Raw genomic sequence first — 72,089 nt, forward strand, 5'->3', positions numbered from 1 at the left:
ATCGTCAATCTACAAGACGTACAAAGAACTTGCTTCTCAAAGAGCTGGTTAGTACAACAATTACAGCACAACTAATATACTTCAAAGTAAATCACAATATAGAAATTAACTTGAAGCTCAAGGAAGTATATCACCGATTAATTCTTTCAATGATTGAAAGATTTAGAATTTATAGCACAATTCCAGTGGAAGAAGATCAGCTAAAACTCAATTGAATTCGTACACAATATGTGAGCTTGAGAGTAAGAGAGAGCCTTGAGAATTTGATAGCAATTTGAGAGAGACTTTGAATTTTTTCAGAATTTGAATTCTTGGTTGTGTTGATTCAATGATCTTTGAGGCTTATTTATAGACTTTAAAAAGTTTATAACTTGATTCCCAAGTGGCTTGAAATATTCCCCAGGTTTCCATAATTTTTGAGCCACAAACAACCCCATTTAAAAATTTGACCGTTATGAAAACAATCAAAATAGCCGCGTGGCAGATGACTGTCCATTTTGGGCAATCGTCTGTCCAGTTAAAACAAAGGGGCAGTAGGGTGTCAATCATCTATCCAAACCCACACAAACGTCTCATTTTGCTCTGACAGTTGTCTATCATGCTGTCAGCTTCGAACACCCTTTAGTATATTGGTCATTAATTGTTCTATATAACTCCAAATTTGATGATATTGGTTTCAAATGAAATCTAAGAGAAAATCCTTCAACTTTCATGTTGAATAAATTTTAAAATAAATACTTTTTGATGGAGAAAAATGTGCATAAATGCAGATGTAGAAAAATTAACAGCATTTGAGAAATCCTCTTTTTGGTGCTTTTCATTCCAAAACTGATTCTATCCTTTTTGAAACAATTTTCGACGTTATAAAAATATTTTCCAAGTATGTTCAAAGGTATCTAGGTCCAAGACATTAACCTAAGAGATTCATGCATCCATATTGAAATTCTTTGAAGTACTTACATGAAATTTCCTAAACTCTTTCAAATTTTCAATCCTTGAATTCCTTGAGGTCTTTATGCTTGCTTCATCTTTCTTTGAGCTTTCCATGTTAATCATTTGGGCTTTCATTCTTTGAAGCTTTTTCTTTAATACCAATGCTCTCATGATCTTCAGGCTTTAAAACTTTAAATCCATGCTTCAAGCTTGATATAATTATGCTTATCTAAGGCACAAGCTCTCATGAACTTTTTAACCTTGCATTCTTCATTTAGTCCTGAAAATACATCACATGACATAGCATGTTAAGATCCACTTGTTTGTTAGCATCAAAATAGGATATTAAGTCTTGTAAGGTCAACAATCTCCCTTTTTTTTATGATAACAAACAAGAAGCAAAAATTGGAGTGAGCCTTAAAAAGACTCCCCCTTTCAATAAGCACCATCTTAACAATATTTGCAAAATCAATATCAATTTCAAAACCTCTTTTACAATCATGATCATCACTTCATTTTACGATCATGCTCATCACTTCATTCAAGTTCAAGTTTATCAATCAACATCAAGTACTTCTCCTCCTTTTGATATATTATGTTCATGCTCAATTTTTGCAATCTCATGCTCAATTTCTTGCTTAACACTTCTCCCCCTTTTGACGTCCATCAAAAAGGAAAAAAAAATGGTTAAATTCAAGTAAAATCACATGTTGAGCATATCATTAAACATACATATCAACATATGTACACACTCAATTTATTTTTCAATATAGCATGTGTAGTGTGTTTTAATAGTCATGTCTTTACTAACAACTTTTTCTTCCTTTGACATTATTCAAGATTTCAATTTTTGATTTTATGATACCGATTTAAAATTGAATTCATGATATCTATTTAAAATTCATGATACCAATTGAGAATTGATACCAATTGAAAATTTAATTCATGATACCAACTGAAAATTCTCTGAATTGATTAATAGGGAAACAATTATAATATAAGCAATAAGTAATACTCCCCCTGAATTTAATACATTCAGTTTTGTTATCAATTATGCTTTCATCATCCTATGTTTCAAAATATAAAATGTCAATATTATGCTAAAATCATTAATGTCATATCAAGCTCATAGATTTAATCATACTTGTCATGCTTAAAAAACAAATTTAACTTTAGATTGAGGTACCAAGTGAGCTTTTAAATTGTGATACCAATTAAAATTTTTTTAAAATGTGATACCAAAAATATTCGTGGATACCAAAAACTTTATAGATACCAAAGTCATTATCACATTATACACAGCTCATAAATACCAATATAACCATTATATCTCTCATAGCTCATGGATATCAATATAAAAAGCAGTAAGTCTATCCATGTAATTCATCAATAGCATGCATGATCAAGAATTAATCTCATATCAAAATTCATGCTTATACTTAATAATCTCATGCTCAAATTTTCAACATAGTGAGTCATAAATTTTCAATATAAGTCAAGCATATCATGTAGCATAGGCATGTAAGCATGTAGCATATAGCATATCATATAGGCATGTAAGCATGGAGCATATAACATTTCATTCTCAAATATCTTTTTAAAAAAAATTATGCAGTCGCCTGTCAACAGGGACAGTCGTCTGTCACTAAACAACCAAGTTTTTAAAAATGAACAGAAGGGTGACAGTCGTCTGTCCATATGATGACAGTCGTCTGTCCATGAACTCATCAATTTTTCAATATATACAGCAGGTTGATAGTCGTTTGGCAGAACACTCACAGACGACTCACTGGTCATTGGCAGTCGTCTATCCATTACTTGACAATCGTCTGTCAGTCTTCTGACTTGTGTTAAAAACACTTCAAAAACATGTCAGTCGTCTATCACTAGACAGACAGTCGTCTGTCAACAAGATTTTCCTCATTTCAACCTGTTTTTGAGTTCTCTCTTCTTTGCTCAAATAATCTTGGAATATGAACTTGTTTAACTTTGAAAAACTTGTTCCAAGTTTTATACTAAGGTCTCTAAGTCTCTTTACCTAGTGAGCTTCAAAATGAAAAATCATACTTGAATCAACTTGAAGTACTTATGTAATAAGCTCAATTTGATATTTTCTTAAGTTAAGCTTTGTAAAAAATCATCCTATGATTTTGCCAACAATGCTTTTTTTTGAATTTTTTTTATAATAAGCTCTTAACTCATTTGTTAAGTTTTTCTATTTCGAGTAGTTTGTTTGTTGATCATGAATTAAGCTACTTTCTCAATTTTTAAAAAGGAATGACTTAATCCATGGAGTTTTTCATTTATGAACTAGTCTTTCATCTTGGTACCTATACTTTCTTGGGTCCGGTTGGCTTGATAAAAGATGATTCTTTAACTCTCCATATTTGTTTAGTTTTTATATCCTTTCTCTTGAATGGACATTCAAACTTGATATGCCCATTTTTCTTACATTGATAGCATATAGTGTTAGTGTAAGCATTAAAGGATGTGCTTACATTATCTTTGGAGGCTTTTGAGAAATAACCCATGTAAAGACTCTTTTTATTTTTATTTTCAACTCCATTGAAACCGATGCCTTCTTTGTTTAATGACATTCTTTGTGAGCCAATCATCTTATCAAGGTTTTCCTTTCCTTTTGTAAAGTAGTAAATAATTTTATCCTTATCTTTGATTTGATTCTTGAGATCATTTAACTTTATGTCTTTCTTGTTATCAACCTTCTTTTGAGATTTCTCTAACTCTAGAGATAATTTTCTTATTTTATCCTCTAATTCAGAAATATTCATATATTTCTCCTATACGGTAGATGATAAGGATCGAAGGTCTTCTATCATTTGGTCATTCTTGCTCTCTAGTTTCTCAATTTTCAAGTTGTTTTCTTTTTCAGCAAGATTTTTGGATTCTATTTCTTTCATTGTTGATTCATACTTATGTTTTAATTGCTTGAGTTTTGAGTCTTTATCTCTTTCAGCATTCTTTAGGGATTCTAACTCTTTCATTAAACTTTCATTCTTATTCTTTAATGAGGTGTTTTGTTTATTTGCTTTGAACAGCATCTTATGAACTTTAAATAAATCTGTAACGACCTCAAATTCCTTAACATAAAATGTAACATAATAAATGGAAAAGTCAACCCGAACCCATGGGTAACGGGGACACCTGTCAATCACAGCAGAAACCTAAGCAGCAGTAAGCATAAAATCTAAATCATCCATCTATAAAGCATAATACTAGAAGCATAATACTAGAGTTATCTACATTACCAAAATACTGTATCTATTTACATTCTTCCAAAATATTTCAAAATACATCTAGGATCCCATAATCAAAACAATTCTGATCCTAGTACGTTACTTACCCTCCTAACGGGGTAGCTTAGTAAACTCAACGGCTGTCACGATCCACCGGTCACTCAAGATCTCCTGAAAAATATATTAAGTTCGGGGGTGAGACACTTCTCAGTAAGGGAAAATAAACTAAATACAACTGTGTGGCAACATGAACATTTAATGCAATTATACATATACAGTACATTTCATATATCGGTAAACATTCATCATAACATACTAAATTCTCATATACTGTCATAATTATTAATAAATCATAACGTACATAAAACATCAGTTATAACTGATAATACTGAAAACATACCCAGGATGAATAACTAGCTAATGTCATGTATTACCCCCATGATGGGTTGTGCAGCCTGAAGGCCGGACTCGACAATGGCTGGCCAACCACTGTCGAGTCAAATATGTCTTTAAGTACAATGGGCCTGCCACACCCTAGTTCGGACTGTCAAGTGGACGTTTACAACTCTACACTAAAAGCCACATCGACTATCCATCTCCCACCCCCTTGTGGGGTGGTTAGCATAAGTCTGAATATAGATATTTGATCTATATAACTATGATACCGAGCTCCTGAAACTGAACTAAACTAACATCCGGGTTCTGATATCATATAATATATGATATTATAGCGGCCTCGTGCCGATCATTTCATAAATATGGCCTTGTGCCGAATATTTCATAATTATAACCTCGTGCCGAACATTTCATAATTACGGTCTCGTGCCGAACATTTCATAATTACGGCCTTGTGCCGAACATTTCATAATTACGGCCTCGTGCCGAATATTTCATAATTATGGCCTCGTGCCGAATATTTCATATATGTCATTCTGAAAATAATCAATTTATCATGCATTTCAACATCATAAGGTACTATATTCTTCCGTAGTTTCTCAAAACATATTCCATTCGTATCATTATCATATCATGATATTCTTCCATGTAAAATAATATTCATGCCACACAATTACTATATAAAACCATGCATTGCATTCTAAAAATCATAATTTCTGGCATCTCATACATATATATACATTTCAACATAATAGCAGTATTTTTCTCAAACGTACCTTTCCTTCATAATTTACAAATATAACACATGCTTTTCAGAAAATAACTTTTCTCATAAATAATGATAGTTTGCATAAAAATAACTGCTTTAGTTTATTCTCTTACCTGTCTACTGAGAAAAGCCCCCATGAACTCTGGTCTCACACCCGTAGGATTTCCTAATCAATACCCTGAAAATGAAAACTTCTAATATTAAACTTTAGTATTTCTACGTGTATATCATTTCCTATAACTACCGTAAGATCAAATTTGGCTTAAAAAATCTTACCTCAACTTAAAGATGATTTCCAACTTGCTTTTACCAATGATCCGCTCCAAAAATTTTGGAGAGAACTTCCCCAGGAGCGTCATGGTGGCTTCAGACTATCGATTCGACATAAATTCGGCCCAAAATCGAAGAAAGAGAGAGAGAGAGAGGACCGAATGGGAGAGAGAGAGAGAGGAGAGAGTTAGCTTAGTTAAGAAGTTAAAACTCAAATTTTTGATATTTATAGAATAGGGGATTCGTCGACGAGCCACATCATTCGTTGACGAGTCCTTTAATAATTTCGTTGACAAAATTCAGTCCTCGTTGACGAAATTCAGTCGGCTCAAAAACTCTCTCGGTATTTCCTCGTAGACGAATCTTGTCTTCATCGACAAGTCCTCTGATAATTTTCTTTCCCCTTTATTATTTAAATTCCATTTTTATTCGGGTTGTCACATTCTCCCCTCCTTATAAAATTTTGTCCTCGAAATTTACTATTCACATAGTTTATCATCTCTTAAGAAAAATGCTCTACTTATTTTATTACTTACCCTCACTTGTGGCGGAGGAATACCGTGGTTACAACTCAAGTTCTGGGTGATTACATATGCCAAAATAATTTCCCCCTGAAACTAAAAGACCCCATACTAACTAAAGTATTACATGTACCTGCAAAAGAAAACTACATATTTACTTACATTTCTTATTTACATATGGACTTCATCAACAAACGCCTTTCATTGACTCGTTGACGAAGATGCCGCCTCGTCGATGAGGTTGGCTAAGTCAAAGGGTTATAAATATCTTTTTCCATTGCTTCTTTGTTAAGAAATCAAAATCCTCTCTCTCTCTCTTTCTCTCTCTCTCTCTCTCTCTCTCTCTCTCTCTCTCTCTCTCTTTAAGAACTCGAACCCCACTCTCTCTCTTTAGTTTTCTTCATTGTACATTGTTAGAATCGACGATTCGACGTTACTACGAGGATCAGGGAAGGATTATCTTCGATATTTGTGGAACGAATCTTCGTTTCGAGTGTTTTCAGGTTTTGGCTCAAAATCGAGGTAAGGCTCGATTTTTGTTTCCGTTTTGGTAGTTCTGTAGGGAATGAAATTGTGAGTATGTTTTGTACTATGATTTATAGGTTTTGGAAACTCGGTTCGCTGTTTAGGGGTCATAGAGTTTGGGTTTGGATATTTGGGGAAAGGTAAGAGGATTCTGTTTATGTCGGTTATTTTCGAAATCGAACTCGGTAGAACTATGGTTCACGGTCCTTTGTGTGTTTTTGTTACTCATTTGGGGGAATCTAACAAGAAAAATTACGGGTTTTTCATGTTACAGTTTTGGGGAAAAGGGGGCATTGGGTTGCATTTTTGGTTTCGTTGGAAAACCATGGATATATTATGATATATATATATATATATATATATATATATATATATATTGTGTTATGGAGATGGTCATGCTTTGACTTGTCTAAACTGTATTTTGGAAAATCATGATTTTTAGATTACCAAATGGGTGTGGATTGAATTGTTATATGAACATGCATAAGTTGTGATTTGCTGAAATAAGATATAGGAATGGGGTTCTGAATTGTTTTAGGTTGTGAAATAGTGTCCGGCTCCATATTCGAGGGTGTGAAGTATCACCTGCCAGTGGGCAAGAGTGTCCAACTCTATATTTGAGGGCGTGATCATTACCGGCTGATCACCGAAGGGTGTGGATCCACCAGTTGTACCGGTATGATGCCATGGGAGCCTAGGGCTACGCCATGTGCCAGGGACACTGTATAATGCGGGCCAGCTTTGGGCCGAAGGGTGTGACGACACCGAGTTACTTGATCATATGTGTGTGTGTGTGATGAGCACTACACTGGAACTGTTTTGTGAAAATACTGGAATTGTATTGAACGGTGTATGTTTTATGTCACGATAACACTCATATGTCACACACCGATATAACCTAGATATGCCTTACTAAGAAGTGTCTCACCCCTATCATACGTATATGTTTTCAGGTCCTTTGAGTAACCGAAACTAGCATCCTTGTGTTGGGAGCGTAGTGGTCGGTGTACTGTGGAAAGTACTTGTGTAAGTACTAGGACTTTATTGGGTTGTCATTTTGGAATTGGCTGACACCTAGGTTTGTGTTTTTTATTATGGAACTTAGACTCCTTTTGTATAGACTATAGTATGGTACAATGTATGTATAGAAAGAACAGTTTTCGCTGCCTATTTGTCATATATGTGAATGTGTATAGGGTATACGGGACCCCCACAGGGTCAGACCCTCATTCTTTTTGGTGTATCATTGGTGTTTTGTATGATACAGGGACATGTTAGGTTACTAATTCACCCTTGGGTCCCATTTTCGAGTTTTAGGCATGACAACTTGGTATCAGAGCTAACTAGGTTGTTAAGTCTTGTAGACTTGGTTAGGCATAGCTGTGTACATACTAGAGAATAGGATTTAGGAAATGGGTAGAGTAGGTCGAGGATTGTTTTGTTGCTAGACAGGGACTCGTTGGCGATGTTCTGTGTTTTTCCTAGAATGACAATTTTAGTAAAATCACAGTAAACCATTGATGATTTTCATGTCGGTGTGATAGGATAGACCTGGACCCGTGAGATAGTAGTTAACATAATTAGTTGTAAATGATTGCAATAAGTGTACGTGACATAGGAGTGCTCGTAGATTCCTATTGTATTTTTAGAATGGAGCCCAAGGATAATAACTTGGAAAGTGACTCCAAGAGATTGCAGCAATGACTCTTTTTTTGTGCCTCGAGGGTTGATAAGGCAAGTGATGCGGGAGATCGGGCGGAGTGTTAGGGCACGCGAACGTTCTCTTATTGCTACAGGGTGTACCATTAAGAGGTTTACACGTATGCACCCTCCGAAGTTTGCAAGAGGACCCGATTCGATGATAGTAAAGGACTAGGTCGAGAAGACCGAGAGGATTCTGGAGGTCCTACACTGCACAGATAAGCAGAGAGTCCTTTATGCTGCCTTCCAGCTGTCTGGAGAGGCGGGACGATGGTGGACTACTGTGAGTCTGCTAGAGAAGCAGAGAGCCGGTCCTATAGAGATGACATGGAGCCGTTTCAAGGAAGTGTTCTTTGTAAGATACTTTCTGACCTCCATGCGTGATGCAAAGGCGGATGAGTTTTCTGCGGTGACTCAGAAAGATATGACAATGTAGAGGTATGCTACTCGGTATATAGAGCTATCTCATTTCGCGCCGTGTTTGATCTCGAACGAGTATGAGAGGACTCGGAGGTTCAAGAAGGGCCTGAGGAAGGACATCCGCAGATTAGTGGATATACTTCAAATCCGTGAGTTTTTGATTTTGGTGGATAAGACCACTGTGATCGAGACTGGCATCCGGGAGGATGAGGTGGACCAAGAACGGAAGAAGAGGTGAGTACCTTCTAGTTCTTAGTCTGGATCTCACTAGGGATCATAGAAGAAGAAGAATAAAGGCTCAAGTTACCATTAGAATACCATGCACCAAAGTTCTCAGACAAGTCAGTTGAGTGATCGTTGTATCAAGTGCCACAGATGACATAGTGGTGAATGCCAGCCATTTGGGGGTAACTGCTACAACTGTGGCCAGTCAGGCCACATGGCTCAGGATTATCACACACCAAAGAGGGGTATGCCCGCTTCGAGTCAGAATCGGGGAAGTAATCAATTATCCCAGAGAACTTATCAGGCGAACACAGTTCCGACAAGGGTATACTCACTTACTCTAGAGGATGCTGAGTATGTGGGGAATGTGGTGACGGGTACTATGATGTAGCTTTTAAATAGAGCTGTGGTTTTATTTGATTTGGGTGCGACCCATTCTTTTATATTTTCTAACTTTGTAACACTGCGTAGGGTTGAGACCCGAGTCATGAATGAAGGATTGTATGTAGCTACACCATCTGGGAGTGTATCATTTTGTAGGAGGATGTTAGAAAACTGCCCAATGGTACTTCAGGGAAGACTACTACCGGCAAATCTTGTGGTATACGACATGTCTGGGTTCGATGTCATATTGGGGATGGATTGGTTATCCTCCAATTATGCTGTGATCGACTGTTGTGGAAAGGTGGTAGTATTCAGACCTCCTAGGGAGTAGGAGTATGAGTTTGTAGGATCGTGTGTGCGTTCAACGCCACAGGTTCTATCGGCATTACCGGCGAGGAGGTTACTTTTGGACGGATGTCAGGGGTACCTAGCTTGCGTAAGGGAACGCTGCGGGATGAGTTGAAGCTTGAGGATATTCGAGTGGCTAACGAGTTCCTGGATGTGTTTCCCAAAGACTTGCCCGGTTTACCTACAGATTGTGAGGTGGAGTTTACGATAGAGTTATTGCCTGTCAAAGCATCGATCTCTAAAGCTCCATACTGAATGGCTCTAGAAGAACTTCAGAAGTTGAAGGAGCGGTTGCAGAAATTACTAGACAAGGGCTTTATTTGACCTAGTGTTTCGCCCTGGAGAGCTCCAGCTTTGTTTGTGAAGAAGAAGGACGGGTCAATGCGTATGTGTATTGATTACCGTGAGATCAACAAGGTAACTGTGAAGAACTGCCCTTTGCCTCGTATTGATGATCTCTTTGACCAGCTGCAGGGGACGTAGGTCTTTTCGAAGATTGACCTACGGTCAGGGTATCATCAGGTGAGGGTTAGATCTGAGGATGTTGCGAAAACTGCTTTCTGAACCAGATACAGCCACTACGAGTTCTTAGTTATATCTTTTGAGTTGACGAATGCTCCGGCAGTGTTCATGGACCTGATGAATAGGATTTTCCATGAGTACCTAGACTAGTTTGTTGTGGTGTTTATCGATGACATTCTGGTATATTCAAGGAGTTTGGAAGAGCATGAAAACCATCTGAGGTTGGTGCTACAGATTCTGTGAGAGACGAAGTTGTATGACAAGTTGAAGAAGTGTGAGTTTTGGTTGAATCAGGTCACATTTTTAGGTCATGTGGTGTCTAAAGGCGATATCTCAGTTGATCCTAGAAAGATCAAAGTTATGGTTGACTGGGTGAGACCGAAGAGTGTGTAGGAGGTTTGGAATTTCCTAGGACTGGCGAGTTATTATCATCAGTTCATGGAGGAATTCTCTAAGTTGTCTGGGCCTCTGACACGATTGACCAAGAAGGGGGTGAAATTTGACTAGATCAAGGATTGCGAGCAATGTTTCCAGGAGCTGAAACAACGATTGGTTACTACTCTAGTTTTGACCATTCCTTCTGAGGATGGCAGTTTTGTGATCTATAGCGATGCGTCTCTGAAGGGTTTGGGATGTGCACTTATGTGACAGGGTAAAGTAATAGTTTATGCTTCTCGGCAACATAAGGAATACGAAAAGAATTACCCTACGCATGATCTGGAATGGCTGTTGTAGTTTATGCACTGAAAATGTGGCGACACTACTTGTATGGTGTTCAGTGCAAGATTTTCACTGATCACAAAAAGCCTCAAGTACTTTTTCACGCAGAAGGAGTTGAACATGAGGCAGCGAAGGTGTGTTAAGCTGATCAAATACTACGATTGCACTATCAGTTATCACCCGGGGAAAGCTAACGTGGTAGCTGATGCGTTAAGTTGGAAGTCGGAGCGTGCGATAGTGTTAGTAGTGGTAGCTTAGCATCATATCAAACGGGATCTGGAAAGCCGTGGTATAAAGTTGGTGTCCGGTGATCATCGAGATTTCATTGCTAGTTTGGTGATCCAACCGAATTTGTTTGAGCACATTAAAGTTGCGCAGACTAGTGATGCAGAGTTAGTTGAGACAGTGGAGAAAGTGCAGCAGGGGTTAGCGACAGATTTTAACATCTCCGAGGGAGGTGTGTTAAGGTTTGGGACTAGGATGTGTGTTCCAAACGACGACAAGATCAGAAGGACGATTCTAGAGGAAGCGCATTGTTCTCTGTATATGGTACATCCAGGTAGCACGAAGATGTATCGGGATTTGCGCGAGACCTTCTGGTGGAGTGGTATGAAAAGGCAGATTGCTCAGTTCATGGAGCAGTGTCTAATGTGTCAGCAGTTGAAAGCTGAACATTAGAGACCGGTAGGACCGTTATAGTTCTTAGCTGTTCTGGAATGGAAATGGGAGCATATTTCCATGGACTTTGTGACCAGATTGCTGCCAGTGCTTCATGGGCAGAATGCCATTTGGGTGATCATGGACAGGTTGACGAAATCTGCTCACTTTTTATCGATGAAGGTTAGCTATCCATTGAGTAGGCTAGCAGACTTGTACGTGTATGAGATAGTTAGAATGCACAGGGTACGGGTGTCCATTGTGTCAGATCAAAACCCAAGGTTTACCTCTTGTTTTTGGAAGAGCTTGTAGGAAGCATTAGGGATGAAGCTTACTTTTAGTACAATGTTCCACCCCCAGACTAATGGATAGTCGGAGAGAACAATACAAATATTGGAGGTTATGTTACGGGCTTACGTGTTAGACTTCGGTGGTGGTTGGATGCAGTTTCTACCACTCATAGAGTTTGCCTATAACAATAGTTTCCAGGCCAGTATCGGGATGACACCGTTCGAGGCTTTATATGGTCAGAAGTTTCGATCTCCTCTGTATTGGGATGAGGTTGGTGAACGTCAGGTGTTAGGACCTGAATTTGTGCAGCAGGCGTCTGAGAAGGTGGGTTTGATCCGAGATAGGATTAAATCGGCTCAGAGTCGGCAGAAGAGTTAAGCGGATGTTCTCCGCCGTGAGTTGGAATTCGAAGTGGGGGGTAAGGTATTTATGAGGATCTTTCCGATGAAAGGGGTAATAAGGTTCGAAAAGAAGGCCAAGTTGAGCCTGAGGTATATCGGACCATTCGAGGTTCTTAAATGAGTGTGTCGAGTAGCCTACAGGATTGCACTACCCCTAGTGCTCTCGAGGATCCATGATGTGTTTCACTTATCCATGTTGAGGAGGTACGTGTTGGATCCTTCACATGTTATTAGTTACAAGAACTTGGAAATTGGGGATACTTTAGCGTACAGGGAAGTACCTGTTCAAATTATGGATCGTAAAGTTCAGAAGCTACGTACCAAGGATATCCCGTTAGTGAAGGTATTGTGGCGGAATCACGAGATTAAGGAAGCTTCTTGGGAATTAGAAGCAGAAATACGTCGGAAGTATCCACAGTTGTTCTAAGTATGTGTGTGTCACCTTACTATTGTTTTGGGGTAGGTGGTTAGTTGTTGGGAGTGTGTATTATTGTGAACTCCTGAGACAGTTTATGTATATAACCACGGTATTCCTCTGCCATAAGTGAGGGTGTGTATGTATTATGACGGGACTTCGATGTAAATAGCTACTGATTTTTTTTAGAGTCGAGTGTGTGTTTAGTTGTGTGAATGAATGAGTTCGTAAATGAGAGATTACAAATTTTGAGGACGAAATTTTTGTAAAGAGGGGAGATTGTAAGAACATGAACCGTGATATATGGAATAAATAAATAGGAAAAGGGCAAAGTAGTAAATTAAGCAGGCTTCATCGACGAAGGCTCTTGTTTTACTTGGCGATGAAATGCAGAGACTTGTCGACGAGGAGAAGTCGAGAGGTTTTGGGAAACTGGAAATCTCAGGCTCGTTGATGAGGCCACCACTTCATTGATGAACACCCTTCATTGACTCGTCAACAAAGACGCTGCCCCGTCGACGAGGTTGGCCGAGTCAAAGGGTTATAAATATCTTTTTCCATTGCTTCTTAGCTAAGAAATCAAAATCCTCTCTCTCTCTCTCTCTCTCTCTCTCTCTTTTTCTAAGAACTCGAACCCCACTCTCTCTCTCTAGTTTTTTTCGTCGTATGTTGTCAGAATCGATGATCCAACGTTACTACGAGGATCAGGGAAGGATTCTTTTCGAGATTTGTGGAACGGAACTTCGTTTCGAGTGTTTTCAGGTTTTGACTCAAAATCGAGGTAAGGCTCGGTTTTTATTTCTGTTTCAGTAGTTCTATAGGGAATGGAATTGTGAGTATGTTTTGTACTGTGATTTATAGGTTTTGGGAACTCAGTTCGCTGTTTAGGAGCCGTAGATTTCGAGTTTGGATATTTGGGGAAAGGTAAGAGGATTCTATTTATGTTGGTTATTTTCGAAATCGTACTCGGTAAAAATGTGGTTCATGGTCCTGTGTGTGTTTTGGTTACTCATTTGGGGGAATCTAACGGGTAAAATTACGAGTTTTTCATGTTACAGTTTTGGGAAAAGGGAGCATTAGGTTGCAACTCTGGTTTCTTTGGAAAACCGTGGATATATTATGATATATATATATTGTGTTATGGAGAGGTCGTGCTTTGACTTATTTAAACTGTATTTTGGAAAATCTTGATTTTTAGATTACCAAATGGGTGTGGATTGAATTATTATATGAACATGCATGAGTTGTGATTTGCTAAAATGAGATATAGGAACGGGGTTCCAAATTGTTTTAGGTTGTGAAAGAGTGTCCGGCTCTATATCCGAGGGTGTGAAATATCACCTGCCAGTGGGCAAGAGTGTCTGGCTCTATATCTGAGGGCGTGAGTCTTACCGGCTGATCATCGAAGGGTGTGGATCCATCAGTTGTACTGGTACGATGCCATGGGAGCTTGGGGCTACGCCATGTTTCAGGGATGCCGTGTAATGCAGGCCGACTTCGAGCCAAAGGGTGTGACGACACCGGGTTACTTAATTATGTGTGTGTGTCTGTGTGATTAGCACTATACTGGAACTGTTTTGTGAAAATACTGGAATTGTATTGAATGGTATATGTTTTATGTCATGATAACACTCATATGCCACACACCGATATAACCTGGATCTGCCTTACTAAGAAGTGTCTCACCCCTATCGTACGTACATGTTTTTCAGGTCCTTCGAGTAACCGAAACTAGCGTCCTTGTGCTGGGAGCGTAGTGGTCGGTGTACTGCGGAAAGTACTTGTGTAAGTACTAGGAATTTATTGGGTTGTCATTTTGGAATTGGCTGACACCTGGGTTTGTGTTTTGTATTATGGAGCTTAGACTCCTTTTGTATAGACTCTGGTATGGCACAATGTAAGTATAGAAAGAACAGTTTTCGCTGCCTATTTGTCATATATGTGAATGCGTATAGGGTGTACGGGAACCCCACGGGGTCAGACCCTCATTCTTTATGATGTATCATTGGTGTTTTGTATGATATAGGGACATGTTAGGTTACAAATTCACCCCTAGGTCTCATTTTTGGGTTTTGGGCGTGACAATTTAGCTAGGAGAGCTTTGGCTCACGAGGCTTTACGACAAGGATACTATTGGCCCACCATGAGAAAAATGCGCTAGAATTAGTGAAATGGTGCGTCAGATACCAAATACGTGCCAACATACCTCACTCACTCACCAACACATTATCTCCCTTAACCAGTCCATGTCCCTTCGCTCAATGGGGGCTTGACATACTAGGGCCATTGCCCCAAGCAGTGGGGCAACGAAAGTTCATGCTGGTTGCCATAGATTACTTCACAAAATTGGTGGAGGTCGAAGCTTTGTCTCATATAACAGTGTGAAACATCACTAAGTTTGTCTTGACTTCAATTATATGCAGATATGTAGTGCCTTGGGCAATAGTGATAGACCATGAAAGGCAATTTGACAACAACTATTTTAAAACTTTTTGCACCGACCTTGGTATAAAACTGCTTTTTGCGTATGTGGCACATCTATAGAGCAACAGATAGGTGGAAAATATGAACCAAACAATCTTGCATGGCTTGAAGACACACTTGGAGTCGGCGCAAGGTAGGTGTGTGGAGGAGCTCCCCTCAATTATATGGGCATACCACACAACCCGACGAACGGCCATAGGAGAGACTCCTTTCCTACTCATCTTCGGAGTAGAAGCGGTCATCCTTGTAGAGGTTGGAATCCCCTCCTGGAGAAGACAAGATTTTGACGAAGAAGGGAAGGGGGTGGAGCTAAGAGTAGAATTAGATATGCTAAAGGAAAAGTGGGATCGAGCCTAGATCAAGGTGGCAACATACAAGCAAAGGGTAACCAAATATTATAATGTCCGAGTCAAAGCTCGAATTTTCAAGCTAGGAGATTTGGTGTTAAGAAAAGTGTGGAATTATCCTTGCGATCTAGGACCGAGCAAGTTGAAGCCCAACTGGGAAAGGCCATATCAGATAGCAATAGAGATCAAGTCGATAACAAACAATATTAAAAGGCTTACGAGGGGAAAAAGATTCAGAACACATGAAATTCAAATCTGTTAACAAAACATAATTTGTTTGCTTCCAAAGCAATTACATGATAATAATAAATTCCCCAACAAAAGTTAAGTCCCAAAATTCCCTGCCCCCTTGTCTTCATCATCCTCGTCCTCCTCTCCTAATGGAGGGCTAACATTGCCACACCCAGCCGAGTAGATACCAGATTTGTCAATCTGGGGGTACTTCATCTTGAATTGCTCCTAACATCTATGAAAATCCCCTCGATATGATAGGACTCCAAATTTCCTCGTATCACGCAGAAACTCCTCGGAGTTCTGGTAGCTAGCTATAGTGGAGTTAATAGTAGACGGGATCTCCGCATTTCAGACCTAGATGATCTCTTCTTCAAAAGATCAATGCCTTGTCAGGCAGTAACTGTAATGACCTGCTTAATTTTCACACATTTTTTTCCTTTAAAATAATAAAATACAATATCAACATATCAAATCCAGTAGGTCATAATCAACCTGAACCCGTGGGTACTAGGGACATACCAGAAACACAATACGGAAGTCTAAGCAGCTGAAAACATAAAATCATAACACCATAAATACATAACCATCCATCTCAATACCAGAGTTCTACATCCATTACATTTATATACACATCCCAAAAGAAAGTCCTAGGGACATTTCTCACAAAAATCCAACAGTCCCCACCAAAACTTACCCTTCAGGGAGGGCATATCAACAATACTATCTCAGCGGAGCTTTATCCGCTCTCCTATCAGGGGCTCCTGAAAATTTCATGTTATTCAGGGTGAGACACCTCTCAGTAAGGGAAATAAACTAATACAAGTGTATGACAACATGAGCATTTTTGCATTATACATAAAATCATATACATAAACATAACCAGTATAATTACATGTATCATATATGGGAAAACATATATACTCATTTCAAAACAGAACATAAAGGATTTCTGATGGCATAGATCATCTCATATTATAATAATAATAATACAAAAACAACCCTGGTAGGTTAGCTGGCTGTTGTCATGTATTACCCCCCACATGACTGAGTTGTGTGGCCCGAAGGCGGGACCTGACAATATTTGGCCGACCACTGCTAAGTCAAAAGTACAGTCTGTAAGTCCGATGGATCCACCAAACCTAGTCTAGTTCGTACACCAGGGGCGCTCACACTTCTTAAAACCACATCGACCATCCAACCTCACGCCACTTCATACAACAGCGTTAATACAAATATCATGATAAATCATGAACACATAGCATCGGTACCGTGCAAGTGCTAGCCTAGACCAAGCCAACCAGGTTCTGATAACATATAGCACATAATCAAATTGTGATACATGGATATTTCATACTATAATTGCCAAATCAATATCATCACATCATTTTGCTTATTTATATATATCATAAAAATCATCGGCCTATACGCCGGTTTTTCATATTTTACCATAGCTCGGTCTGTATACCGGCACATCATATCCATAGCACGACCCGTACGCCGGCAAATCATATCCATAACACAGCCCGTACGCTGGCAAATTATATCTATAGCATGGACCATACGCCTATGAATCATATCCATAACATGACCCGTACGCCGATAAATCATATCCATAGCACGGCCCGTATGCCGGTAAATCATTCCATAGTACGGCCCATACACCAACAAATCATATCCATAGCATGGGCCGTACGCCGGCAAATCATATCCATATTTATATCATATTTCCAGAAAATAGTATTTCATTATAAATTCTACTCATGCCACACTAAATAGGTTTTATACATATTTAAACATATAATCTTTTCAGCAGTATTTCCCAAATATAAAACATATATATATATATATTCCTGAAATCAGATGTTGTAATAACATACATACATTTCCATACCTGATTAGTTTATTCCCTTACCTGATTCTTGAAAAGCCCCTAGGAAAAACAGTCTTGCACCCACAGGGTTTCCCGTTCAACACCCTGAAAATGACATTCCCCAGAACTAAATTTCAGTATTTCTACGCGTACTACGATTTCTACAACTATCAAGAAGTCAAATATTGAGTAGAAAGTCTTACCCTAAATTTGGGATGGATTCCGAACTAGCCCCACCAACAATCCACTCCAGCAGATATATAGAGAACTTCCCCAGGAGTGTCATGGTGGTTTCAGATCGTCGATTCGGCAAGAAATGGAGCCAGGATCGAAGAGAGAAGGGGAGGGGAATTTTTTTTAGAGAGAGAGAGAAGTTTCTACTCTAAATTACAACCAAAAATGAGGTTTTTACCCATTTATACACTGGCCTTCGTCGACGAGCCACGTCACCTCGTCGACGAGGTCATGAAGACAACTCATCGACGAACTATCCCCTCATCGACGAAATTCAGAATCACCCAAAACCTCTCTCGGTATTTTCTCATTGACGAATCACACCCTCGTCGACGAACCCAAGTACCATCTCATCGACAAACGCGATGTCGTGGCCCCTTTTTAAATTTTCCTTTTCTCTTTTTCCTTTTATTATTTAAATATTATAAATTCTTTGGGTCACTACATTCTTCCCTCCTTATAAAATTTTGTCCTCGAAATTTACTGTTCCCATCATCCCTTACAAAAAAAGGGTCATTTTTTTTTATTACTTACCCTCACTTGTGACGGAGGAATACTGTGGTTACATTCCATGTCTTAGGAGATTACATAAACAAAATAAAATTCTCCCAAAACTAAAAAGCTACTTACTAACTAAACTTTACATGTACCTGCAAAAGAAATATTACATATTACTTACATTTTACTTGTCAAATCTCTTAGAATAAATGTGGATACTTCTGTTCCATTCGCTTCTCGGACTCCCAAGAAGCCTTTTCCACTGCATGATTCCTCCACAAAACTTTTACCAAAGGAATCTTCTTATTACGTAACAATTGTACTTACCTATCTAGAATTTGTACTGGTACCTCCTTATACACCAGTGAATCACTGAGCTCTAATTCACCATAACTGATAATATGAGAATGATCTGGAACGTATTTCCTCAACATAGAAACGTGGAATACATAGTGCATCCTGGATAATGTAGGTGGCAAAGCTAGCCTATAGGCCACCGGCCCCACTTTATCTAGAATCTCAAACAGACCAATAAACCTAGGGCTAAGTTTACCCTTCTTTCCAAATCGCATAACCCCTTTCAACGGAGATATTTTCAAAAATACATGATTACTCACATCAAATTCCAGATTCCTACGGCGATTATCAGCATAACTCTTCTGTTGGCTCTGAGTTGCACTGATTCTCTCTCTGATGAGTTGAACCTTATCACGTGCTTGCTGAATAAGCTGTGGTCTCACTACTCGCCGCTCACCCACTTCATCCCAAAATAAAGGAGAACGACATCTCCTACCATAAAGAGCCTCAAACAGTGCCATGCCAATACTAGTCTGATAACTGTTATTATACGCAAACTCTACCAGCGACATGAACTGAGTACAACTACCCCCAAAATCCAATACACACGCTCGGAGCATATCCTTTAATATCTGTATCGTTCTCTTAGTCTGCCCATCTGACTGAGGATGAAATGTCGTGCTAAACGATAACTGAGACCCTAGAGCTTCCTGCAAGCTCCTCCAGAAATGTGACGTAAAACGCGGGTCTCGATCTGACACAATCGATACTGGCACCCCATGAGAATGAACTATCTCCTAAATGTAGATCTCTACTAAACGGTTGCAGGAGTAGCTAATCTTGATAGATAAGAAATGGGCGATCTTAGTCAAATGGTCAACGATCACCTAAATGGCATTCTAGTTGTGCAACGCCGTCGGCAGTCCTGATACAAAATCCATAGATATATGATCCCACTTCCACTCTGGGATAAATAATAGCTGTAACTGCCCTGCCGGCCTCTGGTGCTCAGCTTTTACCTGCTGGCACGTCAAACACTGGGCTACATACTCAGTAATCTCTTTCTTCATACCACTCCACCAGTACGACTCTCACAGATCCATATACATATTCGTACTGTCAGGATGAACTGTATACAAATATCAGTGGGCCTCCTCTAGAATGGTCTCCCTAATATCCACATCGACAAGAACACATAATCTGGAATGGAACTACAAAGTTTCGTCATCTACAACACTGAATTCCTCCTTCTGACCACTTTGCACTCTGTCCATCACCTCTGCTAATTTTGGGTCTTCTCTCTGAGCAGTTTTAATTCTCTTCTGCAGTGTAGGCTGCACCACTAAACTAGCAATACGAGCTTGAGAACCACTCTCAACTAATTCAATGTCGAGTCTCTCCAGATCCATCATGATCGGATATTGGATTTCCATAGCCGCCAACGATGATTTTTTAGATTTCCTACTCAACGCATCAGTTGCCACATTAGCCTTCCCTAAGTGGTAACTGGGTAAATCATGAATACATAGCATTGGTACCGTGCAAGTGCTAGCCTAGACCAAGCCAACTAGGTTCTGATAACATATAGCATATAATCAAATTGTGATACATGGATATTTCATACAATAATTGCCAAATCAATATCATCGCATCATTTTGCATATTTATATATATCATAAAAATCATCGGCCCATACGTTGGTATTTCATATTTTACCATAGCTCGGCCTGTACGCCGACACATCATATCCATAACACGGCCAGTTCGCCGGCACATAATATCCATAGCATGGCCCGTACGTTAGCAAATCATATCCATAGCACGGACCATACGCCAGCAAATCATATCCATAGCACGACCCGTATACCGGCAAATCATATCCATAGCACGGCCCGTACACCGACAAATCATATCCATAGCACGGCCCGTACGCCGACAAATCATATCCATATTTATATCATATTCTTAGAAAACAATATTTCATTATAAATTCTACTCATGCCACACTAAATAGGTTTTATACATATTTAAACATATCATCTTTTCAATAGTATTTCCCAAATATAAAACATATATATATATATATATATATATTCCTGAAATCAGATACTGTAATTACATACATACATTTCCATAAAATAACTAGCTTAGTTTATCCTCTTATCTGATTCCTGAAAAGCTCCTAGGAAAAACAGTCCTGCACCCGTAGGGTTTCCCATTCAACACCCTGAAAATGACATTCCCCAGAACGAAACTTCAGTATTTCTATGCATACTACGCTTTCTACAACTGTCAAGAAGTCAACTACTAAGTAGAAAGCCTTACCCTGAATTTAGGATGGATTCCAAACTAGCCCCACCAATGATCCACTCTAGCAGATATGCAGAGAACTTCCCCAGGAGTGTCGTGGTGGTTTCAGATCGTCGATCTGGCGAGAAATGGAGCCAGGATTGAAGAGAGAAGGGGAGGGGAACGTTTTAGAGAGAAAGAGAAGTTTCTATGCTAAAATTACGGCCAAAAATGAGGTTTTTACCCATTTATACACTTGCCTTCATCGATGAGCCACATCACCTCATCGATGAGGTCATGAAGACAACTCGTCGACGAACTATCCCCTCATCGACGAAATTCAGAATCACCCAAAACCTCTCTCGGTATTTTCTCGTCAACGAATCACACCCTCATAGATGAACCTGAGTGCCACCTCGTCGACGAACGCTTCGCCTTCGTTGACGAGGACCTGTCGTGCCCCCTTTTTAAATTTTACTTTTCTCTTTTTCCTTTTATTATTTAAATATTATAAATTCTTTGGGTCGCTACAGTAACTCTATCGCAAACTTCACCTCACGATCCGGAGGTAAACGGGGTAAGTCTTCTGGAAAGACATCCGGGAATTCGTTAACCACTCGAATGTCCTCGAGCCTCAAATCATCCCGTGGTGGGTCCTTCACGCTAACTAGGTACCCTTGACATCCGTCCAAGAGAAAGCTTCTTGCCTGCAATGTCGATAAAATCTATGGTGTCGAACGCACGCATGATCCTAAAAACTTATACTCCTACTCCCTAGGAGGTCTGAATATTACCACCTTTCCATGATAGTCGATCACAACATAACTTGAGGATAACCAATCCATCCCTAGTATGACATCGAACCCAGACATGTCGTATACCACAAGATTCACCGGTAGCAACCTTCTCTGAATTTCCACTGGGCAGTCTCCTAACATCCTCCAACAAGACGTTACACTCCCAAATGGTGTAGGTACATATAACCTCGTATTCATAACTTGGGTCTCAACCCCACACAGTCTTACGAAGTTCACAGATACAAAAAAATGGGTTGCCCCTGAATCAAATAAAACAACAGCTCTATTTGAAAGCAATAATAAGGTACCTGTCACTGCATTCCTCGCACGGTTTGCATCCATTGGAGTAAGAGAATATACCACCGCTAGAACTATGTTCGCCTGACTAGTTCCCCGAGGTATCTTATTACCACCTCGGTTCACACTAGATGTAGGCGTGTCTCTTTTTGGTGTGCGGCAGTCACGAGCCTTGTGACCTGGATTGTCACAACTGTAACAGTTACCCCTAAATGACTGACACTCCCCGTCATGCCACCTGTGGCACCTGATACAATGATCACGCGACTGATCCACCTTAGAACCCTAACGCTCGGTATTATGGCGGTAACCTGAGCCATGATTCCTCTTCTTCCATGATCCCTAACGAGAACCAGATGGCATAGGCCTCTTCTTCGGTTCCTGATCCACCTCATTCTCCCAGATGCCGATTTCGATCACAGTGGCCTTATCCACCAAAACCGAAAACTCATGGATTTGCAACATATCCACTAATCTGCGGATGTCTTTCCTCAGGCCCTTCTCGAACCTCCAAGCCTTCTCATACTCGTTCAAGATAAAGCACGATGCGAAATGGGATAGATCTATATATCGAGCAACATACCCCTGCATTGTCATGTCTCCCTCTGTCAGAACAGAGAACTCATCCGCCTTAGCATCACGTGTAAAGGTCGGGAAGTATCTCTTAAAGAACACTTCCTTGAAGGGGTTCCATGTCATCTTTGTAGGACCGGCTCTCAGCTTCTCCAACAAACTCACCGTAGTCCACCATCGCCCAGCCTCTCTAGACAGCTGGAAGGTAGCATAGGGGACTCTCTGCTTATCTGTGCAGTGTAGGACCTCCAGAATCCTTTGAGTCTTCTCGACCTAGTCCTCCGCTATCATCGGATCGGGTCCCCCTGAAAATGTCAAAGGGTGCATATGTATGAACCTCTCAATGGTACATGTCGTATCAGTAATAGAAAGCTCATGTCTCCTAACACTCCGCCCGATCTCTTGCATAACCTGCCTCATCAGCCCTCGAGGCACAGAAGGAGACTCATCGCTCGCAGTCCCCTCGGAACCACTTTCCAAGTTGTTATCATTGGGTTTCATTCTGAAAATATGATAGAAATCTATTAGAACTCCTACGTCACGTACAGTTAATGAATTTACTAACATCTAACAATGTTAACTACTAATCTCATGGGTCCAGGTCTATCCTATCACATCGACACGAAACCATCAATGGTTTGCCGTGATTTTACTGAAATCGTCATTCTAGGAAAAACACAGAATACCGCCAACGAGTCCCTGTTTAGCAACAAAACAACCCTCGACCTACTCTACCCATTTCCTACATCCTATATTTTGGTATGTACACCTAGCTACACCTAACCAAGTCTACAAGACCTAGCAACTTGGTTAGCTCTGATGCCAAACTGTCATGCCCCAAACCCGATAATGGGCCCTCGGGTGTGATGTAGTAACCTAACCTGTCTCTGTATCAGAGGGTCCAACCCCGTGGGGTTCCCGTACACCCTATACACATTCACATACACAACATATACGCAGTGGAAAATGTTCTTTCTATACATACGTTGTACCATACCGGAGTCTATACAGATAGAGTCTAAGCGCCATAATACAAAACACAACCCAGGGTATCAGTAAATACCTAAAATGACAACCTTGTTTCAGTCTTAGTACTTACACAAGCACTTCACACAGTACTCCGACCACTATGCTTCCAACACAAAGACACTAGTTCCGGTTACTCGAAGGACCTGAAAACATGTACGTACGATAGGGTTGAGACACCTCTCAGTAAGGAAGAATCAGGTTATATCAGTGTGTGGCATATGAGTGTTATCATGACATAAAATATACATAGTTCAATACAATTCCAATATTTTTCACAAAAAACAGTTCCAGTATAGTTCTTATCACCCACACATATATGATCAATTAACCTGATGTCGTCACACCCTTTGACCTGCAACCGGCCCACATTACACGGCATCCCCGACACATGGCGTAGCCCCAGGCTCCCATGGCATCGTACCGATACATCTAGTGGATCCACACCCCTTGGTGATTAGTTGGAAAAAGGCGATATTTCACGCCCTTGGATATAAAGCCAGATACTCTTGCCATTGGCGGGTGGTATTTCACACCCTCGGATATAAAGCCGGACACTCTTTCACAACCTAGAACAATTCAGAACTCTGTTCCTATATCTCATTTCAGCAAATCACAACTCATGCATGTTCATATAACAATTCATTCCACACTCATTTGGTAATCTCAAAATCATGATTTTAAAAAATACAGTTTAAACAAGTCAAGGCACGGCCATCTCCATAACACACATATATAACACAATATATCCACGGTTTCCCAATGAAACCAGAGATGCAACCCAATGCCCCCTTAGTTCTACCGAATTTGATTTTGAAAATAATCGATATAAACATAATCCCCTTACCTTTCCCCCAAAATCCAAACCCAAACTCTACAGCTCCTAAACAGCAAACTGAGTTCTCAAAACCTACAAATCGTAGTACAAAACATACTTACAATTCCATTCTCTACAAATCAACCAAAACGAAAATGAAAACCACGCCTCACCTCGATTTTGGCTCCGAACCCAAAAATCCTTGAAATGAAGATCCATTCCACAAATCACGAAGAGAATCCTTCTCTGATCCTCGTAGTAATGTCGGATCATTGATTCTAACAACGAATGGTGAAGAAAACTAGAGAGAGAGAGAGAGAGAGAGAGAGAGAGTATGGCTTCAAGTTCTTAGAGAGAGAGGGAAAGAATTTAGATATCTTAGCTTCTAAGCAACAAGAAAGATATTTATAGCACCTTTGACTCGGCCAACCTCGTCGACGAGGCGGCGTCTTCTTCGACGAGTCAACAAAGGGAGTTCGTCGACGTAGCGGTGGCCTCGTTGACGAGCTTGAGATTTTTGGATTTCCCAAAACCTCTCGGCTTCTCCTCATTGATGAGCCTCTGCTTTTCATTGCCAAGCAACAGAAGGGCCTTCATCGATGAAACTCTAGCTTTGTCGACGAAGCCTGCTGAATTTTTTGTTTTACCCTTCTTATTTTTTTATTCCATATATCATGGGTTGGGTTCTTACAGATGAATGACCCCTTTGGAAGCAAATAATGATTTTAAAGCAAATTCAAGTCCATTATCAGACCTATCAATCCTAATTATTGTAGAAAATTGAGTTTCTATATGAACAAAAAAAGATTGTAACAAAGTACTAGCTTCTGATTTTGATTTCATTTAAAAAATCTAAGCAGCTCTAGAAAAATCATCCACTATAGAAAGAAAATACCTAAATCCTTCCTTTGTAGGAATTGACCTAGGTCCCCATATATCACAATGAACTAAATGAAAAGGAATAGTAGATTTATTATTGCTAATAGGAAAGGACAATCCTTTTTGTTTAGCAATAGGACAAGTAGTACGTGTGACATATTCAGAAGACAAATGAGGAATATGTTTATTCAAAAGCTGTAACCTAGAAAAACAAGGATGTCCTAATCTAAAATGCCACAAGGCTTCATTTGACTAAACAAAAACACAAGTAATAGAAGATTTATTGTGGAGAATAGGAGAGGAATTTGAAGAAGTCAATCTGTACAGGCCATCTTGCAATTCACCAGTCCCAATCATCTTCCAAGTTGCAAGGTCTTGTAGAAAACATTTGTCAGGTTGAACAATTAAGCGACAGTTTAAAGTAGAAGTAATCTTACCGACTGAAATCAAATAGAAAGAAAAAGTAGGAACACAAAGCACATTTTTCAAGAAAACAATAGGGCTGAGAACAATGTCACCAATATGTGTGACATTAGCACAAGTACCATTTGGTAATTTTACTGAATATGACACTGATGTTGGTGGATTAGAATATAAACTTGGAGAATGAACCATGTGATCTGAAGCACCACTGTCTATTATCCTAGTATATGGAATCAAATAATGTGCAGCAAGACAAAATGAAGTGATATTACTTGAAAAATTTGGTAGCAAAGCCATGTTGGCTAAAGGAATAGGAGTGGAGGATGATTGTGGCTTGAGGAGAGCCAACAATTGTTGATTCTGATCTGTAGTAAGAGATGACTTATCATCAGCAATAGAAGCTTGTTGAACTGAATTTACAGAAGCATATCCAACCTTGGTTCTGTCTTTAAACTTATATTTGGGAGGATAACCATGCAACTTGTAACACTTATCAACAATATGTCCAGCAATGCCACAATGACTACAAAGTAATCTTGAACGAGCATTTCCTTTAAAATTCTTAAAAGAAGCCTCAGATTTTGTTGCTAAGGAAACTGATTCAACATAAATAGAAGCATTGCGATGACTAATGCCTTGTTGTCTCTCTTATTGTATAACAAGAGAAAAAAAACTTTATTAATTGAAGGCAAAGGATCCATAATCAAAATCTAAGCTCTCACATTATCAAAAAAAATCATTAAGCCCCATAACATCATAAGATAAGACTGATGATGATATTGAGAAAGAACAGTGGATAGATTATATGTGCATCCACGACAATAACAAACAAGTAAAGGCTGATAGTTTAGAAGTTCATCCCATAGCACCTTTAAATTTGTAAAATAAGTGCTCACATCACTTTGATTTTGGCGCAGGACAGAAATGACGGTTTGTAACTCAAAAATACGAGGTCCATTGCCTTGTGAGAATCATTCTTCCAGCTCAAGCCACATTGCTCTGGAGGAATCAACATATATAACACTCTGATCAATTTTTGATGACAAAGAATTGAGAAGCCAAGACAATACGACAGTGTCACATTTGCTCCAAGAAGAAAATAGATGATCATCCTTGGCTGGAATAGAAAGTGATCCATCAATGAAGCCAAGCTTATTACGTGCCTTCAGAGATAGAAACATTGATCGAAACCATGAATGATAGTTGTGTTGCTCAGTTTCTCGCTCACCAATAGAACTCCAGGATGATCAGCATTGGTGAGAAATAGGGGCTGTGTGGATCAAATTCAACATTTGCAACAGAACTTGCAGGGAGAGTTTCATGAACATGATAATTTTCTGTCATGATCAAAAAGAGAAAAAGGGGAAAGTCAAGAACAAAGAGAATCGAAGAAGGAGAATCAAATTTTTTCGTCTGAATGATTCTTCAAACTCAAACAGTAGCTCCGACGATTTCAAAATGCGCGTAGGCTCCCGCCATGATTCTGCTCTGATACCATATCAAGAAATGAAAAATACAATTTTCATCTCATTACAATAGTAAACAGAACAGAAAGAATATATACAAAGACCTAAGGACAAAATGGCAATTTATTGACCTTAAATACAAACTAATATAACAGAAAATAAAAACAGAAAAATAGTAAAACTTATTAATTGAGGAATGTAATATAAAATTGTATTCAATTTCATCTAAGTCCATACAAATCAAAATATAAAACTTGAGATTCATACACCTAACTATAATCTAAATCTTTTAAAATCACGATATTTATGTCAAAAAGATTATTATAAAGTACAAAATTAGCAATGTAAGATGACTGTATAGATTGGTTCCTTACTTGTCAAACATAAGACATGCATATATTTGAAAGATTATTTTCTATCGAGAGTATCCAAGAAAACTGAAAAAGATATTGCAGGGTCAATTCCTCCTCATTGGAATTGAAATTGGCTAATAAGAAAGTGACATGTTCCACCAACAAAAAACTACTTACAAATTTGTTCCCTCCTTGCCCTATGCCATGCAATTCCAATAATGGTCGGTCCTTTTCCTCTCCAATCGAAATCCTGAATCCATGAAATGATAAGTCAAAATATGTGAAATTTAAATAAGTTGGGTTTGAATTAATTTATTTATAAATGGGTGAGTAAATCATAAACTCAAACTCATGCCCGTTAATTATCTATTAAGCAATATATATATATATATATATATATATATATAATATGTATTTTAATTTTTTTCTTTAAAATTTATCAAATATGAGTTAAATTTTTTTCTTTTTAAAAAATAATACTCATGTATTCTTTTCTTATTAATATCTTAACATTTATTAACAAGACATATTTGTTATTTAATTTATTTTTCTCTTTAAATATTTTTAAAAAAAGTTATTTGAAACTCAAAAAATAATACTTATAACCTATTTGTCATTTTCCTTCCTAAGTGTTTTTAAAAATATAATTATATAACTTGTGTCTTATTTCTATTTGTTTAAAAAATACATGGTACATTATACATGCATCAAATATCATAATTTTTACATATATAGAAAATTTAATTATTTTTTTTTATAAAAAAGTTAATTAAACGGATAACCTAATAGTACTTGACTCAAACTCAACTGACTCATTTATTAATTGGATTGGATTTGAGTTGACCAGCTTATAAACGAGTCATTCATTCTTAGACCTAAATTCAATTTAAATGGACTAACAACGAGTTACTTGTTGGATCGTGACTCATTTTACCACCCCTGGCGATCCCTATCACCAATGTTACCATATAAATCGTGGCTCTTCCCTCTTACATCGCGGCCTCATCCTCCCATTTACCCACAATTCCAATAGTAGTGTTTCAATTTGGTGGGAATGAGGTTATTGCTTCCAAACTCATAGTCAAACACCATATCACCACCACCACCATCATTTAATTTACTGTGAAGACATAATTTGTTCATTGAAAAAGAGTTTATCATTTATAATTTGTAAGGTAAGAGTTCCCTGGAGATTGCATTTGTATTAAATGAATTCATGCGCAATCTTTGCAAGAGACACTTCTTGAATTTTCTTAATTTTTGTTGTTGAATTTGTAAATTATTTGTTTTATTTTCTAGCATAAGAAATATAAAATTCTTTTAAAAAACAAAATTATGTCCTCTTAGGTAGGCTGCATCCCCATCCACAATTCTCTAATGTTGGGCTCAAGATATTTTGACAAGGGCTAAAGATATTTTTGACAAGGACTTAATCAAAAAGATAAAATAGAAAAACAAAAAACCTAGTTTACGCATGGATTGGGTACGACAAGTCTCGTGTGCAACCTTTTCATGAAATTAAACCCATGCAAGTTTGTTTATTTTAGGGATAATTTAAAAGTATCTTGTTTTTAAAAATAATCATCGCATTTTGTGGATGAAAATATCTATAAAAAAAAAACTTCCTTGATAAACTATATAATATAATATTATATAATACTTAAATGTATTAAAATAATATAATATCTAAATCTATAAAAAATATTTTTTTTAATGTTTGGACAAATTTTGGATTTAGATAAAATTTATATTAAATTATATTTAAAGTGATTGGAAGATTCGAAATTGACAGTCTCAAACCTCAAAAAACATTTATCATTTAGATTTAAATACTAAAACAATACATTATAATTAATTAACTGTTTCTTGTTCCGTAGTTGGTGGATATTTTCTTGTTCTAACATTAAATAATGGTGGATGGACTGGACTGTTGCTTCCACCAACTGTTTTGCTGCTTCCACGACAGAGTGTAGGTTTGGTTTGGGACCTTTGGGTGGCGCGTGGGATTGGAAATTTGGAAGGGGCATTCATTGCTGAAAGTTGATGAAGATGAGCCTTTGGGGCCTACTCTCACCGCGTTAGACCCTTTTCTAAGCTAATTGTACCGATACTTAGTATTATTTACACCAACTTTGATGCTAAGTCCGTCTAACTTACTATATGGACATCAAGTTAAAAAGAGAGAGTTAGACAGTTTGAGAGGATGAAAGATTCTTGTATCGCTTGAAAAATATTTTATAATATTTTGATGTTTTAAGGGTTGGTTTAGCCAAATAAGGCCTCTCCTATTTATACACTTTTACATCCGTGGTGATCAATTTAAATCAACGGCTTAAATCCATCTTCTAGCATATATATATATATATATATATATATATATATACATTTCAATGTAATGTAAGAATATCTAATTGTTACTATTTTAGAGCATTTTAGAGTATTTTTCACGGGCCAAAGAGTTTTTCATAAATCTGGAGGGTTCTAATTTCTTTTTTAATTTAGCCTCTTAAAATTTTCTACGCTTGTGCGGGCGTTACACTACTCTCTTGGTGGGCTGCCTTTTGACCTTACTGTTGTAAGGGCGACTGCGCAGGAAAGGAACATATCCGCTTTTTATCACACTTTTCCTCCACAGCTCTGTGTACTTTCTTTGCTCGTTCTCGACGAGCGAGAGCCAGAAGAAGAAGTCCCTGAGAAGCCACTGAGTTGTGGGGGTTGATGGTGTTCTTGTGGGGTTTTTGCTTTCTGGCTTCCCTCTCCTTTTAAAGGCAATTCCTCCTTTTCACTTTCCAATCTTATCCACGACGAAGAAGTGGAACAGCTTGCTCTGATCAGACTCTGGTTACTCTTAAAATCTTCTTTACCCTTTAAGTGGGAGCTGATGTTTTGAGTCGAGAAGATTGTGTACTGCTCGACTTTCCAGCGTTGTTCATCCGTCCGTCATCTCTTGAACTGTCGTTTGCTCTTCTACTGGCTCATATGCGGTCGAAGAGGGTGGAAATTTTTTTGAAGTTCTGAAATTTTTGTTGGGAGCGTGGTCGAAAATTCTGCTAAATTAGTCGCGTTCCGCAACTGGGGTGTGGAAAATATTGCAGTATACTTCGTGGGTTGGGGTTTCTGTTGGCTTTCGGGGTTGTGTTTTTATGGTTGGTTGCATATATAGTGGCTGAAGGAAATGGGATCGTTTGCCTATAACGGAGGACAAAGCTTGTCATCATCTTATTTTCTGCTTTGGGCATGGTAGGGTAAGTTCTTCCTTACTTTTGGTTTTATTTATTTATTTATTTATTTTTTTCTTCTTGAATTTGTTTACCCATCTTGTTGTTGGAGTGTTCCATCTCATATTGAGAACATGGAATTAAAAAGGAAAGAAGAAAGACCTAAAATAGAAGGAAAGTTAGAAGAGAAGAGTTTGTTAGGAGAGAGTAGTTAAAGAAAGTTAGAAGAAAAGAATTAGAAGGGATTAGTTATTAGTTTATTTTGTTATTTGATGTATTATAAATAGGACTCAAGTCTGATTTTAAAAATATGATTCATTCACAATTCAATATCTCTCTTTGCCTTCTTTGTTTTTCACCAAGTTCAGATCCTCAACATGGTATCAGAGCCATTGCACAAGAAGCAGCAGTAGCAGCACAAGCATTATTCCTCTGTTCTTGCAAAGCATACTTGCTTTCCTGCATGTAAACTTCATTTCCTCTCTTAAATCAGATTAAAACCATACTTGCTTCCGCATACTTTCTTTCGCAATTTTTGCAATCTGCATTGCAAACTCTGCTTGAGAATTTTTTTTCTTTCCTGAGAATCCTACGTTTCTTGCATTTTCTTGGATAAAATTCTTGAAAATGAGTTCTGGAAATGCATTTTCTTGTCAGTCCATCTTCTGTTAATCCTACGTTTATTACTTTATTTAGTCAATAAATAAGTGTGATGAGCGCAGCTTTGTAATGTTATCTCAAATCTAAATTTCAAAATCATCTTCACAACTCGTTTTCAACGACTAACGTATGTTGGTCCCATGAGATGATTCATAAGAATCAATTTTACTTAAAGTTTTGAAATAAATTACTCGTGATGTGCAAGTTTGTTTGTATATTTTTGGTAAGAAAATAATGCCAAGAGTAATAATCGTGGCAGGCAATCATCACAGCCAAACGCAAGAAAAATTTTTTTTCCCTCGAAAATGACTTTCCTCCCTTCCAACCACAGCCCTTAGACTTTCCCCAGATTCAAAAACACAAGCATCACATCGGCTTTGTCCCTTCAGAGGAACATCTTGTTGTTGTTCTTCCTTACTTTTGGTTTTATTTATTTATTTATTTTTGTCTTCTTGAATTTGTTTACCCATCTTGTAGTCTCATTTTTTGTTCATCTTAATTTGTGGCAGTACCGTTGTTCAACTGAACCAACACCTGCATGATCCATAAAAAATTTCTCAGTATACATATATACCAGTCGTGAATTAGTACTGATTAATATGTCGTATTTTTAATGTTTCTTCCCAGTGGTTCTGTTTAGATGGAAAGGTTTTTGGGGGAAAATAGTTTCTGGTGTAAAAAGTAATCCTTTTCTCCCATTCGGGACATTTTTTAATTCATTTTTCAAACAATCCATCGATATGGGTAGAACCATAAAGTATTTGTTTACTTTTTATTTTTATTTTTATAATAGTAATCCCAACCGGGCTGGAGGGCCAAGTTGGCATACTCCAGGGGCTAGTTGCACTTTAATTCCTACCCATGACTAGCTAATGGGACTAATGGGATATGGCAACCCTTTTGTTCCACTTGATTTAAGGAAATATTGTTGTATAGAAATATAATGGAGTACAAAAGATCGATAATGTATTTTATGATAACTGACCATGCAAAAATTAGTGTTATTCCAACTGATACATGATGATGTGGGAATAGACATTGTGAAATGTAGGAATAGTTACTTGAGTTTATTATTAGCTGGAATAACACAAACTGTTGCGTGGTCACATCACTTTGTTTTTTCTTTTCTCTTATATGTGCGTGTGTAAGAACACCACCACCTTTTTTTTGTTATGAACACCATTATATTCCCATACAATATTTATTTTATTCTCATCATATTCTGTTTCAACTTTCATGAACCAAATGTAGCGCTAGGGTTGACTCATGCTTTGGAGAGCCAACATGGGGGAACCAGTCGAAATAAACTTGCGGACCAAGGGTCCTGCCTTGGGGTTCAATGCTGGAGCTGCAGGTGCTTTCCCCAAGGGGGTTGTGTCATAGCCCAATCGCAGTCCATTTGAGGGCTGGCGTTACATTAGAAAATCAGAAATCAAATGCACTAGTGCGTGCACAAAAATGCTCTTGTTAAGACAAATTCTCCCCTATCACAGTGTTCAAACACATTTACAAAGAATCACTTCTATGATGGAGCCCAGTCAATGCTGTTGATTGTTTACAAATTGCACATTTGAAAACAATCCAAATATCCTATTTCAGGTGATAACCCTTAGGCATAGGAATTTTTATTTGCAGAATACAAATTTCAGAGAGTAATTTTAGAAGAAAAATGAATGCAGCGAGATAACGGAGAAAGAACAGGAAGAAAAAAGATGTATTTTCTGCTTTGCATGCTAGTGCTTGAATAGAGTAGAAACACTTTCTCATTCAATATTTATGTTTCGAGGAATTTTTTTAAAAATATTACTTATTTTTCTCTAGAGATGTGTCCGTGCAAATTTAAAGTTGAATTCTCCTTGTAACAGTCCACTTGCATATTTAAATTCTAGATTATATATAACAAAACAGACAACCCAGATTATAAAACTGATAGTCAAAATTAGTAAAAATGTGAAGCAAAATAGAATAGGCAAAAGCTCCTCTTGGTCCTTGCATCATGCATGATGCAAACATCCAGAGTGTCAAGTGTTCCACTAAAGCGAAACAATACTGCACTAGTGCCCTATAGCCCATACTGCACATGCACAAGCGGTGTTGCTTGGTGTAGAGCTACAGTGGGCTGTACATGGATAGACCCATAAATTACAAACAATGAGGGGCGAACACTTCTAGATACGTATTCCTTTTCCTAAATTTCAAAATGTGGGAACTTTCCATGCATGTCTCTTAAAGGTATGATGTGTGTTGTGTGGTTTTGGAAACCCCCATGAAACGACCCAATGATTTTGAAAATTTTCCAATATGTTATTGAGCTGGAGGCTTAAAATAAAGGGTTATAAGCCAAATCTAGTGATGCCCTAGCCTTCTGATATTCAAATTCATGATCTTTTATCCTCTAAACCATATAGGAGCATCCCTCATCACTAAAGTTTGATGGTTTCTGAAAAAAATTTTATGAACCCTTTTCGTGTGATTTTTCAGGGATATCTTTTAGGGGGAAATACACTTACACCACCTAAACTATACCATTGACTGCAAATGCCCCTTAAACTTCTAAAAGTAACACTTACATCCGAACCTATCTTCATGGTTGTAAAAAGCTCCTTCCACTTGCAAAAAATAGTTAAATCTAATAGATATTGTAATACATATGGCAAATGAATGGTTAATAATTTTTTTAAGACAAAATTGCCCTTATAAGCCCAAGGAATTCTACTATGAATAAATTTTATGGAATGAGGGTGGCAAAATGCCCCTAAGGGAAAAAAAAATTAAGACAAGAAATCATTTTGGGGGTGGACGACAAAAAAAACAAAAGAAATAATGCATTAAAAACATATAAAAATTAATTGAACTATAAGAATAAAAAAAGGATAAAAATTTGAGGAATTAAATAATTAATTCTATAAAATAAAAATAAACCATATCCTCATAACATGGGGTACTATAGTATATATATGCATTAATAAAATAGCATATACTATATATTGCAATTTTTGCTTATTCAGATAACATATATCTTGTGAATTATTATAAAAAAAAAAACAGCAGTCCGGTGCACAAAGCTCCTGCGTATGCGGGGTCCGGGGAAGGGGCGGAGCCATGGTATTAAATAACGGCTGTTATGTAGCGTAATGGCCGTTACGTAACAGGAAAACAGGTCTCTGATACCGTTTCATGCCGCACTAGAGGCGAGCCAAAAATTCACATGGGTAACGGCCCTTACGGAAGCGTAACGGCCTGTAACGGCCGTTACACTAACGTTACGGAACGTAACGTCCGTTACACAGTTTCGAGCCTTCGAACCCTTACATCTATCGTCCACAAGCTGAGTTCACTCTTTACTTGAATCACTCTTTGATTCTTCGTCTCCTTCATACGTATAGCTTCGATCAATTGATCTGAAGCTTCGAAATCCCTAAAACCCCCAAAATCTGCTTCGTACAGCTTCGTCTCCCTCAGTCCGTCATTCGTCTCCTTCATCCAAGAACCCAAAAATCAGCAAGCCTTTGATTCCTCCATTCGAAGCCTTCGATTCCTCCAAAATTTGGAGGCTTGCAGGTTGCAGCTGCAGCAGGCTAGCAGCTATCTTGCAGTCGCAGGGTCACAGCTTCGGTGGGAGTGGGAGTCGGGAGTGGGTAAGTGGTAACTGCGAAGTGGGTGGTGGCCAGTGGGTATGTAGTATGTTTGTTGTTTTATTATTTCAATTTATGCTTTATTGGTTAATAATTTATTCTGTTTTATTATTTCAATTTATGCTTTATTGCTTTATATAAATTGTAAATTTCAGTTCATTTAATTAGTATATAAATTATAAATTTCAGCTTTAAATTTAGTTTGTTTTATAATTTCAATTTATAGTTTATATAAATTATAAATTTCAGTTTATTTAATTACTAATTAGTATATAAGTTGTAAATTTTGTTTTATAATTTCAATTTATAAATATAATTAGTATATAAATTTAGTTTATTTATTATTTAATTAGAATACAAATTAACAATTGCAAATTATTAATGATTGTATAAGTAGAATTTTTTAATTAAAATAAAAAAAATAGTATAAAGTTTTTAAAATATAAAATTTATAGAGTTACTTAGACTCTTAGAGAGTTAGAACCTAGAACTTAGAACTTAGAAACTTAGATTACAGATTTAGTAAAAAATTATTAACTAATATTCTACATATTTATTTTTTTTAATACCTTGAGGTCCTTGACAATTAACAATTTAATATTAGATCTACAATTTATAATAAATTCTAATTTGTACACAATTAGTCAAGTCTCAACTCTTAAGTGACTCAAGTTCAAATCTATTACCATTTAAATAATTAAACTGTAAGATTTACAATTTCATATTTATTTTGTTAAATTGTAAATTTTAAAGTAATGTAAATTATTAAAAAATATGTTTTTTTTGTAAATAGCGCACTGAAATTAATATAAAAATCATAATGCCTATTAAAAAACATTTGTAGGTTGAATGAAGACCTTTAAAATTAATTAAAAATCATGTATTAATGGATTTCATGCTTATTTTTCGATTTTGGCATGGTTGTGCATGCGTGAAAAAAATTCACGACCGTTACGCCCGCTTCCCATTATGTAACACCTGCACTCGCGACCATTACGCGGCGTTACTCGCGACCGCGATTTCGAACCATGGGCGGACTATAATGGGTCTATAGTACGCTGCCTTACCTTGCATTTTTGCAAGAGATTGTTTCCAAGCCTCGAACTCGTGATCTCCAGGTCACATGGCGACAACCTTACCGTTGCGCCTGAGCTCCCCTTCTTATGAATTATTATTATACTATCTAAAAAAATTTATTGAAGAAATAATTTAACTTAATAAATGAAATAATTTTTTATTTATTCATAAAATTTAATGCATTTTGTTTATAGTGAAAATAAGTGATATTTGAAACTTCACAACAATTCTGGTAGTCTTGTAGTTGTTTGATTCTTACTGTCGAGAAGTTGCTACCAAGTTAAATAGAGTGAAATTAAATAAAAGGGTATAAAAGTATGTTTATTATTTCAATTAACGGATGTTAACTTTGTTACCCCTTCGATAGTCTAGGGGGTGTAAGTGTTGTTCTTAAACGTTTAAGGGGACATTTGTAACGGATGGAATAATTTAGGGGGTGTAAGTGTATTTTTCCCTTTCCTTTATTTCATTTGTTTTTGGGGAATGAAAAATGGCCTTTTTATGATGCATCACAGCTGAAGAGTTTGACTTCAATTTGTAACAAATTGGGCAGTTAGGTAATGTAAATGCGTTAGCTAGTAAAATGGAAATGAGGCCATTTATGACTTGCTACATGATTCAATTTATTCTGAACAAGTGCCAAAGAAGGTCATTGAATTGATTCAAATACAATAAGACATGTACTTTATCCAATATATATATATATATATATATATATATATATTTGTGTATGTATATACATATATGTGTATATTCTCAATTTCAAAACTTTTTATTGGACCATATTGCTAGAGGTTATATATGTCTTTTAGTATTATTGTTATTCAGTGTGTGAGTATGTTAATTAGTGAGAGTTAGTAAGGGTATTATTGTCATTAGAATGTGTTTAATTTGTATCATAAATAGAGCGTGAGACCTATCTTCAAGCTAGGTCATTCATTTTAATCAAATATTAACATGGTCTCAGAGCAAGATCCTATCTAAACACTCTTTCCTTCAGCTGTCGTCGGAACCTGTGGTTGCTCTTCCCAAATCCATCTCCATCCCATTCTAAATCACAAAACCAACCATACACCCATAATTAGAAACCCCTTCCCCAACCCCTGAAAACCCAGTCCACAAAATCCCATCGCTGGAGGGCACTCCACACGCGCCGGTGCGTGAGTGAAGTTCTGGCCACTTTTTTTTTTTCTTCTGCAATGCTCTGATTCCTTCTTTAGACTATATTTTCAAGCGGTTAGGCATGTTTTTTGCTAAAATGTTTAACCTTTTTCTACCATGCACTTGCGATATTCCATTAATTTCTGTTCAAGGTTTGTGAAAGCTTCCTTGTGAGTTTTTTGGAGCTGTGGCAGCGTTCGTATGTTCAGTTGTGATGTTGTGTAATGCCTCGGCTCTTGATACGGCCCTAGAGTGCTACTGTACTTTTATAATACACTTGTCTTTGATAAACATACATATACAACCCGCCCTGTAATCTCATGCATGGCGGAGAACATAAACATCCATATGGAATCTAAAAGATATAACCAGAGTTTCTAATCATATCCTCACATACATATGATCGTGCTTAAAACATAACCTGTTCTTACAATCCCCAAAAAGAAACATTCTGAACTAAGTTCTGTACATATACAAAACACTTACGTAATCTATACACAATATGACATTTCAAGTCCATCTAGCAACTAGGACCGACATGCTCAGTTGGACCTGAAACAAATGTTGTATGTTGGGGTGAGACACTTCTCAGTAAGGTGGAAGATATTACATCAGTGTGTGACAATACATATTCAAACCAGTAGAAAGCAGTTACATATATAGCATATTCTTAATACTGTAATATAGGAGATATTTATATATTTCCTGCAATAGATAATTAAACATCGTTGCAAGCGAGAGTTCCCGAGGTTAGGGTAGGGTATAGGGCCATACATTGTATTATCCCTCCGCTCGGTACTCAAACCTGGGATTTTGCCTATTTTAGTTTTTAAATCATGTATATGCATATTTAGAACACTGTCCATCTTAGAAACATCGTAACTAATGCCAACACTACCCCTTGGCGCGGGTTATGCGATGATAAAGCACTGCTCAAGCCCTACTTTGCGCAGACACTTGTCAGCCTTCACCGTTATTATAGTCCGAGTGAACCTCCTCCACTTGGTCCATTAATTCACCAGTTGCCCTTCTTATCTAGCCGACTATCTCGATACCCACACTGAAAACAGATGTGTGGTTGCACTGTACCTGAATATAGGAACGGAACTGTGCTTAAGCTTTTTAAGGCTTCGTATAACGTTGAGCTTTTTAAGGCTCTCATATTAACAAGCTACGGTCCCAATATACAATTTACAATAAAACAAATTAACTTGTTTCTAATTCACAAATCACCTGTACAGTTCCAGTATTTTCACAAACTCATTCATTCATATTGTGGTATAAATCGGCACACACCCTCTCGGTTTATCCATTTTCACATATAAAGCTCGGTATATAACCAGCATCTGTTTTCCACCTTTTCAGATAGCAAAAAGGAACTCCAGTTCCCTTAGTTTATATACGTGTATAATAGTTCAGTATATTCCATTTCATATCATATGCCACACTTGTTTGGTCAAAAATCCGCTATATATAGTATGTAACTCAAAAAAATAACATTTAAACGGGAAACAAGGGGTTCAAGCATCTCCTACGTTAAATTTAATGCAAATATCGAAGTTTTGAAAAATTTGGAGATCATCCGCCAAAACCCTCATTTTTACAAAAACCGTATAATCGTGAAACTGACATTTTTATTCGGTGAAACTTTGTAAATAACCTGTCAATATGTGCATATAAACATAAACTAACTTTTTAACGGTTTAGTTTTCTAAAATGACTAATGTAAACAAATCCCCTTACCTATTTCCTCGAACACCGAAACACGAACTATACGGCTCCAAAATAACGAACCGAGTTCTCAAAACCTAAAAATCAAAGAACAAAACTTCAACATAATCTTATTTACTATAGATCTACAGAATCAAAAACGAACTTAAACCCTTACCTCGATTTCGGGGTGAAACTCGAAAATCCTCAAAACGAAGATCCGATCCGCTATAACCGTAGAGGTTTTCCCCTTGATCCACGTAGTAACGTCGGATAGTGGATTTGGGTGACGAATAGCGGAGGATCGAAGAGAGAGAGAGAGAAAGCTTTTGTGTTTCTTAACCATGAAGCAATGAAATAGATATTTGTAATTTAGTTAACTCGGCCGGACTCGTTGACGAAGTGGAGCGCTCGTTGACGAGTAGAAGAAGGGCATTAGTCGACGACGGAGTTGGCCTCGTCGATGAGCTTGAGATTCCAAAATTCCCAAAATCTCTCGGTATCGACTCGTTGACGATCCTTTGAACCTCACTAATGAGCCACAGAAGAGACTTCGTCGACGAGAGAAGGAGCCTCGTTGACGAACCCTGCTGTCTTCACCTTTTTAAATTCCTTCTCCTTTTTTTTATTTGTTTAATTCATATTTCTCGGGTTGGGTCCTTACACATTGTGTCAGTGCTATATCCGTTGGTGAGTTGTTCACCTCGTGCGCGGTTGCGTCAATGCTTCACATGGTTTGTGATTGTTCCGGTTATTGGTTGTTCTTCTTGTTTTTTTGTGTGGTTGCTGATTTGTGAGTGCTGTGGCAGCGCTATATCCGTTGGTGAGTTGTTTACTCGCCCGTCCTTTTGTTGGTACTTCACATAATTTGTGATTGTCCTCATTAGTTTTGATTGTTCTTGTTTTTGATGTGATTGCTGAATTGTGAGTGTTGAGAGGGAATCTACGGTGAGGTGTCATAAGAAACATAGTTGGAAATGGGGTGTTGAGTACATGTGCGTCAACCTTTCTGAACAACAATAGGAGGATCAATATCATGGGAAGTTTGATCATTAGACAAGGAAACCAAAGGTGTGGAAGTAGAAGATAGAGGGGACTCTTTTCCTTGGAGCCCCCGTCGTGAATACACCTGCACGTTAGGATGATCAAGGCGATTAGAAGGACTCGAACTACATGGAGACTTAGATGGTTGGTTGGGCAAGGACAGCAACGTAGAAGCTGGAAGATTAGGCAAAGGAAAAGTCTCATTGAGCTCAGAAGCACTCAGTGACTGGGTGTAGTAAGGTGTAGGCTCAAAGAAAGTAACATCGGCAGAAACAAAGATGTGATGCAGCACAGGACTATGACAATGATATCCCTTTTGAGTATGTGATTAGCCCATAAGGACACATTTTATTGCATGAGGATCCAACTTATCAACCCTAGGAGTTGGTTGATGAACAAAGGACACACCCAAATATACGAAGAGGAAGAGAAAATAAAGGTGAATTAGGAAAGAGAATGGAGTAGAGAATTTTACCACTAAGAACAGAGGATGACATTTTGATGATCAGATAACAAGCAGTATGTGCAATGTCACTCCAAAACACTTTAGGTACATGCATTTGATAAAGTAAAGTGCGAATGATTTCAACAAGATGTCTGGTTTTTTGCTTTGCAACGCCATTTTGTTGAGGAGTGTGGGCACAGGATGATTGATGAACTATACCACACTAAGTCATATAAGTAGTGAATTGTGCATTGAAAAACTCTTTAGCGTTATCACTTTGAAGCATTCGAACTGGCAAACCAAATTGAGTTTTATTTCAAAACAAAAGGCGTAAAATACATGAAATAACTCAAAATAATCTTTTATTAAATATAACCAAGTCATTCTTGAATAATCATCATCCACAAAGGTTACAACGTACTGGAAACCCAACTTGGACACAACCCTATTAAAACCCTAGACATCTGAATGAACTAACATAAAAGGATTTGTAGCCAATTTATTGACCCGAGAAGTGAAAGAAACACGATGATGCTTTTCCAACTGACAAGACTCACAATCGAGACCAAACACAAAATTCAGACTAGGAACAAGACATTTTATCTTTTCCATTAAAGGATGACCTAGCTTCCTGAGTCCATAAATAGGGCATCAATCCTTTCGTGTTAGTTCATTTAGATATTTGGAGCCTTGGTCATGTCATGTCAAAGTTGGGGGTTTGATAGTTTGTTCCAATTGTCAATGATTGTTCTAGGATGCTTTGGATCTATTTGAATGAAAGATCGGTTAGAGTTGTTTAATATATTTTGCGCATTCTATTCTCATATAAGGACTTAGTTTAATGTAAAACACCTTGTTGTGAGAATGATAAGGAGTACTTTAGTACCCAATTCACTATCTATATGCTTAACTTTGGTATGATTCATCATTTATTTTGTGTCCACACTCCACACCAGATGGAGTCATAGAAGGGAAAAAAAGGTGTATTCTCTAAGTTACTTGTGCCCTATTTTAGTTGAATAAAGATTAAGGTTAGAAACGAGGATCTCAGAAAATCAATTTGGTTTTATGCCTAAGAGATCTACCACAGAAGCTATTTATCTTTTAAGAAGATTAATGGAAAAGTTTAGGGAAAAGAAGAGGGACTTACATATGATATTTATTGACATTGAGAAAGCATATGATAGGATACCTAGGGAAGTTTTATGGTGGGTTTTAGAAAAAAAGGGTGTATGTTGTAGGTATATTGATGTCATTAATGATATGTACGATAGAGTAATGACTAGTGTAAGGACTCTAGATGGAGAAACTAGAGAATTTCCAATTACCATAGGTGTACATCAAGGATCTGCTTTGAGTCCTTATCTTTTTGATTTAGTGATGGACCAATTGACTAAGAGTATTCAAAAGGAGGTTCCATGGTGTATGTTGTTTGCAGATGATATTGTATTAATTGACGAAACTAGGGACGGAGTAGAGGCTGAGTTAGAATTATGGAGAGAAGCTTTGGAATCTAGAGGCTTTAGGATAGGTAAAAATAAAATAGAATATATGAAATGTAATTTTAGTAATGATAGGTGGAATATTGGAGACAACGTTAAGCTTGATGATGAAGAAATAAATAGCACTTGTAGTTTCGATACCTTGGATCTATTATGCAAGCTGAAGGAGAAATTAAAGATGATGTAATGCATAGAGTTGAAGCAGGTTGGGTAAAATGGAGAAGTGCTTCAAGTGTGCTATGTGATCGTAGAATACCAGTTATGCTATATGGATCAGAATGTTGGGTGACAAAGAAACATAATATCCAAAAAGTAAAAGTTGCGGAGATGAGAATGCTTAGATGGATGAGTGGTATAACATTGAAAGATAAATTAAGGAATGAACATATTCGTAGTAAGTTAGGTGTAGCTCCTATAGAAGATAAGATAAAGGAGGAACGACTCAGATGGCATGGACACTTGCAAAGTAGGCCACACAGTGCCCCTATGAGGAAGAGTGACTTAGTTACTGTAAAGGGCAGTAGAAGGGATAGGGGTAGACCTAAAATAATTTGGGAGGAGGTAGTGAGTAAGGATTTAATATCTTTGAATATATTAAAAGAAATGGTCCATGATCGCATAAATTGGCGGAAAAAGGATTCATATAGCCGACCCCAATTAGTGAGACTAAGGCTTGGTTTTGTTGTTGTGTTGTTGTTGTTATCATTTTTTATTTTTATTTTTTTTGAAATGATGTTTTGTCCCTTGTTTGCTCTCGTCTTCTATTTTTCGGTGGTAAAACACCCTCTTCAATTTTCTTCCTAAAGGCTACTTGTCTAACTTCCTCTCCTTATATTTTTTGATGTGTCCTTTGTCCGTTAGTTAAGTCTAGGAATGGGTAAGTTGGATCCTTATGCTATCAATGTATTTTTTTGGGGTTATTCTTATGCTCAAAAGAGATATTGATGTTAATAGGCCAATTTTGCACTGATTCTTTGCCACTAATGACATTACTTTCTTTGAGTCTTAATGATACTATTCTAATTCCTAAAGCCTTGTTGACGTTCCCTAACCTTCCAGACCCTAACCTATTATCTTTACCCAATCTTTGTTGCATCTACATCTTGTTTGATTCCATCTCATTGTTTGGATCGTCATAATTTGTAGGTGTACACACGACAACGACTCAAAGGATGAGAACCTCCTTGAGCTTCTACTTCTAAGCCTTTGGTTTCCTCATCTGGTGATCCTATTTCCATGTTGATCTCCTATTATTGTTTAGAAATGTAAATGCAGTTGTGCCAACGTCATATCTCTAATTTTTCTTGGTTATGTTTCTTGTTACCCTTGTAATATTGTTTTGTTAGTACTCTATCAGTGCTCTTCCTAAGTTTGTCATTGAAGCCTTGCCCCATTTTAGGTGGAGGAATGTAATGGCTGAAGAGATGCATGCATTATGGAATAATGGCACTTGCAATTGGTATCTTTTCCTGATTAGTCTATAGTTGGCTGTATATGGTTAAGGTCAATCTTGATGGTTCATTCGAAGGTCTGCTTTGTTGCTAAAGGATTGGTGTATGGTTTGTATTATTTTGACACATTCTCCTAGTTGCCGAACTTTGGAATGTAATGACCAAAGAGATGTGTGCATTATCAGATACACTTGCAATTGGTATCTATTCCTGATGACTCTATAGTTGGCTATGTATGGCGAAGGTCAATCCTAATGGTTCATTTAAAGGTCTGCCTTGTTGCTAAAGGACAAGTGTATGATTTGTATTATTTTGACATATTCTCCCTAGTTGCCAAACTTGTCTCAGTTCATTTGTTCATCTCCTTAGCCATCATTTGTCGTTGTCCTTTGCGTTAGCTAGAAGTACCATTTGTACACATAAGAATTCCCTTCGTTACATGATTTCTTCTTCATATAGATAGATATAGGATCTTTGGGGCAGTTACTTAGAAGTACATTTTATGTAACAATCCTTCTTGGAATCCCATGATCCTAAAATGATCTTACTGCATGGTGATCTTCTGGAGGAGGTTTATATGGAGTAACCACTTGGGTTTGCTGCTCAAGGGAGTTGGGATTAGTGTGTCGGGTCAAGAAATCCTTGTATGGTCTTAAGCAGTCTCCTCGAGCATGGTTTAGTCAATTTAGTGCCGTAGTACTTGAGTTTGGTCTTCATTGGTGTGTAGTCTTCTAAGCGTTGCATTTTCTACATACTAAATTTCAGACAAAAAATTTTGGGCCGTTAAAATACTTTTTGGGTATGGAATCCATATTTTGTATGGGGATCCTTTTGCCACACAGAAAGTATGTTCTATACCTTTTAGAGGAGACTGGTTTGTTGGGATCCAAACTTATAGATACACCCATGGATCCTAATAACAAATTAGCTCTTGATGTGGGTGATTTCTTGGCTGACCTAGGATGATATCAATGTTTATTTAAACTTTGAACTATCTTATAGTCACTCAATCGGATATGTCTTTCACAAGATGTGTTGTAAGCGAAGTTCTTGATTCTCTGAGATCAAGTCAGTGGGATGCAGTCATTCATATCTTAAGGATGCCTCAAAGGTGCACATGAGAGGTGTCCTTTACCAGGGTCAGGGTCACACTCACAATCAAGAATTTACAGGTGCAGATTGGGCTATCTGAGCATTGTGTTTTTGTTGATGGTAGCTTGGTATCGTGAATAGTAAGAAATAAGCTGTGGTGGCTTAATCAAGTGCTGATTTATATTATCGAGCCATGGCACACTCTACATGGGAGCTTGTTTGGCAGTAGAACATGTTGGGAGAACTAGGTTTTCTAGATACTTAGCCCATAGAGTTAATGTGTGATAATTAAGCTATTATTCATATTGCCTCTAATAGTCCTACATAGCGGATGAAGCACATGGAACTTGATTGTCACTTCGTTTGGTATAAACTTGTGCAGAACTTCATTACGACCTCTATGTGACTTCATCATTTTAATATGTGTTCTATTGTTTAGCACTTCAATTATGTTAGTATACTTATCTTTTGTTGTTTCCAAAAATGAATAGATCATGGTCCAGAGTATATTGCATGTATATGTCCTCCTGTAAAAAACTCTTGTAGATTGCTTGTTTGTGGCATTTCATGCTTTTAAGAGAAATGTGGTTACCTTTCAACTTCATCGTCATATAAATTTGTATTGGTTATTTGAACAATGCTTCTTGGGATTTAAAAAGAGTAGGAAAAACTAAGGGGCCGTTGGTATCATTGTTAAAAAATTATGAAAACGAAAACCAGAAACGAAAATTAAAAACTAGAAACTGAAATTAAAATTTGAAAAGCAATAACCTGTTTGGTTAATATTTCCAAAACTAAAACAAATTAAAAACTTGATTAAACAATTGCTTATTTTTGTCCTTGAATCAAATAATAGTTACAAAATATGATTAGAATAATAAAACTACAAAGTATTATAGATTACAAATACTATAATAAAAAAAATGATTATAATTATTTTACTTAATTATTATATTTCAAAATTCACTTTACAAGAACAATCATGCTGTACATAACTACTGAAATATAGTAGAAATATTTTGTACATGACTTTTATTATTATTTATTTTTTTTAAAAAAATTTATGGGTATTTTTTATTTTAAATATATTTTAAATTCATTTGATTGGGGATGGGCCTTGGATCAATAGTAAGGTTGCTCCTTTGTGACTAGTTGGTCATGGTTTTGAGTAAAGGAAACATCCTCTCCGCATTAAAGCAACGTTACTGTGGTGACTCTCTCCCTAGCCTCGCAAAGCGGGGAGCGTTGTGGCCTGGGGATGCCCTTTTTAAAAATTCATATGATCATTTTATTTTAACTTTAATTTAAAAATTATGGATAAAATGAATGATTAAATTCAAAAATTTTAACCCTGGGTACTAAATATTCTGGCAATAAGTTGCCAACACAACTGAAAATCATGATGTTCAATGTTTTTTTTTTTTTTGCAAATAGATGAAAACTGTCAATAGAAACAGAGAACTTGCAATATAAACAAATGCGATTTTATAATTAGTTTCTCACTGTACAGAATCGAAAACAAAAAACCAAAAACAGAAACAATGCTAAACAGGCCCTAATCTTTTTGAGTTTCAAGAATCAAGTTCTTTAGGTTTTATTTTATTCATTATTATTATATTCCTCAAATTCTGTCATTTTCTATTCTGGATTTGATAAATTTATGGCATTTTAATTTGATATAATTCTGTAAATATTCATTCTTTTATTGTTTCTTTGATACAGTGAGGGTAGAGTTTTAGGCAAGGAACACGTAACTATAATTCAATTCATGTTTTCAATTGCAGATACGGGACAATTCCCTGTTAGATGAGGACTGATGTTGCTGAAATAATGGGAACAGTTCCATATCCTTGTGCTGTGAAGGTATAAAAGTTTCAAGTTAATTCCTCTTCTTGTGTTTTAAATGTTTGACACTGAATGTGGAGTTCAATTGATTATGTGGCATCAAGATATTTCATTGATTGTAAGTCTGTAAGCATGCGTGACAGTTTTCTACATTAAATAATTTGTAGAAAGCTACTTTATTTCAGTATGCATTGGATTTTATTATATTGGAGAAATGGCTATATTACATTTACAACACATGAAGTTTGACTATGTGTGTTGTATGATGTATCATGTCTACTACTTTCCATAAACTTAGCATGTCTATTTCTTCTGAAAAAGAGATTTGTTTCATGCATGAGGCAATTTGATATCAATTGCTAATGTAAAACCACAGAAAAAGAGGGAAAACAACATTTGAAGTTATACTATTTCTTCAATCTAAAATGGTAGAAGGTAACATCAATACTGTTCCAGGAATGGTTCCCTGGGCATTTAAATGTTTACTTATCTTTCAAAGACATGTTTGATAGCCTGCCACTTAATTGAGGGAAGTGGATTATTCTTTGGGGAACATCCTTTTTTCTTGCTTATGTAATATTTCTTTTAGTGCCTGAGTTCTTAGTGGGACAATTAAGGGCCTGTTTAGTTGTGGAGAACACTTTTCATTTTCCATTTTAGTTTTCCAAAAAAACATTTTTAAAAGAAGTTAGCTAATTTTTTATTTTACATAATTTATATGAAATAAATGAATAAGAATAAAAAATTTTGGCACTTGCTTGTAGAAATAGTTTTATTTTGTATTTCTAATTCTTTAAATAATTACAAAAATGCCACCTTGTTTTTCAATTTTTCAAATTTATATAGGAAGGTTGGAGAACATCTTTTGATTATTTTCTAGATTTTTAACTCTTAGTTTGCATATGGAAGCATGCGATTCGGATATTCAACTTTAATTTGTGAATTACGTATTGAGTTTTTTTCCAAATCCACAAATCTAAATTTAAGCCCCAAAATCCATGATCTGAAATATTACCTTATATAATTTTTGGAAAATTATAAAAAAGTTCTCTCTTTGTAATTGTCTTCAAATCTAGATATTAAGAATAAATACTATTTTGCACATTTAAACAAACTCTTTATTTTCTACCTATTTAATGCAAATCTTGAGAAACTAAAAAATAAGATAAACTTTTTATAATTATTTGGAAAACTAAAAAATGGAGAATGGAAAATATTTTCCACAACTAAATGCTCCCTTTGAGATTCTTTTAAGAAATACGGGGATCTGTGTTTTGGCAGCAACTCACTTTTGGGTGGTGGTCCCATTTAGATCAACACACTTTAGGAAGAAATATTTGAATACATATCAATAATTCTCTAAGCTTCTTGTGGATCAGACTGATTAGTGTCACTGCCCTTTTCTGCAACATTCTTCACTGAGTATCTAATGTCCTCTAAATGTTAATCCACACAATGGATGTGCTCAATATTGGACTAAACTGTGTGCATAGATTGAATTCTTCAAGGACTGACTTTGCTGCTGTGGATTTTCTGGAGGCGTGGAGAATAGGAAATTGAGAAATGGCATAAGTTTGGAATGTTGTTCCTTGTCCATATTTTTTGTACAAATTTCAAATAAAAGAAGTTGATGAACTTCTGCATATGCTGAATTTCCCATCAGTAGATTTAAGAATGTGATGATAGGGAAACTTTATTGTAGGGAAGCTCAAATGAAGACTATACTTTTGCTTCTTGATCATTTGGATTGTATTGCTTTGTATTTTTTTTGAGTATGTCATGTACTCCCTATGAGGTATTTGGCTTTTTCTTCCTCGTCCACAGACTGCTTGGCCTTTTGGCTTTCCTTTTCTATAAAGTAAATTAAGAAACAGAATCACATGCACTCATCAAAGAAAAAATTGAGGTATGGTGTAAACTCACAAAAGTCATGATGGTTTTGGGTTTTGTATGGAAGTCTAGTGGGATGTCTATCTACTGATTCAATCTTTTTTCTTTTTATGCGTTACGCGTTTCATATGTTCTATTCATTATACTGGGGGTATTTTATTAATAGTCTTTCATAATTTCAGGTGCATCATTTAATGTGCACAGAGCTTAGGAAGTTGCTTGATAGAATCTCAAAGATATTTCCAGAGATAGAAGCAGCTCGACCTCGATGTCCATCAGGAATTCAGGCACTATGCTCTTTACACCATGCATTTGAGAGAGCCAAATCAATCCTTCATTACTGCAGTGAGTCTAGTAAGCTGTACTTGGTATGTATTTTTAAAATTTATTTGTGAAAAGACAAGAGAATTAGATGTATCATGATAGTTCAAATTTAGCATCATGCACATGAAAACCAGCATTAGTATAATGAAGGGTGAAAGTTAAGGAGTTGTCCCAAGAGGGGGGTGAATTGGATTATTAAAATTTATTTTAATTCTTTTTATGAATTCTTTGACCTCTTGTTAAATTACAGCAAAGAACTTAGTTTCTTAATCAATCCACAATACAACACTTCAACACAGCACAAGACAACAAAACTTAAACAAACATCCAACCAATCAATCAAATTTAAAGTAATCAACCACTCAATATAATATTCAGCTTTTTGGCAATTCTCAGCTTTTGTATGTAGCCCTATGTATATGTTTGATTCAAGCCCTGTATTGATGAATTTGATTTCTTAATATGAAACACAATATATAATCCAACACTCTTTCCAAAAACTTAGACTTTAAATAAACTTTAAGTTAATAAGTCTTGGGTTTTGACCAATCAACATACTCCCTTACGGTTTCCGCCAGTTATGTTGATCAACCAACGTACTTCATTTCGGTTTCTTCAAATCCCAAAATCAAATTAATCTTTAGTTTTTTTAATATCCAATCCATGTAGTGTTTATGATAAAAAATTAAAACACAACCACACAGTTAATATTTGCTGGAAATTAAAGAGAGTAAGGAAAGAGAGTGACACCACGTTTTTTATGAGGTTCGGCTTATCCCTAGCCTAAGTCTTCGCATTTGGCCAATACCACCAAAGGATTCCACTATACCGTTCCTTTCTAGGCGGAACAAACATTTTACAAACGATATCCCACACTTAGACACTCCTTAAGTAGGTTAGAGCAACGCCTCTCCAAGTGATACCCCACACTCTGTCACTCCTTCAATAGGCTAGAGCTACGCCTCTCCAAGCGATACCCCACGCTCGGTCCAACGATACAACAACTTGAAATCATCAAGAACTACAAGAACAAGAACAATAACTTGAGTACAAGAGACACTCTCAGATAGAGTAGGTTAGTACAACAATCAATACAATATACTTCAATGTAAATTTAATATAAAGAAATTGAAGTTCAATGAAATTCTATCAACGGATTAAACTTCCTTTGATTGAAAGATTCAGACTTTAAAGCACAATTTCGTGTGAGATGATTAGCAAGAACTCAATTGAGATACCAGCAAGATGTGAGCAAGAAAGCTTTTCAGAATTGAGAGTACTTGAGAGTTTAGAGATTGCTAAAAATATTTCTTAGTAATTAAAATCCTTGTCTTGGGGGCTATTTATAGAGTTTAAAAAGTTATTTCCTTGCTCCCCAAGTTTACTTGGAGTGTTGGTCAAGTTTACAAAAAGATTGGAGTCCAAGAAACCAAATGTAAAAATTTTCCCGTTAGTATTTTTAAAAAATTCTGGAGTGGCAGTCGCCTGGCACGACTAGTCAGGCGCCTGTTTCAGTTAAATTCAAAAGTAAGAACACTGACAGTCACCTGTCAAAACTCAGCTAGGCGCCTCCGATGACCAAGCAGGCGCCTGTAAGGCTACCATCAGGCCCCTGACACCTTTCTGTTTGCCAGTTCTTAAAAAACACAAATATAGTCAGTCGCCTAGGAGTTTTGGGCAGGCGCCTGAGCTTTCAAAAGCATTCGTTTTTCTTAAGATTTAACTTTGAAAACTCTTTTCATTTGAGACTTTCATTATTTATAACTTTGGAAATCATATTTCAAGGCCTTTTCAAAATAGTTTCTAGGATTTTAATTTTTTCCTAAAAGAGTTTCAATGCTTTTATATTGAGTTTTACTTGAAGTACTTATATAAGACTTTCTTAAAACTTTTGACATTCTAAGCACTTAAGTCTTCATGCTTTGTTCTTTCTTTGGCTCCATCTTGTCTTCAAGCTTTTAGCAAGTTCTCTTTCATGCTCTCATGATCTTCAAGCTTTATTGGACTTTAGCAAGTTCTCATTCATGCTCTCATGATCTTCAAGCTTTAATAGATCATCTTTAAATCCATGCCTTTTAAGTTTCATTTGATCATCTTTTTTTGGAGTATAAATTTTCATTGATCCTTGTGAGCTTTTGACTTTGTAGTCATATATTTGAGTCTTGAAATATCATTACTTAACCAAATATGTTAAGTTACTCTTGTTTGTTATCATCAAAACAAGATTTGAAGCCTTATAAGGCCAACAAAGGGCCTTTGGTCTGTGAATACACACACACACACACACACACACACACACACACACACACACACACACACAGAGATATATATATGTGTGTGTGTGTGTGTGTTGAGGCTTGACATTGTTGGTCCATAACTTAAAATCATAAGCTTTTAGGTAAAGCGGTAGCTTAACAGGGTATTAGAGCAATGGTTGCTAGGAGGTCTTGGGTTATATTCTTGTCAGCTGTGTTTATTGTAGTTTGTTGAAAAAATTATTGTGTTCCGAATATGGGTGTTATTCATTGCTTGTTTATCTCTCCTTGTGCAATTGCGCTGTATGTGCGGGGGAGTGTTAAGGCTTGATATATGTTGTTAGCCAAACAACACAACTTTTAGGTAAAGTGGTTGCTTAAAAATATATATTATTTAATGATGGGAAATCGAATCTGCCAATATGGTTTGAGATTCTGATCTGCGGCCAAATTCTAAAATGTAGGGCCTGTTTAGTTGTGGAAAATGTGTTCCTTTTTCAATTTTTAGTTTTCTAAAGGATTATCAAAATTTAAACATATTTTTTAATTTTCAGAGATTTGCATTAAAAATGTAGAAAATAAAGAGTTTGTTTAAGGTACAAACAAAATTTTCATTTTTTATTTTTAGATTCAAAAATTACCACAAAAAGAATAACTTGTTTTCCAAATTCTCCAAAATTTATATTAGGTAATATTTAGAATTATGGATATCAAGCTTTAATTTGGATTTGCATGGATTTAAAAAAAAAAAATTCTATACATAACCCATACAAATTAAAAGTACAGAATCTGAATTTCATGCTCCCATATGCATAGTAAGAGTTGGAAATCTAGAAAATGTTGAAAAGATGTTTTCTAACTTTTCTATATAAATTTGGAAAATTGGAAAACAAGGTGCATGTTTGTAGTTATTAGAAAAATTAGAAATGAAGAAAAAAAAATGTTTTCACAAGCAAATAGTGCCGAAACTGTTTATTGTTATTCACTTATATCATACAAATGTCATAAAAATGAAAAATTAGCTAACCTTTTTCAAGTTTTTTGGAAAGCTAAAATGGAAAATGAAAAATGTTTTTCAAAACTAAATGAGCCGGTAGTTTTTGCTTTTTTTTTTTTTATTTTTTCCTCCTTCTCTTGAGTTTAAGTGGCGCTGATGGCTAATCAACACTTTAGCAATTTTTGGAGAAGCTGAAAACAATATTGCATGGCCATTAATATGTGATTCATTGGAGGCTTACATTGGGCTATGTATTTATATTTATGCTGATTGGTCAGCCCAGTGATTTGACTCTTGTCTTGAGTCAGCCACCTTAATCAATTTCATCTTGCATTACTTGGACACATGTTTCCATAATGAACCCTACTTGAATGACAAGATGGTTCATTTAATAGTAAAATGGTCTTTAATTTCTACTAAATTATTGAAATTTCCATCAATTTCTTCGTTCCACCATCCTCAAAATCAAAATTAAAGTCAATTTCCATCAAAATTTTCACAAGTTACCCAAAACTTATCAAAATATTTGAAATTTGAAGGAAATTTGTGAAAGACTATGGAACAGAATTTCCTTGAAATTGAAATTAGAGATACAAAAATCAAATTGAAATTCTGTCTGAATAAATCTTCTTTTAATTGAAAATATTTATTACAAGGACTTAAATGATGGTTTTTAAGACATTTGGAAATCCATGCAAAATTAAATTCAGATATCAACTATGACATTTTATTTGGCCTCAATTCTAAATTAGTTGTTTTCACAAAAATAAATGATGTTGAACAGATTTGTAAATTTCATCCATATTAATTGAGTATGAATATGTTTAATATTGTTGTTATATGTAATTATTGTACCTTATACTCCACATACCTGTCATTGATATATTTTACTTATAGTAATTTAGTTCTAAATCTTGCATTATGTTTATTAACATTTACTAAGATTTCATACCGAAATTCCATGTTTTATTATTAATTTCCATCATTTTTAAAAAATGGAAATCAAAATCAAAACTGATGTTGAAATTTCCATTGAAATTTCTATTCCTCTGAAGCCTCAAAATTTTAGTTGAAATTGAAATTGAAATTCTTGATTTTCTACTGTGATAAAAATATCTTTTTTCCCTTCATGTTTGATTTCATCCATTAAGTATTTAGCTGGTTTCCTCTTAGGATATGATTGATAATGCCTTGAAAATATATTCAGGCAATGACAGGCAATAAAATAGCCTCAAGATGTGAAAGATCAAGGGACCGTTTAGTGCACTGTTTGGGCCAAGTTCAGAACATGGTTTCAGTAATGTTGCAAGTACAGGTTGGTGAACTTGACTTTTTGAGTACCATGATATGTATATACCATCTCAATTGTTGCACATCATGTTATCTTGTTTTCATTTTTCATTTTTCTTTGTTTATTGAACCATGTAGAAAATGCATGGGCAAGAACATTTGAGTCCTGGATTGTTTACAAAATATTCTTTTGACTTGTTATACCCTCTCATCAATTTCAGGGATACCCACCATGTGGGTTATAGGCACTGTTTGTAAATGACTTGATTTTCATGTGATAGCCATGCAAATCTAACCTTGACAACAATTTTCTACTGACTAAAGTAGATTGTACATAGGTGACTTATTAGGCTTTGAATATTCCACTCTTCCTTATGAGTGTTTGGTCTCTCCTCCACTCCATGTGCATCCATCTACCTTTTCACTATGTTTAGAGAAACATTGGATTTGGATTTGTGTTTGATTTTGGATGAGATGTAATATAAAATTGTATTGAAAATTTTCCAAATCCGCTCAAATCCAAATTTAAGATCCGAAATCCATGCTGCCAAACGCAGCATGCATGTTGCATTTTTTTTTTTCAGGAAAAAATATTACATGAATCCATGTGCTTTACTGTGTGCATGCAACTAGTATTTTATATTCCACTGTTGAACCAGCCCAGTGACATTTGGTATCCACTTGTCATTTGCTTCGATCCCCACGCATGATGTGTTTGTCTGAATCCATGTGCTTTCCTGGGTGCATGCAACTTAGTATATTAATATTCCACTCTTGTTGAACCAGCCCAGTGGCCTTTGGTATCCCCTTCTCATTTGCATCTATCCCCATGCATAATGTGTTTGTCTGTCTGTGCTCTCTTGTTTGCTGTACTCTGGGATGGTTAGACATTTCCTCGAGTTATGTGTGTAATACAGTGTGAATTCCTCTCCCTTCCCCACCCTGCCCCCTACCAAAAAAAAAAAAAAGAAAGAAAGAAAGAAAAAGAAAAGGAAAAGTTACCACTAATATGTGATTGCAATCATCTGTCCTTGTTTACCTGCTTCTCTGTTTCACTTTTCATTCCTTTCAGAAAAACTTTCACCTGTTATCTATTATATGATTCACCCTCACAAACATGCATGTAAATGGTAACTTCTGGCAAAGAAAACTGGAAACCTCCACCTTTTTTATAGTGTAGTGTGAAGCAAAACACGTTCAGTCTGTAGCTTCTTTTATATGTTATTGCCTTTCTTAATTTATTTTTACTGTATTTTTTTCATCTGAGCGATTTATTATGTAGTGCTTGTTGGAGTTGTTGATTAATTTTTACTGCAGATATCTGGAATAATTGAGGATCTTAGGGGTGTAACATTTGTCCTGGACTCACGTGAAGAAGAGGCAGGAAAGGCTGTGCTTGCATTTTTCCATCAGGACACACCTGCGTTAGATTCAAGAGAAAATTCTGATATTGAACCTCTTAAACTTGCTGTTTCAAAGCTGCATATTAATTCCTCGAGGGCTCTCTTGGTGGAGAGAAGATCCATTAAGAAGCTATTGGATAATGTCAGTGATAGTGAACAAACAAAGAAGAAGATGCTAAATCACCTTTTGTATCTTCTGAAGAAGCATGAAAAACTGCTTTTGGGAGATCAAATACAGGACACAGGTCTTCAGCATGAAGAATCATTCTCTTATAGAAGTTCTCTTTGCACAACTGTTAAAGAGGATTCTTGTGTAGAATATGGAAAGAATGAGGCTCAGACTGATATCTTGAGCAGTTCCATACCTCCACAAGAATTTATATGCCCCATATCTTTAAAATTGATGTATGAACCTGTTGTCATTGCTTCTGGACAAACATTTGAAAGGATGTGTATAGAAAAGTGGTTTTGCGAGGGTAATGATATTTGTCCAAAAACTCAGAAAAAGTTGCCCCATCTGTCAATGATGCCAAACACTGTTATGAAGGATCTAATTTTAAAATGGTGTGTTGAGAATGGAGTCATCATTCCTGACCCACGTATACAAACAATGGTACATAACTCCTGGGAAGCTTCTTCTATTTCCATTGCTAGCTTTGGCAGCTCAATGAATGACATATGTCGTCGAATGGATTTTGTTGATGTGTCACTTGGATCTATAGATACTAGCTTCAGTTCAGATTCTTCACATGTTAAGGTTATGAATGGCTCAGTTTTAGTGCCAGTGACTTCTAGTGGAGATGCTCACAAATTTCAACCTTATGATGCAATTATGCATGATACAGAGCCGGAGTATCTATCTGAACTTGCTGCGCTTTCATGGGATTCTCAATGCAAGGCAGTTGAAGGTCTAAAAAATTATTTGGTTGGCAGTGATCGAGCTTGTTATTCTATGTCTCCTGAGAATCTTGTTGGCCCACTTATAAAATTCTTGAAAGATGCAAAAGATCTGCATGATGTAAAAGCTCAGAGATCTGGAACTAAGTTGTTACTGGAATTTATGAGAAAATGCAGGTATGTTTTTTTTTTTTCTGGTACACATTTGTACCATGGACATATCTTGTGATCATGCTGCCATTGTTGCATATGATCTCACAGATGATGCCTCCTAAATTTCACCTCAATTTCAGTATGATTCCTTGTCCTGATAAAATGATAATTGTTGGGTAACACAGCATTACTTGCTACTCATAAGTTTTACCTTAGTTCAGGGTCATACTTAATTTATACATGGATCTATGTATATAATTTTTTTTCACTATCATTTGGGATAAATTTTTGTTCCAATCCCTCCCTTCCCAAGTAGAACCCAACCCATGCTGAGGGTAGGTGGGGCATAAAATGGGAAAAAACCTAATGATGATCTGCTTTGTGCTGCTTTATGCAGGAGCGGAGAACAGTGCTTACAAGAAGATGCATTTACTCTGTTGGCATCTCTCTTCGATTCAGAAGTAGCTAAAGAAGCCCTTACCATAATAGAAGTACTATCTAGCCACCAGTGTTGTTTATCTAAAATTACAGCATCTGGTGCCCTTAATTCCGTCTTAAAGATCCTCACCGAGACCAGAGAACTCCGAGAGCCTGCTGTTAAAATTCTATATAACTTGTCATCAAATATTGATGTTTGTTCCCTTATTGCGTCATTAGGGTGCATCCCAAAATTGGTTCCTCTTATGGCTGATAGTTCTCTTGCAAAATATTGTATAATTATTTTGAGCAATCTGTGTAAGACTGAAGAGGCTAGGGTTTCTGTTGCTGATACTAATGGATGCATTGCATCCATTGCTGAAATACTTGAGAATGGCAGTCATGAGGATCAAGAGCATGCATTGGCCACTCTCCTTTCGTTATGCTCCCAACGTGTTCAATATTGTGAGTTGGTCATGAAAGAGCGTGTTGTCTCTTCCCTTTTTGATATATCTGTCAATGGAAGTGAAAGGGGAAGCGCAAGTGCACTGGAATTGCTCCGAGTTCTAAGGGATATTGATCATACAGATGTACAAGAACACCCTGGATCTGACCTTGGTATCTCTTTGGACTCTGGTGACAACTCTAATGGGAAGAAACCGTCGTCATCTACCAGGACTTCTGGATTTTTTGGAAGAATTTTCTCAAAACCGACTTCTCTTTCATCAAAAAAGAAGACATAAATTCCATATTTTCATTCCTTCATCGCCCAACCTTTTCATCATGGTGAATAACATGGTGCATGCTGGCCAAAATTCTGTTCCTCCTAGCCTGAATTAAAAGGGAGCACCATTATCCTGTTAGAATCATATGGCTAGTTATGAATAGTTATGTTTTTCTTAATGCTAGTTGTCTGTGTATATAGGTGTGATTAGTCATTCATAATATCTCCATTGGCATTTACTGGACGTTGTATTTGATATGAATGTACAGTTTTGATCCTTTGCTGTTAATTTGATTTCTGAGTTGATTTATCTTTTTTGAATGGATGATACCGATTCTTTCCAGTTATTGTTTTTATTATTAGTTTCATATTGTTGCAAGTCCTATACTCCTATGTGTCTTTCAGAGGCAATATTTAGGTTAAGTTTGTCGGTCTCTCTAAATTAACATAATTGTCATTACAACATTTAAATAGAGGATTGAAGTGCATTATCTCATTGTATAAAGATTACCAAACTTAATGGCTTTAATAATTTTCTAGCAATTTATATAAAGGCTGCGCTATTTGCACTTCACCATTTGTTTACCACACTCTACAGCATTTTTTATTTTTTATCTTTTTATTTTTTATCATTTGGATGGAGCATATTACCTCTCCTTTGAAGGAGTGAAAGAAAGATTTCCTTAAGCACTCTCTGTGTCTGCACTCACTGCGCAGACCCAAAACCCCAAAGAGCTCAAAATTTAGTGACCCTGGAGAAGTAGAAGACTTGAAGAAAAATTTCTTTCTCAAAATTTCAACTCAAGCAACTTTTTTGCGAGATTTACATCTAGCTAATAGGCAGGAAACTCAAAAGAGAGAACTTTGCAATTCTCTCTCTCTCTCTCTCTCTCTCTCTCTCTCTATCTCTCTCTCTCTCTCTATTTAAATTTAAAACAACCATTGAAATTAATCAAGAAGAGCTCAGGGAAAGACAAGGGTAGAATTAAAGCTTGTGTACTTAAGTCTCTAAATTCCCCCAAAGATATACTATTAATGAAAAATCTCTCAGCCCAGCAGTCAGTTCACCCCCAAAGACCACCCTGCTGAGTGCTGACTAAACTCCCCTCGAAACACCACTACGCTTAACAAATTTCCTGCGACAGCAGAGACATCACAATGCTGAAGAAATTCCTAAATTACTAAATCTGTTTTTGGCATCTAGAGAATATCTTGAACATCAGAAAAAAGATCTCTGGAAAAGAATCCCGCGGGCTTGCAATCCTTCTGCCATCTTTCCCACATAAGACGCAAACTTACCCCACCTTGAATGCCTGCAACTCCCGCTTACGAAAAAACCCTATTACGGCCACCAACAGTTGCCAAACAGCTATGCTCCAGAATCTCTCGACACATAATTTTTTATCCTAGACCTTTTATTCACTCACACTCTTTCTTTGGTATTTATAATTTTAGTTTTAATTTTTTTTTAAAAAAAATTTGTTCTTTTTTTTCTCTTTCCTCCCTCTCTTCCCCACTTCTTATCTCTCTCTCTTAAACAAACTAACAAGCTAAAGAGCTGATAGCAGGGAAATTTTATAAAAATACCCCTCCAAAATTTTATGGCTAAAGCACCTGATATACCAAAAATATTCTCACTCAAAAGGAAGATCGGTTACGGAACCACCATTAAACCCCTCTACATAACCGATGTGCAAACTTTACTGTACACACATTCATGAGAGGGAATGGTTACAAGACTATACTTATAACTTTTACATAAATACTCATAAAACTTCTATAACCTCCACAAGCACAATAATGCCTATCAACGCTGAATTGATGGAGGGTCAACCTCTCCCAATATAGAAAGGGACTTGGAGAAGAGGTAAACATCACACTTATTTCTACTTCTTTCTACTGTTGCAATTCAGAGCCTTCCATTTACTTAATAATCGGAGTGATTCCTCGGAGTACACATGAGTCCTCCAAGCCATTTGTGATTGTTTCTTTTCAAGTGATCGCAATCATAGAACGATTTATGAAGGTCATTCGATTTTCGATAGCAATAGTTGGCGCCGTTTATGGGAATCTTTTGGGAGGTTTTTCAATTCTTGATTATGGCTACATCACACAACTCAAAATCAGAACTTGCCGTGGGTAACCGATCGCCCTAGTCCATACATTCCGCATTAATTGATAATTCCAGCGTGTCAAGAAGTGAATTCCTTGCATTCTAGAAAAGGATGGAGGATATGTTCACTATGATCCTGTATCAGAAAAGGGATCATAAGGAACCTGCTTCTCAACCTAATCGAGTAGAACTTGAGTTAGATGGGAAGGTTGCAGTCCCACCAGAAGTCGTTGATAGGGCTTTTAATCCAGCGAAGAAGGTGGAGGATGCGAATAGCGTGGGTATCTATGAAAAATGGTCCCACGAACTAGAAGAAAAATACAAAAAGAGCGATCAATTGGGAAAAAATGATGAAGGAACTTCGCAACAACCCCTCCTCAAGGAAGTCCTCAGTCAAATATTCGGATCCTCCTTTCACTAAAGAGGTAATTGATGTTCCTCTACCTAACAAGTTTAAAATACCAAATATTGAAGGGTACAATGGTTTGTCCGATCCTGTTGACCACTTGGACACCTTTAGAGTGCTAATGCAACTGCAAGGCGCATGAGATGCAATCATGTGCTACGCATTCGTAGCCACTCTAAAAGGGAATGCCAAGGCATGGTATTAGACTTTGAAATCTGGTTCTATTGGATCCTTTTTTCGAAATGGAGCAACAATTTACTGGACACTTCGTTAGTAGCCGAAAGATAGCAAAAACTTCAGCTCATCTAATGAGCTTTGCTCAAGGAGAAAGGGAGATGTTAAAAGAATTCCTGCATTGCTTCGTCAACACCACGCTAGCGATTCGGAACCTAGATCATGAGGTGATAGTAGTAGAGTTGACAATGGCGCTCCAGCTAGGGTATTTTCTAAATTCACTAGGGAAGAAGCCCTCGGTCAACATGGGAGAGCTGATGACACGTGCCTAGAAATACGTCAACCTACAATAAGTGAGGACCACAAAAAGGAGCCAAACCGACTTGAAAAGGAAGGGCCCAAGAGATACGGAGGAAGTAGCCAAAGCAGGGAAAAGGCAAGAAAGTAGAAGATCGCCCAACAGCCAAAGGGAGTTAGGAACTGCACCCAAATTTTAGTCCTACACCCCCTTGAACATCTCCTGAACTAATGTCCTGATGCACATCAAGGAGAAGGGTTATGTTTCCTGGCTAGAGCCCATGTGTGCACTATCATATAAAAGGAGCACATCCAAGTTCTGCAAGTTCCACAAGGATCACAGGCATGATACGGAGGAGTGTATCCACTTGAAAAACGAGATTGAAGTCTTAATAAAGAGGGTACTTGTCAAAGTTCGTAAAAAAAGATGACCGTCGAGCTGAAGCTTGTGATCATAAAAAGGCAAAGGTCTAGCTGAAGGAAGATTAGATTGTGGGAGAAATCGTTGTGATCTTCAGAGGACCAAGTAGTGGGGGTGACAGTGGAGATACCAGAAAGAGATATGAAAAGCAGGTGCTCCTGACAGAAGATCAGAGACAGAATCAGAATAATGGAAGCAAGAGGAGACTATCACCTTCACCAAAGAAGATGAAGAAGGTATGCAATAGCCCCATGATGATGCCCTAGTTATGTCATTACTCATTGCCAACTATCGGTTAAGGAGAGCATTGATTGACAATGGAAGTTAAGCTGACATAATCTTTTGGTCAGTATTACAAGAAATAAAAATCGGAAGAGATCACTTGAAGCCTATTTTAACTCCCTTAGTCGGATTTGAGAGAGATGTGGTCCACTCTTTGGGTACAATTACACTCTCGCTAACCATGGGGGCACCCTCGCAGCAGGTCACCTTTATGACGAACTTTCTAGTGGTTGACCATCCTTCCATCTACAACATTATGTTAGGGTGCCCAACACTCAACGCAGCATGGGCCGTAACCTCTACTTATTATTTGAAGGTCAAGTTTCCTACCCCAAATGGGGTTGGAGAATAAAATGAGATTAGATGGCAGCTCGTAACTGCTATGTGATGGCGTTGAAAGGAAAAACAAAAGGATGGGAGACCTTAACTATAGAAGTTTCGAATTTAAGAGGCGAGTACCCCTAGATTAGCACACTAGATGAAGACCTAGTCAGCGGTCCGATAAAAGGCAACCAAGAGAGGTGTATCCAGATCGAAAACCTATTTCCAAAATCATTGAAAGAGGAGATGGTAAGGTTATTGGGTGAATATGCATATATTTTTTCCTAGTTTGCTGATGATATGCCAGGTTTCGAATCTGCAGTCATTGAGCATAGGTTGCAAGTAGATCTTAGCCACCGCCTTGTAAAGTAGAAGAAGAGAAGTTTTGCTCTAGAATGAATCAAGATAATTGACGAAGAGGTAAACAAGCTTTTAAAAGTTAATTTCATCAGGGAAGTCAACTATCCAAATTGACTCAGCAATGCAATCTTGCTTAAAAAGTCAAATGGGAAGTGGCGAACTTGCATTGACTTTACAGACTTAAACAAAGCATGTCCCAAGGATAGCTTCCCTCTTCCATGAATGGACCAGTTGGTAGAATCTACATCTGGACATGAAATTTTGAGTTTCATGGATGCATACTAAAGCTACAACCAGATCCGCTTGCACCCACAGGATGAAGAGAAAACTACATTTATCACTAAAAGGGGGCTTTACTGCTATAGACTATAGAGTAATGCCATTTGGGTTGAAAAATGCAAGAGCGACCTACCAAAGGTTGGTGAACAAAATCTACAAAGCTCTTTTGGGAATTACCATGGAGGCCTATGTGGATGACATGCTAATGAAGAGCCTAAAAGCTGATGATCACGTAAAGGATTTGGGAAGAGCATTTGAATATAGAATGAGACTGAATCCTGCCAAATGTGTGTTTGGTTTGTTAGTTGGAAAATTGTTAGGGTTCATCGTAACCCACAGGGGAATAGAAGCTAACCCAGATAAGATACGAGTTTTGATGGAGGTGCATGCTCCTCAGACAAAGAAGGACGTTCAAGTTCGAACAGGAAGAATTGCCTCGCTAAGTAGGTTTGTCTTCTGCTCAGAAGATAAGTGCCTACCGTTCTTCAAGGCATTGCGTAAAGTAGGAAAGTTTGAATGGGGAGAAAAGCAATATAAAGCTTTTGAGTAGCTCAAAAAGTAGCTCATTTCTCCACCCCTCTTGACAAAGGCAAGTATTAGAGAGGATCTATACTTGTATCTGGCCTTTACCCGATATGTGGTAAGTGTAGTCCAAGTCCGAGAGGAAAGTAGGCAGCACAAGCCCATATTTTACACCAGCAAAGTATTGCGCAGAGTAGAGATTAACTATACACTAGCAAAGAAGGATGCTTTTGTGATCATTTGTGCAACTAGAAAGTTAAGGCCCTACTTTCAGGCACACAAAGTGGGTTGTACTGACTAACATACCACTGAGGCAAATCCTTCAATGGCCTGAAATCTTAGGAAGGATGGTAAAGTGGTTGGTTGAGTTGGGAGAGTTCGACATCCACTACAATTCAAGACCAGCAATCAAAGCCTTGGTCTTAGCTGACTTCGTGGTAGAGCAAGCTCATGAAAACTAGGAAGAACCAAAAGTATGGATGCTCCATGTTGATTGATCCTCAAATGGAATAGGAGGAGGTGTAGGTTTAATCCTTACATCCCCAGATGGATATGAAGTGTAGTACACATTGCGGTTGGAGTTCACAACAACTAATAATGATGCAGAGTACGAAACTTTATTGGCAGGGCTATGGCTTTGTATGTCTCTCGAGGTAAAGAGGCTCCAGGTTTTGAGCGACTCTCAGCTTGTGGTTGGGCAGGTGAAAGGTGATTTTGAAGCTAGAGATCCAAAATTGAAAAGATATCTGACAAAGGTGCAGGAGTATATCAAAGTATTCTCTGAATTTAAAATTGAACACATTCCATGAGTAGCAAATGCAAAAGCTGATGCACTGGCAAGGTTGGCTTTAGCTTCAAAACCAGATTGGGAGAATGCTGTTTACCTAGAGTGAATAGAGAAACCGACCTACGAAGAGATCCAGATCAATATAGCAACAATAGAAGAGGATGAAGAAGATTAGAGGACTATCCTAGTAAGATACCTTCAGGATGGGTGGTTACCTGATGACAAGAAGGAGTCGCTGAAGTTAAGGAGGAAGGAAGGCAACTAGATGTAAAATCATAGGCAAAGAGTTGTACCAGCGATCTTTAACGTTGCCATATCTATGATGCCTAGGTTACAAGGAAGCATGGTACGTATTGAAAGAAATTCATGAATGGGTTTGCGGCAACCATTTAGTTGGGAGAGCTTTGGCTCATGAGGCTTTACAACAAGGATACTATTGGCCCACCATGAGAAAAATGCGCTAGAATTGGTGAAATGGTGCGTTAGATGCCAAATATGTGCTGACATACGTCACTCACTCGCCAACACATTATCTCCCTTGACCAGTCCATGTCCTTTCGCTCAATGGGGGCTTGACATATTGGGGCCATTGCCCCAAGCAGCGGGGCAATGAAAGTTCATGCTGGTCGCCATAGATCACTTCACAAAATTGGTGGAGGTTGAAGCTCTGTCTCATATAACAGTGTGAAACATCACTAAGTTTGTTTGGACTTCAGTCATATGCAGATATGTAGTGCCTAGGGCAATAGTGATAGACCATGAAAGGAAAATTTACAACAACCGTTTTAAAACTTTTTTCGTCGACCTTGGTATGAAATTGCTTTTTGCGTCTGTGGCACATCTGTAGAGCAACGGATAGGTGGAGAATATGAACCGAACAATCTTTCATGGCTTGAAGACACACCTAGGGTCGGCGCAAGGTAGGTGGGTGGAGGAGCTCCCCTCAATTATATGGGCATACCACACAACTCGATGAACGGCCATGGGAGAGACTCCTTTCCTACTCGTCTTCGGAGTAGAAGCGATCATCCTTGTAGAGGTAAGAATCCCCTCATGGCGAAGACAACATTTTGATGAAGAAGGGAACATGGAGGAGCTAAGAGTAGAATTAGATCTGCTAAAGGAAAAGTGGGATCAAGCCTAGATCAAGGTGGCAACATATAAGCAAAGGGTAACCAAATATTATAACGTCCGAGTCAAAGTTTGAATTTTCAAGCTAGGAGATTTGGTGTTAAGAAAAGTGTGGAATTATCCTTGCGATCCAGGACCTAGCAAGTTGAAGCCCAACTAGGAAAGGACATATCAGATAGCAACGGAGATCAAGTTGGTAACATACAATATTAAAAGGCTTAAGAGTGGAAAAAGATTCAGAACACATGAAATTTGAATCTGTTAACAAAACATAATTTGTATGCTTTCAAGGCAATTACATGATAATAATAAATTCCCCAACAAAAGTTAATTCCCAAAATTCCCTATCCCCTTGTCTTCATCATCCTCGTCCTCCTCTCCTAATGGAGGACTAACGTTGCCATACCTAGCTGAGCAGATTCCATATTGTCAATCTGGGGGTACTTCATCTTGAATTGCTCCTGACATCTATGAAAATCCCCTCGATATGACAGGACTCCAAATTTCCTCCTATCATGTAGAAACTCCTATGAGTTTTGGTAGCTAGCTATAGTGGATTTAATAGTAGACGGGTTCTCCACATTTTAGACCTAGATGATCTCTTCTTCAAGAGCTTTCTCTCGGGAAACACTAGCATTCAATTGTTCCTGTAGGTCCCGGGCCTGTTGCCGTGATTCCGTAGAAACTCGTTGCATCTCGCTTACCTTGTCTTCTAAAGTAAGGTTCATGGCTTCCAACTGAAAAAATAAAATAAAAGTAAAAAGGGATGAACGAGCGAATACAAATCCATAAAAATACCCAAAACATACCTGGTAAGCTGCATGACAGGAAATTGAAGTAAGAGCCTTAGGGAGCATCATCTTCAGCTCATAAGAATCCTCCGGTAGCACAACGCGTCGGAGGGTAGTACCTAAAACCATAGAGTCATGCAAGCCTGACCCCTCAAGAACAGTAGTTGGAGGGGGCAGAGCTGGAACCTCCTCAGTAGCCTCAAGTGTGTCTTCCACTTGGGAGGATTCCCCCAGTGAGGTTTTCTTCTTGCAGCTACCCTTCCGTTTCTTCTTCTTTACTATAATTTGCTCGAAGTCACTCCAATCCATGTCTGCAAAAGGAAAGATATATGAGGAGCAATATGTACACAAATATTATAATGCGGTAAAGTTAGTAGAGGTGAGGACCAAACGGAACAAGGCTAAAGCCGAATCACACAAGGTCCTGCTCCTTGAGCAACTCGAAATTGGAAGTGATTCCTTGACGGGCCCCGAGACGAAGTCTCTCATGGATGGCCTGCTCCATGGGAGATAAACTGGGGGCATGTGATGCTGTCGAATTAAAAAGGCAGGTAGAGTTAGAAGCAGAGCAGAATGAATGGGAAGACAAAAGGAAAGACACGATAAGAGATATCACCATCAAGAGAGGTTGATTAGATGCGGGGCTCGCGAAAGTTTAATTCCTCGGAAGAAAAAAAGAACTTGTTACTTCCATTGATGAATGGAGGAAGCGCCAGGGGTGAATAGCTTAAATTTGGGAGGTAGTTAAAAAAAAAACACCTCCGTTTCAATAAAATGCTTCCTCATTTGATAGCGGGACCAAAATAGCGTGACTGAAGGTTGATGGCCCCTACGGATGAGAAGAGCTGCAAAGCATACCAAGGTAAGGTATGAATTGGGGGCCAACTGACTAGATGATAGATTGTAAAACCACTGGACATCAAATATAAAAGGATGGAAGGGCAACTTAAGCCCAGTCTCAAAGTTGTCAATATACTAGCATACTTCATCTGGACAAGGCTGAAGGGCCGATTCTGAGCTTCCAGGCTCTCTGAGATGAAATACAAATGATGTAGGCTCAATAGATCCTCTGGGGTAAGGCAAGACCGAGCACTGCTTATACTAACTACCGATGAAGAGCAAACCCCAGAAGTTTCCATCCTAACAAAGGGCTCCTAAAAGAAGAATAAACAACACAAAAGCATCTTTACTTATTGGCTAAAGATCAAGAAAAGCCTCCTTGAACAAATTTTTGAAGAACAAGAACACATGAAGGACATGTGAAGAACGACAATCACATGTGGAAAGTGCATAAAGTGCATGCGTATAAATAGAAAACATAGTAAACAAAAGTATAAGGGATAAAGAAGAAGGAGACAAGGGTGTACATGATGCCTATGTGAAGAGCTTCCTCCGGAGACAAGGGAAGAATGAAGCTGAGAGACATTTATAGAACCAAAATTTTGTGAATCCCAAAACAACATGAATCCCCAAAACGACGCATATCACCAAACTAGCCCATAGATGAGCATAACTCATGAGGTTTGAAAACTAGCCCAATAGATGAGCACAACTCATGAGGCCCAAAGAATTGGCCCAATTGATGAGTAAAACTCACGAGGCTGAAGACGAGCCCAATTGATAAGCATGACACATGAGGTAGATAGAGGTTAATCCAAAAAATTGCGTAGTATCCGACTCGAATTGAGCAGAGGTGTAAAACATTCAGCTCAAATCAAGTAAAACACTAATGAAATCAACTCGGACTGAGCCAAAAATGCGAAATATTTGGCTCTGATTGAGCCTAACAAACAAGTTTATCGATCCATAATGAGCCAAGATAGGAAAAATTCAGCTCGGATTGGACCAAAATAGCTCAAATCCACTTGAACAGTAGCTCAAATTCATTCGGGAAAATGGCTTGGAATTACCCAAAACAGCTCGGAAGAGTAAGGAGCAACGTGGATTAAGCCGAAAAAATGGTTTGGATTGAGCTGAAGGCGGCTCAGATGGAGTGAAATCTAGCGCTTGTTCACCTGAATAAGGGCTTGGAGTTAGCCAAAATAGCTCGAATGATCTGAGAGCAGCAAGCATTCAATTGACAAAATGGCTCGGAGGGAGCTTGAATTGAGTCGAGAGTTGTTCGGATCAAGCCGGATATGACTCGAATGGAGTCAAATCCAGCTTTGGTTCAGCTGAGTAACAGCTCAAAGTGAGCCAAAAATGACTCGGATGAGCCAAGAATGGCTTAGATTCAGGCGAAACAACAGTTTGGATGGGGGAAAATACAACTCGAGTGCAACAAAAAATTTGGGTGGGGGGGGGGGGCTCAGTAGTTTCTAAAGCATTCGAGCTTTGGAAACTCGTTTCAAAAATTTGAAACTAGAGAGGGGGCAACTGACATGCCCAAAATATCCCCACTTAATAGGAAAAACGGTTACGAAATCACCATTAAACCCCTTTACATAATCAATGTGCAAACTTTAATGTACACACATTCATAAGAGGGAACGGTTACAAGTATGCACTTAAAACCTCCACATAAATACCCATAAAACTTCTATAGCCCCCACAAGCATAATAATGCCCATCAATGCCGAATTGATGGAAGGTCAACCTCCACCATTATAAAGAGGGACTTGGAGAAGAGATAAACATCACTCTTTCTACTTCTTTCTACTGTTGCAATTTAGAGTCCTTCATTAGTTTTTTTGCTTAGGCATTAGAGTGATCCCCCCGAGTACACCTCGGGTCCTCTAAGCCATTTGTGATTGTTTCTTTTCAGGTGGTCGCGATCACAAAATGATTTACGAAGGTCATTCGATTTTTGATAGCAACAGCACCAACCCCTGTCCCCCTTTTTTTACTCCTGCTGAAGTGTGGCTCAAATTTGGAGTCATTTTTTCGGTTCTGGAGGATTGAACTTCACATCATATATTTGGGGTATCATTTTTGCCAGAGCACAAGTCCAAGCTCTTGAGCATATGGGTTGACAAGTCTTATGGATCAGTCTCGTGGAAGTGAACAAGTTATTTTTTTTAGTGCAAATGACTTATTTTGTTCTACAAGTTGATTATCAGTTAGCTAGTTTTGTTGGAAATTGGATTTGGATATTTTTTCCCCTGTTTTTCCTAGTTATTTTCCCCCGCTAAGCCTATCTTGTATTGTTTTTTACTGAATAAGGGAGTTCTAGTCCATCTGAATTGTGATTTTGCAAGTCCATGTGTATGTGGTGGTATGCGAAGGTTTGAGTGGGAGACATGGCGAAGAAGACGTTTTTTTGTGAGAGGTATCTCTGATGTTTGTGGTATGCGCCTGCGCCCTTGGGTGTATGGGATTTTGGAATTTTTTTGGAAGCATGACCTTGAATGGTTAGCAATTATAATTGAAGCTCTTCATTGTTTAGTGGATTGTTTTGGGAAGTGGATCAAGGCTGATCCACAATTATTGTGTGCATTTTACTTTGTGCTCCTTGTTGCTTTTTGCCGTAACAACTTCATTTAAGTAAGGGTTGTTGGGGGATCTAGGAACAATAATCACACACAAGAAAAATATAAACAACCAAAATGGAACACCAGATTTAACGTGGTTTGGTCCATTCTAACTCACGTCCACGGAGCACACCAATCTCATCATAACTAGGAGAAATTACAAGGAGGAGGAGGAGCACCTGCTCAACTCAACTCTCTTTCTTTCTCAACACAACTCTCTGCTCCTCACACTTTGCACACTCTATTCTGCGCACAACACTACACAAATTACACACACACACACACACACACACACACATCTTATTTATATAGCCATGGATGGGGGGTAATGTTCAAAGGTTGGTGGCTTAATTTTAGCATGGTGGGAAGGGCTGGTGGCTGCTTGTCTCCAACGTCAATGAAAGCGGTTGGGTTAGTGCGGCTGTCGTCGATTCCATCTTCTGTATCTCAATAATCTCCCACTTGGAGATAGAGGCACCATCTCAACCAGTGTATCAATAATGATGTGCTCATATATGTCTTGAAGCATGAAAACCAACTGAAGTTGAGCACAACTTTAGCTTCTTCACCTTCGTCAACATGTCTGCTGGATTCCTGCTACCTTGAATTTTTTTCAAGTTCTAGCACTCCATCCTTTAATAAAATCTTACAAAGTGGTAACAAAGTCCGATGTGTTTGGTTTTGGAATGAAATGCAAAGTTCTTTTCTAGATGTATCGCACTCTGACTATCGCTATGCAAAACATTCCTCTCCTGCTTTATTTCAAGCTCTGTCAACAAACCTTGAAGCTAAATCATTTCTTTGTTGGCTTCTGTCATTGCTACGTACTCAGCTTCTGTAGTGAATAAGGCAATAATATTTTGTATTTGTGACATCCAACTAAAAAATGTTGTGTCAATAGTGAACACATATTTGGTGGTGCTTTTGCGGTGATCAACTTCATCAGTAAAATCGGCATCTACATACCCTTTAATTTTTCGGTCTCCTTTGCCGAAACATAAGCACTTATCAATAGTGCCTCTGAGGTACCTCAAGATCCACTTCATTACTTCCTAGTGAGTCTTCCCTAGATTTGACATAAACCTATTGACAGCTCCTATAGCTTGGCCAATGTATGGTCTGGTACAAAACATGGCATATATGAGACTTTCAATGGCTGAGGCGTAAGGTACCTTAGCCATGAAACCCTTCTCTTCATCTGTCTAGGGAGCCTGATGCTTGGAGAGGCGGAAGTGTCTTGCTAATGGTATATTTATCGCTTTGGTGCTGCTCATGTTAAATCTCTGTAAAACACGACTAATGTACTCCGAATGAGATAACTGAAACATTCCCTGTTGCTTATCTCTGGAGATCCGCATTCTAAGTATCTGCTTTGCTGAACCTAAGTCTTTAATGTCAAACTCTTTTGACAATTGCTACTTCAATTTTCTAATCTCTTCTATATCTGGTCTTGCGATTAGCATGTCATCAACATATAACAACAGAATGATATAGTTAGACCAATACCTTTTGAAGTAGCAACTATGGTTGGCGTTGCACTTTTGAAAATCTTTCCTCTGCATAAAGCCATCAAATTTTCGGTACCATTGCCTGGGAGCATGTTTTAGACCGTACAAGCTCTTCTTCAACTGCACACAAGATTCTCTTTACCTTTCGTTGAGAATCCTTCTGACTGGTGCATGTAAATTTTCTCATCTAGATCATTGTGAAGAAATGCCATTTTCACATCCAACTGCTCGAGATGTAGACCCTCCGAGGCAACAATGCTCAAGACTGATATGATGGTTGTTAGCTTCATAATTGGAGCAAAGATGTCGGTGTAGTCGATTCCTTCCTTCTGCTCGAAGCCTTTGATTCCCAACCGGGCCTTGTACCTCCTAAAGCCATCATGCTACTCTTTGATCCTGTACACTCACTTGTTGTGAAGGGCCTTCTTACCTTTGGGCAACTTAGTTCCCACGTTTGGTTGGAGGTGAGGGACTTCATCTCGTCCTTCATTATAAGCTCCCACTTGTTCGTATCTACCATCTGACATGCTTCATCATAGAATTTGAGCTCTACTCCATCTGTAAGAAGTAAATAATGCATATACCTTTTATTTGTTACATGGGGTCGAGAAGATCTCCTAAGCTCTGGAGCTGGAGTAGTAGGCGGTGGTGCGACGATCTACTCCACTGGTTCTTTTGCTTGAGGATTCTTGACATTTTGCTGTTGTGTCCCGACACCTTCTATGACATCATCTTTGTCTACATAGGTTGATTCATTTTGAACTGGTTTAGTGGGTTTTGTTGTGTGTCTGTCTTTGTACATCACCTTTTCGTTGAAGATCACGTCTCTGCTTCTGATCAACTTCTTGTTTTCATCGTCCCAAATGCGATACCCATTTTGGGACTTCGGATCAAGCTTGTTTCTGACATGATCACTGATATGCACATATGCAATACAACCAAAAACTTTCAAATGTGAAAGTCTCACATCTTTTCCACTCCATTCTTCTTCTAGTAGATAGTGGTCCAATGGTACTGATGGACTCTTGTTAATTAAGTATGCTGTTGTGCTGACTGCTTCTGCCTAGAACTATTTTGGTAAGCCTGACTGGATACGTATGCTTCTGGATCTTTCAGTCAACGTTCGGTTCATCCCCTCGGCTACGCCGTTCTGTTGGGGCGTACTTAGCACAGTTTTTTCCATCCTAATACTGTGCTCATAGCAGCATTTCTTGAACCTGGTGTCTTCATACTCACTACCGTTGTCGGTTCTTAGCTTCTTGATTTTCAAACTAGTTTCATTTTCAACCATTGCTTTCCAAATCTTGTAAGCATCAAAGACATATGACTTATACTTCAAAAAGTAAACCCATACCTTCTCGAGAATGATCGTCAATGAACATGATGAAGTAATTCCTTCTGCCTATGGATGAGATAGGCGTCGGTCCCCATACATCTGAGTGGACTAGTTTTAGCCTCTCCTTCTTTAGGGTACGAGTGTATGTCTGGAAACTAACCCTCTTCTGTCCCTCGAGTATGCAATCCTCGTACATATCAATCTCTACTTACTGTAGACCACTCAATTTTCTCTTTGAGTGCATCACCCAGAGTCCCTTCTCGCTTATGTGACCGAGTTGTTGGTGCCAGATATTGCTGTCGTCATTTCTTGCAGCAACTGAAATAGACATGTAGACATTGGAGTTCGGATAAAGTGTTCCACTTTTCTTACTCGTTCAATTGTTAGTACACCTTTTGAAATTTTCCTTTCATCACCAATGAATGTTGTGGTGTATCCCTCATCTGCCAATCGACCAACTGAGATCAAGTTCTTTCTTAGGTCTAGAATATATCTAATATCCTTCAGCTTCCATACTGACCCATTCATCTTGATCTTCACAATTCCTTTGCCGGCTATGTCGTAAGGTTGATCATTGCCAAGGTACACCTTACCGAAATTGCCTAGTGTATACTCCTCTAGGCAATCTTTGCTACAAGTGGCATGAAATGAGGCTTCGGAGTTTATGACCCAAGACTCCTGCATGCTCTCCAAAGAGCATACTAGTGCATTTTTTTTTCTTGAGGAAGATGTGAGATTTGCTTCTATCTTCACCTCAGATTCCTTTCTTGGTCCTTCGCAATGGTTTCTGTAATGCTACGATTGTTTGATTGCCCATGCATGCTTCCTTTCTCTCGAATTTCCACGTTCAAAGCTGAACTTGAAGTGGAAGCATTGTTTGACTGCATTTTGATCTCTTCCATTAAAATTATGCTGATGATCACGTCATACTTAAGTTTCGATTTTTTTGTGGAGCTACTGATCGCAATAATAATACCTTTCCAACTCTTAGGAAACTGACTAAGAATCAGTAGGGCACAGATTTCACTATCAAACGTAATTCCAATTGTGGCGAGTTGATTCAAC

The 72,089-nt window shown here is 37.6% G+C and overlaps 2 protein-coding genes across 5 annotated transcripts; one reads left to right on the forward strand and one right to left on the reverse strand.

The window, feature by feature from the left end:
• Positions 1-21,532: 21,532 nt before the first annotated feature.
• LOC131156391 (uncharacterized) lies at positions 21,533-22,798 on the reverse strand. The gene is made up of 4 exons (XM_058110072.1): positions 22,683-22,798; positions 22,111-22,292; positions 21,887-22,062; positions 21,533-21,712 (listed from the first exon to the last, which is right to left on the reverse strand). Exons 1-4 carry the CDS (start codon positions 22,796-22,798, stop codon positions 21,533-21,535), a joined length of 654 nt encoding a protein of 217 aa, XP_057966055.1.
• Positions 22,799-30,132: 7,334 nt separating this feature from the next.
• LOC131156790 (U-box domain-containing protein 5-like) lies at positions 30,133-57,136 on the forward strand. 4 transcript variants are annotated; one of them, XM_058110746.1, is made up of 6 exons: positions 30,133-30,881; positions 46,416-46,494; positions 48,549-48,734; positions 53,150-53,257; positions 54,550-55,709; positions 56,083-57,136. In XM_058110746.1, exons 2-6 carry the CDS (start codon positions 46,438-46,440, stop codon positions 56,843-56,845), a joined length of 2,274 nt encoding a protein of 757 aa, XP_057966729.1. In that variant the 5' UTR covers positions 30,133-30,881; positions 46,416-46,437; the 3' UTR covers positions 56,846-57,136. The 4 variants fall into 4 exon arrangements, with proteins under 4 accessions (XP_057966729.1, XP_057966728.1, XP_057966730.1 ...); XM_058110745.1 differs by having other exon boundaries at positions 30,193-30,876; XM_058110747.1 differs by lacking the exon at positions 30,133-30,881 and having other exon boundaries at positions 46,419-46,494; positions 48,549-48,720.
• Positions 57,137-72,089: the final 14,953 nt, after the last annotated feature.

This window comes from Malania oleifera, chromosome 1, assembly GCF_029873635.1.
Source record: "Malania oleifera isolate guangnan ecotype guangnan chromosome 1, ASM2987363v1, whole genome shotgun sequence".
NCBI lineage: Eukaryota > Viridiplantae > Streptophyta > Magnoliopsida > Santalales > Ximeniaceae > Malania > Malania oleifera.

Coding starts and splice junctions, on each gene's coding strand:
- LOC131156790 (XM_058110746.1), top strand. CDS start 46,438: ATGAGGACTGATGTTGCTGAAATAATGGGAACAGTTCCATATCCTTGT. Junction 46,495..48,548: donor CATATCCTTGTGCTGTGAAG/GTATAAAAGTTT, acceptor TCATAATTTCAG/GTGCATCATTTAATGTGCAC. Junction 55,710..56,082: donor GAATTTATGAGAAAATGCAG/GTATGTTTTTTT, acceptor TGCTTTATGCAG/GAGCGGAGAACAGTGCTTAC.
- LOC131156391 (XM_058110072.1), bottom strand. CDS start 22,798: ATGACATGGAACCCCTTCAAGGAAGTGTTCTTTAAGAGATACTTCCCG. Junction 22,293..22,682: donor GGAGACATGACAATGCAGGG/GTATGTTGCTCG, acceptor TAACTGTTACAG/TTGTGACAATCCAGGTCACA. Junction 21,713..21,886: donor TGCTACCGGTGAATCTTGTG/GTATACGACATG, acceptor TCGACATTGCAG/GCAAGAAGCTTTCTCTTGGA.